Below are 72089 nucleotides of genomic sequence, written 5' to 3'. Positions count from 1 at the left end.
AAAAAGAGCAGGGCTCCGTGCAAGCGGCCACAGGACTAGAAGTCACATATGGAATGTCCAGTCAACTCAACACCAGAGTCTTTAGGCACAAAACCTGCAATCGTACAATAACTATCAGCTCGCAGGCAACACATCACTTTTGCAAATCCCACAGTCCAAGCAGCTGCAGCATAGTCTTCCAAACACAACTCCGCACTCATAACCAGAATGACATTCCAAAACGGCTGCAGCAACTGGAGAATGGACTCCCCGGTGCCAGCATCAGGAAACAACAGCAGACAAAGGCGGACGAAACGCTACGCAACCCACACCAGAAGTCGCTCAGAAGATACCGCATCCGGTACTGCCGGACACGTCAGACTCCAGATCACTCCTAGCGGATACACTTCACAAGCCGGCAGCAAACAAAAACTCGACCCGACGCTCGCCTTCCATGACATTACAGGCTCCGGAAAAAAAACACCACAGAAACAAACTCTGTACCGTAGTCCACTCCTTAAAAAAAAATTGGGGGGAGCCAAACAAGCAGCACGCCGACAGCTCCAATTCATCATCGCCGCCAATGTGATAAAGCCAGAGGAGTCCAACAAGCTTCTTAAAAGTCCTTTATTTCAGCAACAGCATCATACATTCGCAGGGCCTGGTTACCGTTCACCAGGTCCTCATTCCTCTTTAACTGGCTCTACAGCTGCCTGCTTTTTATGCTAGTGCTGGGTTAACTCAGTCCAACTGAGCACGGGGAACAATCATCCCCAGCTGGATGAGTCCTGTACAGGTTACGACAGGTTATTACATATTCCTTCAATGAAGAGATGCAAAGGCAGCCAACTGCTGTGGCTTAGCTTTGGAGGGATGGAATTGGAAAGCAGGGAAGTTCTGCTCAACTTGTAAGAAACATTAATTAGACCACACTTCATGCACTGTGCACAGTTCTTATTCATTCATGGGATGGGAGTGTCACTGGCTAGGCCAGTAGTTCGTGCCCGTCCTCGAGACGCTGGTGGTGGTAAGCTGCCTGCTTGAACCGCTGCGGTCCATGTGGTGTTGGCACACGCACAGTTTTGTTCGGGAGGGAATTCCAGGATTTTGACCCAATGACAGTGAAGAAACCGCAAGATATTTTCAAGCCATGATGGTGAGTCATGTGGGACTCATGAGGGGAATTTCAGGTGGTGGTGTTCCCATGTCTCTCCTGCCCTTGTGATAGATGGTAGCATCGGGCGTTTGGACGGTGCTGTTGAAGGAGCCTTGGTGAGTTCCTGCAGTGCATCTTGTAGATGATACATAAGGCTGCCATTGTTTGCCGGTGGTGGCACGAGTGCATGTTTGTTTACGGGAGATTGTGTCAAGCTAAATCATAGTCATTCACGATGATTTGCGCCATCAACTCATTTACCTTATTTCGTATACTACGAGCATTCAGGTAAAGTAACTTATGCTGTTTTTTATGTCTTTGTTATGAATCCTAACACCTTGATCAGTAACTTTTCGCAACTTATTTTTCCTCTTACCCTTTCTCCTAATTTTCCTTGTCTTTGAACCCATATCTCTACATAATAACCTGTCACGTAACCTGCTGCCTTGATCTCCATTAACCATTATACTGTCCATAGTTTTACACTTCCCTTCCCCCCAACTTGCTAGTTTAAAGTCCGTGTGACCAACCTATTTATCCTATTCGCTAGAACACTGGTCCCAGAATGGTTCAGGTGAAGACCGTCCCAACGGTACAGGTCCCTCCTGCCCCAGTACTGATGCCAATGCCCCATGAAATGGAATCCCTCTTTCCCGCACCACTCCTTTAGCCACGTGTTAACTTCCCTAATTTTCTCAACCCTATGCCAATTGGCACGTGGCTCGGGTAGTAATCCAGAGATTATAACCCTGGAGGACCTGTTCTTTAATTTAGTCCCTAGTGTTTGATAATCCCCAAACAGGTCCTCTTTCCTAGTCTTACCTATGTTGTTAGTCCCAACGTGGACCACAACAACTGGATCCTCCCCCTTCCTCTCCAAAATCCTTTCAAGCTGATCAGAGATGTCCCTCACCCTGGCACCGGGCAGGCAACATACCATGCGGGACTCTCGATCTGGCTTACAAAGGATGCCATCAATCCCCCTAATTATAGAATCCCCTACAACTACCACTTGTCTTTTTGCTCCCCCCTCTTGAATGGCTTCCTGTACCACGGTGCAGTGGTCAGTCAACGCATCCTCCCTACAGCCCTGAGGCTGAGGCTGAGGATCCTCAGCTCCTAAACTCAGGATCCCCCTACCTGCCTCCCTTGCAGTCACACCACTCTGTCCCTGACCACTGTCCGAATTAACAGTACTTATTCTACCGGGTGTGACTGCCTCCTGAAACAAAGCGTCCAGGTAATGTTCCCCCTCCCTGATGTGCCGCAGTGTGTGCAGCTCGGTCTCCAGCTCATCAATTCTGAGCCGAAGTTCCTCGAGCAGCCAACACTTGCTGCAGATGTGGTCACTGACGGTCTCAATGGGATCCACCAGTTCCATCAACATACAGCAACAGCACATCACCTGTCCAGCCATATTCAACGAGAGAATTAATTTAAATAATTAAAAAAAACATTTTTATAGAACCTCAAGGATAAACCCGAACACCAACAAAAACACAGCCACTCACCCGAACTCAGTCACTCACCTATACTCAGATGCACTCTGTTCCAATCAGCACTCAGTCACTCACCTAAACCCAGATGCACTCTGTTCCAATCAGCACTCCGTGTCTAAAGGCACTCCTGCCACACCTTTTGTGCACTCACCTCTCCCAGCACTGTCCGGGCTCTCTCCTCCCGCGTCTTTTTAAATCTCCCGGCTCTCTCCTCCCGCGCTGTTTTCGCTGTCCCGGCTCTCTCTCCGCTAGCGCTGTTTTCGCTGTCCGGGCTCTCTCCTCCCGCGCTTTTTAAATCTCCCGGCTCTCTCCTCCCGAGCTGTTTTCGCTGTCCCGGCTTTCTCTCCACTCGCGTTGTTTTCGGGTGTGTCGGGTTTGATGAGCTCCTGACCTAAGAAGTGTGTAACGAAGGAGAAAAAGCTGGAAAATCTCAGCAAGTCTGGCAGCATCTGTAGGGGAGAGAAAAGAGCGAACGTTTCGAGTCCGATGACTCTTTGTCAAAGCTAAGAAATGTGTACGTGAGGGAGGATACATTGCTGCAATGTGGACTGAGGACAGCTTTTAACTGGATGAAATTGAAACAATGGAATCTTGTGACCAAGCTAGTGTTAGCGGAAGAAATTGCTATATGTGTCAGGATTGATATAATAAAGATGTCTCAAAGTATTGTAATAGCACAGGTCAAGAGCAAACCAGCAGGCAAAGGGTTAAACATATACCAAGGGAAAACCAGCAAGCAAGGGGTTAAAGTCACCCACATTAGAAATGATTTAATCATCTCACAGAGCATTTGAATATGAAAAGGGAAACACAGGAGGCCCCAGTAAGTCTAAGGGATCCATTATCCAACACATTCGCACCTCTTCTAGAAGTTAAATAAGTTAAGCACAGATTGTAAGGAAACATTGTATTCTTTAATCGTTTTCCCATTACGGGGACCAGAAAATTTGCACACTGATCACTTGGTATTGTTCCGAATGATTCAGTGACGTCAATACCTGCGTGTGACTCCAACAAACTTTAAATATATATGCATGTAATTCTGCCTATGATCAGAGGTGACTTTTGCGAGCTGCAGGGTGGTCGCGGGGTCTGTCTCTCCTGTGTGCACACAGTTTTTCCGAATTAAACAAAGTTTTACCAACACCACGCGGTCGAGAACAGACTTTGAGGTTTTTCTTCCCTCCAACACTGGGACGGGGCAGAATGTCACCAGGAGGACCTCTGACTGGACAATTCTAGACAGGCCCAGCAGAAACTGGTAAAGCCTCTCACAGTCTAATCAGACGTCAAATGAGAAGCCAGATATGGGACGATCATGCAGCCTGAAGTCCCATCAATCAACAGTCTTGAGAAGGGTCATGTAGATATCTGATCCTGATGTATAAATCGCCAAAAGCCCAGGTCACAGTGGAGAAGGAGACCACCAAACGACAGCCTCATCACAGCATGTAACTCTAAGAAAGGGAAGAACATGGGGAGAGTTCCAGTGTGCTCCAGCGTACCGAGTTTAAACAGGAAGTAAAGCTTTCTCAGCCTGTAAATTACTAACCAGTTTTCTTAACTTTTATACTTACAAATCTTTCTGATTTGTTACAAGTTGACGCGTCGTGCTGTTCATTCCTTTGTCCATAAGACCATAAGACGTAGGAGCAGAAGTTTGAATTTCTTACAAGTGCCCTGCCTGTGCTGTGTATTTAACACACCTCTTCTCAGATCTTTAGTACCCCTTCTTACCAACTCACTTGGGCTGAATGTTAGTTTGAAGCATAATTTCTATTTCTCTCTCTCCCTTGCCCCACTTTGTACCATTTTACATCCCCATCTCTGAGCCATTCTTCCATCGATCCCAAACATCCATCCTTTCTACTTCTGGTGAAAGATCATTGACTTGAAACATTGGGCTGAATTTTCCTGGCCCTGTGTTGGTAGGCACAGAGGTGAGGAAGGAGGGTGGGGAAAATAGAATTACCACCTCCTGTCCACTCACCACCTCTCAGCTGATGAATCCTCCATGTTGAACATCACTTGGGTGAATCATTGAGGGTTGCACGGACACAGAATGCATTCTAGGTGGGGGACTTTAAGCTGCTGACTGAGCTGGCTGAGCTCTGAAGGACATACTTGCCAGACTGGGTGTTTGACAAGTGGTGAAAGAACCAACAAGAGGTATTATGAGACAAACTAATGAGGCTAAAGGCAGATAAGTCCCCTGGCCCCAGATGGTTTGCACCCTAGGATCCTAAAAAATTTAGCGACAGAAATAATGGATGCATTGGTTGTAATTTTACAAAGATTTGTGGATTCTGGAGAATTACCGATGGGTTGGAAAACTGCCAATGTGACACCACTGTTCAAAAAGGGAGGGAGGCAAAAACCAGGTGACTACCGGTCAATTAGCCTGACATCTATTGTTGGAAAAATGTTGGAATCAATTATTAAGGAAGTAATAGCAGCACATTTGGAAAAACATAATTGAAACAAGCAGAGTTAACATGGCTTAATGCACCTGAAATCGTAACTAATTTATGAGAGTTTTCAAGGGAATCTCAACCCGAGTGGATAGAGGGGAACCGGTAGATGTGTTGTATTTGGACTTCGAGAAGGCATTCAACAAGGTACCTCACAAAGGTTAAGTCATAAGAGTCCATGGTGTTGGAGGTAGTATATTGGCATGGACAGAGAATTAGCCAATGGGCAGGAAACAGCGAGCAGGGTTCTTTTTCAGGTTGGCGACCTGTAACCAGTGGGATTCCACAGGGATCAGCACTGGGATCACATCTGTTTACAATATATATCAGTGACTTGGAGAAAGGAAGCAAATGTACTGTAGCCAAATTTGCGGACGGCACAAAAATAGGGGGAAAGGCAAGTTGTGAGAGGGAGACAAACAGTTTACGAAAAGATATTGATGGGTTAAGTAAATGGGCAAGAAGTTGACAAATGGAATATAATGTGGGAGAATGTGACGTTGTTCATATTGGAAAAGAGAACAAAAGAACAGAGTATTACTTAAATGGAGAAAAACTGCAGAAAGCTGCAACACAAAGGGACTTGGGGGTTCTTGTGTACGAAACACAGAAAGCTCGCACACAGGTGCGGTGTGTAATCAGGCAGGCGAGTGGAATGTTGGCCCTTACTTCAAGGGGGTTGGAGTATCTGAGTCGGGAAATCTTGCTGCAACTGTGCAAGGTACTAGTGAGACCACATCTGGAGGACTTACTTAAGGAAAGATATTGGTCAGAATTCTCCAGTCATTGGGATTCACCCTTCCCACTGGCAGCTTATCCCCATGTGTGGGTTTCCTGGCCACGTGATTTGGCTTCAATAGGAAATCCCATTGACAAGCAGCGGGAGGAGAGAACTCTGGCACCAGCTAATAGCGCGCCGCCAAGAAACACGCGGCTGGGGGCCCAGAGATTCCCGCCCATCATTTCATTGGCAGCAGTTTAGAGAAGGTTCACTAGGATGATCCTGGTATGGAGGGATTGTCTTATGGGCAAAGGTTAAATAAGTTGGGACTGTACTCTATGGAATTTAGAAGAAAGAGAGGTGATCTCATTGAAACATATAGGATTCTTTTTTTTTTACAAATTTAGAGTACCCAATTCATTTTTTCCAATTAAGGGACGTTTAGTGTCGCCAATCCACCTACCCTGCACATCTTTGGGTTGTGGGGGTGAGACCCACGCAAACACGGGGAGAATGTGCAAACTCCACACGGACAGTGACCCAGAGCCAGGATCGAACCTGGGACCTCGGTGCCGTGAGGCAGCGGTGCTAACCACTGCACCACTGTGCTGCCCACATATAGGATTCTTAAAGGGCCTGACAGGGTAAATTCTGGGAGACTGTTTCCCCTCATGGGAGAGTGTAGGAGCAGAGGGCACAGTCTCAGAATAAAGGGATGCCCATTTTAGGCTGAGATGAGGAGGAATCTCTTCTCGCAGAACAAGAACAAAGAAAATTACAGCACAGGAACTGGTCCTTCGGCCCTCCCAGCCTGCGCTGATCCAGATCCTTTATCTAAACCTGCCTTCTATTTTCCAAGGATCTACCTCCCTCTGTTCCCCGCCCGTTCATATATCTGTCTTAAATGATGCTATCGTGCCCGCCTCTCGTGTCCGCTGGCAAAGCGTTCCAGACATCCACCACCCTCTGCGTAAAACCTTTCCACGCACATCTCCCTTAAACTTTCCCCCTCTCACCTTGAAATCGTGACCCCTTGTAATTGACACCCCCACTCTTGGAAAACGCTTGTTGCTATCCACCCTGTCCATACCTCTCATAATTTTGTAGACCTCAATCAGGTCCCCCCTCAACCTCCATCTTTCCAACGAAAACAATCCTAATCTACTCAACCTTTCTTCATAGCTAGCACCCTCCATACCAGGCAACATCCTGATGAACGTCCTCTGCATCCTTCTGGTAATGTGGCGACCAGAACTGCACGCAGTATTCCAATTGTGGCCTGACCAAAGTTCTATACAACTGTAACATGACCTGCCGACTCTTGTACTCAATAGCCCGTCCGATGAAGGCAAGCGTGCTGTCTGCCTTCTTGACCACTCTATCGGCCTGCGTTGCCACCTTTAGGGTACAATGGACCTGAACTCCCAGATCTCTCTGTACATCAATTTTCCCCAGGACTCTTCCATTGACTGTATAGTCCGCTCTTGAATTAGATCTTCCAAAATGCATCACCTCGCATTTGCCCGGATTGAACTCCATCTGCCATTTCTCTGCCCAACTCTCCAATCTATTTATATTTTGCTGTATTCTCTGACATCCTCCTCACTATCTGCAACTCCACCAATCTTAGTATCGTCTGAAAACTTGCTAATCAAACCACCCATACCTTCGTCCAGATCATTTATGTATATCACAAACAACAGTGGTCCGAGCACGGATCCCTGTGGAACACCACTAGTCACCTTTCTCCATTTTGAGACACACCCTTCCACTACTACTCTCTGTCTCCTGCTGCCCAGCCAGTTCTTTATCCATCTAGCTAGTACACCGTGAACCCCATACAACTTCACTTTCTCCATCAACCTGCCATGGGAAACTTTATTAAACGCCTTACTGAAGTCCATGTATATGACATCTACAGCCCTTCCCTCATCAATTAACTTTGTCATTTCCTCAAAAAATTCTATTAGGTTTGTAAGACATGACCTTCCCTGCACAAAATCATGCTGCCTATCACTGACAAGTCTATTTTCTTCCAAATGTGAATAGATCCTATCCCTCAATGTCTTCTCCAACAGTTTGCCTACCACTGACGTCAAGCTCACAGGTCTATAATTCCCTGGATTATCTCTGCAACCCTTCTTAAACAAACGGACAACATTAGCAATTCTCCAGTCCTCCGGGACCTCACCCGTGCTCAAGGATGCTGCAAAGATATCTGGTAAGGCCCCAGCTATTTCTTCCCTCGCTTCCCTCAGCAACCTGGGATAGATCCCATCCGGACCTGGGGACTTGTCCACCTTAATGCCTTTTAGAATACCCAAAACTTCCCCCTTCCTTATGCTGACTTGACTTAGAGTATTTGAACATCTATCCTTAGCCTCAACATCCGTCATGTCCCTCTCCTTGGTGAATACCGATGCAAAGAGATTCATTAAGAATCTCACCCATTTCCTCCGACTCCACGCATAAATTCCCTCTTTTGTCTTTGAGTGGGCCAATCCTTTCTCTAGTTACCCTCTTGCTCCTTATATACGAATAAAAGGCTTTGGGAATTTCCTTAACCCTGTTATCCAAAGATATTTCATGACCCCTTTTAGCCCTCTTTATTGCGTGTTTGAGATTTGTCCTACTTTCCCGATATTCCTCCAAAGCTTCATCAGATTTAAGTCGCCTAGATCTTATGTATGCTTCCTTTTTCATCTTAGCTAGTCTCACAATTCCACCCGTCATCCATGGTTCCCTAATCTTGCCATTTCTATCCCTCATTTTCTCAGGGACATGTCTGTCCTGCACTCTAATCAACCTTTCCTTAAAAGACTCCCACATTTGAAATGTGGATTTATCCTAAAAGAGCTGCTCCCAATCCACATTCCCTCGCTCCTGCCGAATTTTGTTGTACTTGGCCTTTCCCCAATTTAGCACTCTTTCTTTAGGACCACTCTCGTCTTTGTCCATGAGTATTCTAAAACTTATGGAAATGTGATCGCTATTCCCAAAGTTATCACCGACTCAAACTTTAACCACCTGGCCGGGATCATTCCCCAATACCAGGTCCAGTATGGCCCCTTCCCGAGTTGGACTATTAACATACTGCTCTAAAAACTCTCCTGGATGCTCCTTACAAATTCTGTTCCATCTACGCCTCCAATACTACATGAGTCCCATTCAATGTTGGGGAAGTTAAAATCTCCCATCACGACCACCCTACTGCTCCTACAATTTTCTATAATCTGTCTACATATTTGTACCTCTACTTCATGCTCGCTTTTGGGAAGCCTGTAGTAAAGTCCCAACAATGTTAGTGCACCCTTCCTATTTCTTAGCTCTACCCATATTGCCTCAGTGCTCGAATCTTCCATCGTGCCCTCCTTAATCATAGCTGTGATATCATCTCTGACCAGTAATGCAACTCCTCCACCCCTTTTACCTCCCTCTCTATCCCTTCTGAAGCATCTATACCATGGGATATTTAGTTGCCAGTCTTGCCCTTCCCTCAACCAAGTCTCAGTAATACCAATAACATCATATTCCCAGGTACAAATCCAAGCCCTAAGTTCATCTGCCTTACCTGCTACATTTCTCGCATTGAAACAAATGCACCTCAGACCACCTGTCCCTTTGCGTTCATCATCTCTTCCCTGTCTACTCTTCCCCTTAGTCACATTGAGTTTATTATCTAGTACCTTACTGGCTTTAGTTGCTGCCTCTTTACTGACCTCTAACTTCCTAATCCAGTTCCCATCCCCCTGCCACATTAGTTTAAAACCTCCCCAACAGTGTTAGCAAAAGCACCCCCTAGGACATTGGTTCCAGTCCTGCCCAGGTGCAGACCATCCGATTTGTAATGGTCCCACCGCCCCCAGAAACGGTCCCAATGTCCCAAAAATCTGAACCCCTCCCTCCTGCACCATCTCTCAAGCCACGTATTCATTCTGACTATTCTTGAATTTCTACTCTGACTGTCTCGTGGCACTGGTAGCAATCCTGAGATTACTACCTTTGAGGTCCTACTTTTAACTTATCTCCTAACTCCCTAAATTCTGATTGTAGGACCTCATCCCATTTTTTAACTGTATCGTTGGTGCCTATATGCATCACGACAACTGGCTGTTCACCCTCCCCCTTCAGTATGTCCTGCAGCCGACCTAAGACATCCCTGACCCGTGCACCCGGGAGGCAACATACCATTCGAGAGTCTCGTTTCCGACCACAGAAATGCCTGTCTACTCCCCTTACGATTGAATCACCTATGACTATAGCCCTGCCAGCCTTTTTCCCACCCTTCTGTGCAGTAGAGCCAGCCACGGTGCCATGAGCCTGGCTACTACTGCCTTCTCCTGGTGAGTCATCTCCCCCAACAGTATCCAAAACGGTATACCTGTTTTGGAGGGAGATGACTGCAGGGGACACCTGCACTGCCTTCCTGATCTTTCTCTGCCTTTTGGTCACCCATTCCCTGTCTCCCTCACCAACCCTAATCTGCGGTGTGACCAACTCACTGAACGTGCTATCCACGACCTCCTCAGCATCGCGGATGCTCCAAAGTGAGTCCATCCGCAGCTCCAGAGCCGTCATGCGGTCTAACAGGAGCAGCAGCTGGACACACTTCCCGCACATGAAGGAGTCAGAGACATCAGCCGCGTCCCTGAACTCCCACATTGAGCACAAGGAGTATAACATTGGTCTGGGATCTCCTGCCATTTTTACACTTTACCTTAACTGATTACAAATATAATATCAAATAATGAATAAGTGAAAGGAATAAAGATTTTACTTACCAATCACAATACTTACCAACACACGAAGAGTTAAATTTCTCCCAGCTACTTACCTTCCCGACAGACCCCTGGCCACTGCCCCCGCCGAAAATCTGAAGGCCGCTTCTCCTGCAAGGTAAGCTTTTAAAGGGTAAACTTACCTCCCCGACAGACCCCTGGCCATTGCTCCCACCGAAAATCTGAAGCTGTAACTTGCGGATAAAGGAAAAAGAAAAGAGAGAGCTTACCTGATATTCACTCACCCCCTTAGATTTGAGGAGGTGGAAGGGTGGGAGACACTACAAGTGTAATGTCTCGGGCTTAGCAACCGCCCAACTTAAATAGAGGTAAAAATCAAACACTTAAGCACCTACCTGATTCCCAAGCTGCACTTGCTGCGCTCTGGCTCCCTCTCTCTCTCCCGCTCCCAGAAATGAAGGCTGCTGGAACCTGGGGGCAAGTTTAAACACCTACCTGAATCCCAAGCTGCACTCGATGCGCTCCGGCTCCCTCTCTCTCTCCTGCTCCCGAAAATGAAGGCCGCTGGAACCTGGGGGCAAGTTTAAACACCGACCTGAATCCCAAGCTGCACTCGCTGCGCTCCGGCTCCCTCTCTCTCTCTCTCTCCCGCTCCCGGAAATGGTTTGTAAGGACTTAGAATCATAGAATCTATAGTGCAGAAGGAGGCCATTCGGCCCATCGAGTCTGCACTGGCCCTTGGAAAGAGCACCCTACTTAAGACTACACCTCCACCCTATCCCCGTAACCCAACCCAACCTTTTTTGGATACTAAGGGCAATTTATCATGGCCAATCCACCTAACCTGCACATCTTTGATCTGTGGGATGAAACCGGAGCACCCGGAGGAAACCCACGCAGACACGGGGAGGATGTGCAGACTCCACACAGACAGTGACCCAAGCCAGAAATCGAACCTGGGACCCTGACGCTGTGAAGCAACAGTGCTAACCACTGTGCTGCCGTGCCACCCGATAGGTCGGCTTGAGGCTTTAACGAGGACAGCATTCAGCGTCGGCTGTTGGGTGAAGCCACACTGACTTTTAAGAAGGGTCTGGAAATGTCTCAGCATGGAAATGGCTGCGAGCAATGCTAGATATATTCAGCAGACTAATGGCGGTGTCCCAGAAGGGGTCGCTGCACCAAGTCCAGAAAGAAGCTGCAAGCAGAATGGTGAAATAAGTGGAGTGTTCCAGGTGTAGGGCCACACTGTGTGAACTATTGCAAGTTTCTGCACGCTGCTTGTCACCAATGCAACAAGAAGGGCTATTTAGTGAGGAAGTGCAGCAACGCGAACGGCAAGGTGAAGGCTGAGGAAGAAAATTTTAATTCTGGAACCCATTGTCACAGAGAACTGTGGGGGCAGTGTCCTCGTGTATATTTAAGGCTGAGATAGGTATATTCTTGATGGGCAGCACGCTAGCATAGTGGTTAGCACTATGGCTTCATAGCACCAGGGTCCAAGGTTCGATTCCAGGTTTGGGTCACTGTCTGTGCGGAGACTGCATGTTCTCCCCGTGTCTGCGTTGGTTTCCACCAGGTGCTCCGGTTTCCTCCCACAAGTCCCGAAAGATGTGCTATTAATTTGGACATTCTGAATTCTCCATCTGTGACCCGAACAGGCGCCGGAATGTGGCGACTCGGGGCTTTTCACAGTAACTTCATTGCAGTGTTAATGTAAGCCTACTTGTGACAATAAAGATTATTATTCTATTCAGGGAATCAAGGATTCTGTGGGAAAGGGCAGGAAAGTGGACGTGAGGAATGTCGGATCCGCCATGACCCTATTGAATGGCGGAGCATGTTCGAGGGGCAAATGGCCTGATCCTGTTCCTATTTCTTATGGCCTTATGATCTCAAGAGGAAAAGAAAGTATCCGTCCTGCTCTTCACTAATCTAACTGTCGCAGAGGCCTCTGCCCACAACAGTATCAGTAGGAGTGACCACTGCACAGACCTTGCGAGGACAAAAACCTATCTTCACATCAAGGATACTCTCCAGGGATAGCTACTACTGAGCTAAATGGTGTGGATTCAGAACAGATCCAGCAGCTCAAAGCTGGGAATGCATGAGGCACTGTGGGCTAGCAGCAGGGACAGAATTGTACATAACCACAATCTGTAACCTCATGGCCCAGTATTTCCCCACTCTACCAGAACCATCAAATCAGGGGATCAACCCTGGATCAATGAATAGTCCTGTCCCAGGCATATCTAAAAATGAGCAGCCAACCTGGTACGGCTACAACACAGCAGAAGCAGCATGTAATAGACAGAGCAAAGTTATCCCACGTTCAGCGGATCAGGTCAAAGCTCTTCAGTCCTGCCACATCCAGTAGGAATGGGGATGAACATTTAATAAACCAACCGGAAGAAAAGGCTGCATACATAGCCTCATCTTTAATGATGGGGAGCCCAACACATTAGCGCAAAAGATAAGGTTTACACCTTCACAACAATCTTCAGCCATAAGTGCCACATGGATGATCTCGCTCTGTCTCCTTCGGAGGACCCCAATATCACAGACACTTTTCAGTAATTTGGTTCACTCCATGTGACAACAAGACATGGCTGAAGGCACAGGGTCCTACACAGGCTATGGGCCCTGACAATGTCCTGGCAATGGTATTGACAACTTGTGCTGCGGAACTGGTAATGACACTAGCAAAGTTCCAGTATAGTTACAACACTGGCATCTACGTGGCAATGTGGAAACTTGCCCAGGTATGTCCTGTACACAAAAAGCAGGAAAAATCCAACCGGGCCATTTACCACCCCATCAGTCTACTCTTGATGATCAGCGAGGTGATGAAATGTGTCATTTACAGTGCAATCGAGTGGCATTAAGTCAGCAATAACCTGCTTAATGATGCTCAGTTTGGGTTTTGCCAGAGTCACTTGAAAATGAAATGAAATGAAAATGGCTTATTGTCACAAGTAGGCTTCAATGAAGTTACTGTGAAAAGCTCCTAGTCGCCACATTCCGCCGCCTGTTCGGGGAGGCTGATACGGGAATTGAACCATGCTGCTGGCCTGCCTTGGTCTGCTTTGAAAGCCAGCGATTTAGCCCAGTGTGCTAGTCCAGCCCCACTTGCTTCCTGCCCTCATTGTCCAAAATACTAAATTCCAGGGGTGAGCTAAGGGTGACTTCCCTGGACATGAAGTCAGCATTTGATTGAATGTGACATCAAGGGCCCTTGGAAAATTGAAGAGCTGGCCATCAGAGGGAGAATTCCCCACTGGCTGGATTAATACCTGGCACAAAGTAAAATGGTTGTGGTTGTTGGATGTGAATCATCTCAACCTCAGGATATGGGTGCAAGAGTTCCTCAGGGTAACCCCTAGGCCCAAATATCATCAACTGCTTCATTAATAACCTTCCCTCGATCATAAGGTCAGACGTGGGCATGTTCACTGATGGCTGCAAAATGTTCAGCACCATTCGCGACTCCTCAGACACTGATCGCATGCAGAGTGACTTGAAAATGTTCAAACTTGGGCTGATAAGTGGCAAGTAACATTCATATCACACAAGTACCAGATAATGAACTTTCCCAAGAAGAAATAATCTAATCATCATCCCTTGACATTCAAGAGCATCATAATTGTTGATTCCCCCTCAATGAACATCCTTGGGGGTTACCATTGACCAGAAATTGAACTTGCCCAACCATGCCAGTACTGTAGCTCCAAGAGCAGGTCAGAGGCTGGGAATCCTATGGTGAGTAACTCACCTCCTGTCTCCTCAAAGTCTGTCCTCATCTACAAGACACGTTAGGTGTGCGATAGAATATATTCCACTTGCCTGGAGGAGTGCAGCTCCAATAACACTCAAGAAGCTCAACACCAAGCAGGACAAAGCAGCCCGCTTGATCGGCATCCTATCTAACACCGAAGATATTCACCCTCTCCACCACCATTACAGAGTGACAGCAGTGTGTATCACGTATAGGTAGGCACTGCAGCCATTCACCAAGGCTCCTTGGACAGCCCTTTCCAAATCTGCGATCTTAACCACCAAGAAGGAAATGCAGGGGAACACCGCCACCTGCAAGTTCCTCTCACGCAACATCCTGATGTGGAAATATATCGCCGTTCCTTCTCTGTCGCTAGGTCAAGGTGCCTAACAGCACTGTGGGTGTATCTACACCTCGGGGACTGCAGCGGTTCAGGAAGGTGGCTTACACCAACTTCTCAGGGACAATTAAGACGGGCAATAAATGGCGGCGTAGCCAACAGCACTTACTGCCCAGAAATGATTGAAAAGAGACTGCTCTGGTCATCTGACGAGAAACCAATTAAAAATGAGTGAGAGAATTCACGTTGTCTGGAATAGATTCACACTGCACCTTAACAAAGGTGTTTTTGCACTTGCCAGCTGGATTAAATGGCCTCCAAATAAACAGCAAAATTCGGACATCTGCCCATTAACTCTTCGAGCCTTCTTCTGTCTGTGTCCACCCCACCCCCACAACTGTTCTCACCACTGGGTTGCACAATGCTGTGAGGGATTGCGAGATTGACATGGCTGGAGCGTTAGCTGCTTGTAGTGGACCGTGGAAGCATTCTGTGAGGCGAAACCTTGGTGCTGGCCACGTTCACTGTCACTTTTGCAGGTCGGTGAATTTTGGACTGACAGCACGCCGACATCTTGCTTCAGGCACGAAATGTAACTCAGCAACGCGTGGTGCATTCTGTGCAGGCACTGAGCGAGGCTTCGGGCATAGTTGCCGCCTCACAGACAACCATGGTCCAGTCGCAGAGGGAGATGGCCCAGTCCCAGGCTGATGCGACACATGCCCAGAAGGTGTTGGCACAGTCACTGGGTGATGTGGTCCAGACCCAGAGGGAGGTGGTCCTCTCCCTGGGTTCCATGGCCACGAGCGTGCAGACCTGGGACCAGAGCGGGCCTCCAGGACTGGCAGCGACAGGCTGCGGTGGAGCCTCAGGGGTAGCTCCACTCACACCCCCATCCCATGGAGTAGCCCAGGGGCCATTGGGCACCCCGAAGGAGGAGGAGGCGATGGGGCCCATGCCAGTGGCTCCCGCAAGAGGAGGTGCCAGAACACTGCAGCACTTCGGACTCCCGTTCCCACCTCCTGTCCCTGATGCATGTGGTGGGCAACGGGCAGAACAGGGTGGCACCACACCACCCGGGACATCCAAGCAGCGGCTGGGCCCATCTAGGCCAGGCTGTCCCAGGAGACGCGTGCCAATGGGGACCCAGGTCACAGAAAAGGAATCACAGCAGGTCACCTCCACTCCTGCTGTACCATCTGGGGATCCACCTAGACGCAGAGTCAGGGGCTGTAAGGCTAGAACGTTAGACACCAGTTAAGTTGGCATGGGTGCAGGGCACAGTTTAGTTGTAGGAGCCAGGGCACACATCTGTAAATATTTGTTCACGTTAAATACCTGTTACCACTGTTAGCCTGTCTCAGTGCTCTGTCTGATGGGTGTGAGGGGTGGTCTGTTCTGGGCTGGCTAGATAGAGGGGGGGGAATGGGCAGACGTTGTGGGTGGCCCGGGCTCCCCATCGCCCCCACCCCCCCACCCCCCCCCCCCCCCCGCCCCCCGCCCCTCCCCATCAACCATCCCCACCACAGGAAATCGATGGGACCATGTGATGGAATGGCCAGCTCGCAAGCAGGGATCACCCAGGTTACTGTAGAGCACCAGAGCTTATCGCAGAGTCGACTTTCATCATCCTCCATCCCATGGACCAGACCCGGTGTTACTGCCAACCCAGGGCCTGCACGCTATAGTGCGGCAAGTATATACCACAGAGGGAGGGGGGCCCGGTGGGGGAGTGAGGGGGTGTGGGTGTGGGATGCGGTGTCCGTGCCCCTGGCCAGTCCCCCCACTCCCTAGTTGGTGAACCTGGAGACCATCAGAGCATCCATGCACGTTAGCCATGTCGCACACACATTGTGCAGCCTCCTGTGCCTGCCTGGGCTCCATGTGCTGCCCACCCTCACCCTCCCCTGCATCCTCCTCATCGGACGAAGCCTAGTGTTCCTCCTGCAGCACATCGCCCCTCTGCTGCGTGATGTTGTGGAGGATGCAGCAGCCCACCATGATGGGGGCGATACACTCAGCTTCATACTGGAGGGCCCCTCCAGAGCGGTCCAGGCACCTGAACCACATCTGCAAGATGCCGAAGTACCGCTCGATCACGCCCTTGATCGCTGCATGGGTGTCGTTGTCGCGGGTTTCCGTGTTGGTCTGTGGCCTCTGGATAGGTGTCATCAGCCATGACTGCGGTGGATCACCCTATTCATCCAGGGCAAACCCCCCCACTGAGGGGCATTTCAAACATGTCAGGAATCGTTGAGTGTCCAGGATGAAGGCGTCGTGCACACTGCCTGGGTTTCGGGCGCAGAGGTGAATGAAGGGTATCTGATTGTCACACATCAGCTGGAAATTAATTGAGTGGTACCCCTGTAGATTGGTGAATCTGCAGGGCATCCCGCCGATGGCAGCGAACGCCGTTGCCTGGGCAGCCTGATGGGCTCAGTTCACATTGAAGTGGATGTATTGAGCCGCCTGGGCAGACAGGACCTCCATGAAGCCGCGGATGCACCTCCTGTGCACCGAGGTCTGTGAGATCCCAGACACGTCCCCACTTGGCGCCTGGAAGGACCCCGTCGCGTTGACGTTCAGGGCAACCGTCGCTTTGACGGCCACTGCGGTTACTGTGGGTGTTGCTCTATGTGGGCCGCCGGCGGGTGGTGGCTGGTTGAGGAAGTGTGGCGGAGGATGTGGTGCGGGGGGTGAGGGCACCCAACTGGCCGGTGCCACTCTGCAGAACCAGGGGCCAAGGTGGGTGGTCAGTGGAGCATGCAGCAAGGTGGCTGCTTGCAGGCCAGGGTAATGGCGGCCCGTGCCTGGGCACTGCCCAGTCCTGTGAGTGGTCACCCCGACCACTCTTCCTGCTCCCTCGTCAGCCCCCCCCCCCCCCCCCCGGCACTGGAAGGTCCTCCCCCCCACCCCAGGCACCCCGGCCAGTGTCCAGCCTGGCAGCCCTCAGTGTCCTACTTCCTCCCTGTCCATCATCAGCCATGGTACCGATTTCACGATTTTTAAAAGCACAAGAGTACCTCGCCGTCAGGAACCTGGCCCATTGGAGGCGGAGCATCACGCAGGCCCCGGATAATATCGGGTGGACCCACTAATTATATGCAAACGGTGTTTACAGTATGTGCGTTCTGGACCGCATTGACGCCGCTGTCGAGGTAACGGAGACTTGCGATTTGGTGTCAAATCAGTGCCCGCTGCGATTTTGACGTCGGAGCCGATTCTCCGCCCAATCATGTTTTGCGATTTCAGCATCAGCCAACAGGGATCCTGTCCCAGTTCAGATAATTCAAGCCAAGCCAATCTCCAACCAATGAGTCAACAAAATGCCTCTTTACAGCAAATTATAGTTCGATCCTAACTCTGAGATTGGGTTAAATGTGTTGAAAGACTGCAGCACTTTTCCAGGCAAACAAAATAGGAGGGGAGGAGAAAAGCAAGATCAGACTCCTTTGGAGCCCAAAGATATAATTTAATCAGGAGTTTGACATCTCCAGTTGCGCCTGACTTTCGCAGAATTAGTAGGGATGGGGTTCTCCTGCCACGCTTGCCCAGCGACCAGAAATTCTCACCCGACCTCAATGGGCCTTTACATGGGTCTGCGTCCCGCCCGTGGTGATCGTGCAGCAGAGGGGGCAGAAGAATCCTGCCCGAGTATCTTGTGAAAGGGAATTACCATCCGAAGCCCTTGATGCAAAAATATAAATTCAATTCAACCCCATGAGCCCCCGGAGCAGCGATTGCATCCTTTGTGGCCAGATAAAGGCAAATAGCAGGGCGCAGTGAATGTGGACCTGCCCCGAATGACATGTTGAGAGACAGTCTAATGTGTGGGGTGAATGACACTGCGGTACAATTTATTGTTGGCAGAGTCCGTGAGAACCCCAAAGAAGGCGCTGGAGGTTGTCCTAGCTGTGGACAGCAAAGACAAAAGCATTCTAAAGCTTCAAAGCGTGCAGGACAGCAAAGTCCACCAGGTCGGGAAAGAAGCTGCGAGCAGCAGCGGCACCAAGATTGAGGGTGCAGGGTTTAATGAGCAGAGAAATGCAGAAAGCAAGAGAGGGGCGGGTGTGGTAAACCACTGTGTTGCATTGTGTTGTGTTGTACATGCCTGGGCTTGTCCCGGCTGGCTCCGCCTGTGGTTCCTCCCCTCGGGCTCATGTATAAAGGTGGCTAGTCTTCACCTCCGCCCCAGTTCGGGATCAAAGGCCAGGAGGCTTGCTGTTTAGTGTAATAAAGCCTCAGTTACATTCGCCACTCGTCGTGTGTTATTGATGGTGTATCAATTTAATACACTAAACTTCTAAGACAAACTCATCACTCAAGCCTGATCACCTGCAGCTGGACCCACAGGCAGCCGACGCCACAGAAACTTTTGAACACTGGCTAAGCTGCTTCGAAGCGTACCTCGCATCCTTCACCGAAGACTTCATGACCTCCAGAAGAAGCAGATCCTCCACGCACGGGTGAGCCCGCAAGTCTGTCTCCTCATTAGGGACGCCCCTTCGTATGCGGAGGCAATAACGCTGCTGAAGGGACAATATGTGGAGTCCTTAAACGAGGTCGGGCTGATGCCTGATCAGCACCTCCATGCCACAATACGGCAACGTCAGGGGGAATCACTTGCAGAATTCCTGTGTGCCTTGCGTGTACTCTGCCGGAACTGTGATTGCCGGGCGATATCGGCTACCCAGCACGTGGAGCTGCTGATCAGGGACGCTCATGTCGCAGGCATGAAATCAAATTATATCCGCCAGCGATTACTAGAAGGGGGTAAACTCGGTCTCCCAGAGACAGTGCAACTCTCCAACTCGCTGGAGGTGGCCTCTCAGGACATGGAGGCCTACACCTCCGGCCGCGCGGCATCCTCGCGGGCCTCTTGGGCGCAGCCATCATCCGACCCGGTTGCGACGCAAGCTCCGTCCCGAAGGTCCGAGGTGCTACTTTTGCAGCCAGGGCAGCCACCCTAGACAATGCTGCCCTGCACGGAACGCATCTTGCAACGGCTGTGAGAAGAAGGGCCACTTTGCAAAAGCCTGCCAGGTCCGGTCTCCCCCTAAAACTTCTAGGCCCAGCAGCGCTGCCTGCTGCCTGTCGGGGCCGTCCCCAGCTGCCGCGCCTCCCGCCATGAACGACCCGTGGGCAGCGCCATCATCGCCGCCATCTTCAATTTCGGCAACCACGTGTGACCCATGGGGGCCGCCATCTTTAACGCACCCTCTAACCGCCATACACAATACAGGGGGGCTGCCATCTTGGACGCCATCACCGCTGCCACCCACCACGCACGCCCCATGGGGGTCGCCATCTTGTACGCCATCGCTGATGCCTCCCGCCACGCGCGACTCATGGGGGCCGCCATCTTGGGACCACTCTGCTGCCTCCTGGGAGCCTGGCTTTCCCGACCGTATGCTGGCCGCCACTACCTCCGACCAGCCTATCGACCGCCTTCCGAAACTCGCCTCCACCACGCTCGACCAGTCCCGGCCGCACCACCTCACGAAATCTACGATGACCGTCCGAATCAACGGGCAAGAGACGGCCTGTCTTTTTGACTCCGGGAGCACAGGCAGCTTCATACACTCAGATACGTAAGGCGCTGCTCGCTCCCAATCCTATCCGCGACCCAGAAAATCTCCCTGGCTTCTGGATCCCATGCAGTAGAAATCCGGGAGTACTGTGTCGCGACCCTTACTGTACAAGGCGTAGAGTACACTAACTTTAAGCTCTACGTCCTCCCCCATCTCTGCGCTGTCCTATTACTGGGGCTCGACTTCCAGTGCCACCTCCAGAGCCTTACTTAAAGTTCGGTGGACCCCTGCCCCCCCTCACCATCTGTAGCCTCGCGACCATCCCTAAGGTCGACCCACCCTCGCTCTTCGCAAACCTCACCCCGGACTGTAAGCCTGTCGCTACTAGGAGCAGACGGTACAGTGCCCGGGACAGGGCCTTTATCAGGTCGGAGGTCCAGCGACTCCTGCGAGAGGGGATCATTGAGGTTAGTAACAGCTCCTGGAGAGCCCAAGTGGTGGTCGTCCAGACTGGGGAGAAGCACCAGATGGTCATCGATTACAGCCAGACCATCAACTGGTACACGCAGCTCGATGCGTACCCTCTCTCCCACATATCTGACATGGTCAATCAGATTGCGCAGTATCGAGTCTTCTCCACAGTCGACTTGAAGTCCGCGTACCATCAGCTCCCTATCCTCCCGGAGGACCGCCAATACACTGCCTTCGAGGCAGATGGCCGCCTCTACCACTTCCTCAGGGTCCCCTTCGGCGTCACCAATGGGATCTCGGTCTTCCAAAGAGAAATGGACCGAATGGTTGACCAGTACGGGCTGCGGGCCACGTTCCCGTACTTAGACAATGTCACCATCTGCGGCCATGACCAGCTGGACCATGACGAAAACCTCCGGCACTTCCTCCACACAGCCAAGCTCCTTAACCTCACCTATAATAAAGAAAATGCGTTTTCCGCACAACCCGCCTAGCCATCCTCGGCTACATTGTGGAACACGGAGTCCTAGGACCCGACCCCGACCGCATGCGTCCCCTCCTGGAACTTCCCCTCCCCCACTGCCCCAAGGCCCTGAAGAGATGCCTGGGATTCTTCTCCTACTATGCCCAGTGGGCCCCAATTATATGCAGACAAGGCCCGTCCACTTATCAAATCCACCATTTTTCCCCTGATGACTGAGGCCCGACTGGCCTTCAATCGCATCAGGGAAGATGTTGCCGAAGCCACGATGCACGCTGTGGACGAGTCCATCCCATTCCAGGTGGAGAGCGATGCGTCGGACTTTGCTCTGGCCGCTACCCTCAATCAGGCGGGCAGGCCCGTAGCTTTCTTCTCCCGTAACCTCCACGCTTCTGAAATTCGACACTCCTCCGTCGAAAAGGAAGCCCAAACCATTGTAGAATCTGTGCGACATTGGAGGCATTACCTGGCCGGCAGGCTATTCACTCTCCTCACTGACCAACGGTCGGTTGCCTTCATGTTCAACAACACACAGCGGGGCAAGATCAAGAATGACAAGATTCTGAGGTGGAGGATCGGGCTCTCCACCTACAACTACGATATCTTGTATCGACCTGGGAAGGTCAATGAGCCCCCAGATGCCCTATCCTGCGGTACATGTGCCAACGCACAAGTAGACCGACTCCGGGCCCTCCACAATGACCTCTGTCACCCGGGGGTCACCCGTCTTTTTCACTTCATCAAGGCTCGCAACCTGCCTTACTCCATCGAGGAGGTCAGGTCCGTGACCAGTGACTGCCAGGTCTGCGCAGAGTGCAAGCCGCCCCTCTTTCGGCCAGACAGAGCACACCTGGTAAAGGCCTCTCGACCCTTTGAGCGCCTCAGCATCGATTTCAAAGGGCCCCTCCCCTCCACTGACCGTAACGTGTACTTCCTCAACATTGTTGACATGTACTCAAGATTCCCCTTCGCCATCCCGTGCCCTGGCATGACCTCTGACACCGTCATCAAGGCCTGCACAGTCTTTTCACCTTGTTCGGGTTCCCCGCCTACATCCACAGTGATCGGGGTTCCTCCTTCATGAGCGATGAGTTGCGTCAGTTCCTGCTTAGCAAGGGCATCGTCTCCAGCAGGACAACCAGCTATAACCCCAGGGGCAACGGACAGGTAGAGAGGGAGAACGAGACGGTCTGGAAGGCCGTCCTCCTGGCCCTACGGTCTCGACGTCTCCCAGTATCCCACTGGCAGGAGGTCCTCTCCGATGCGCTCCACTCCATCCGGTCGCTCCTGTGTACTGCCACCAATGAGACTCCTCACGAGCGTATGTTTGCTTTTCCCAGAAAATCGACCTCCGGGGTCTCGCTCCCGTCCTGGCTGGCAGTCCTAGGGCCCGTCCTCCTCCGGAAGCATGCGAGGAGCCATAAATCCGACCCCCTCGTCGGGAAGGTCCTGCTCCTCCATGCCAATCTGCAATATGCCTACGCGGCACATCAGGACGGGCGACAGGACACAGTCTCCCTTCGGGATTTGGCACCAGCAGGCTCCCCAGTGACCATCGCCACCACCACCCCCGACCCTAAACCGTCTTCCCCCACCCCCGCCCACCTACCTCATGAACTAGCACCCGCAGGCCCACCGGCGACCATCACCACCACCTCAGCCCATACACCGCACCTCCTTCACCAACTCAACATCTGGGTGAAGAAGAGGACAACACGCTCCCGGACACGCAGGTCTCGACACCGGTGCCAACACCACAGCCGGGACTGAGGCGATCACGGTGGAAGATCAAGGCCACTGACAGAATTGACCTTTAAGGCCACTTCACCCCCGCCGGACACTTTTTTTTAACAGGGGGTGAATGTGGTAAACCACTGTGTTGCATTGTGTTGTGTTGTACATGCCTGGGCTTGTCCCGGCTGGCTCCGCCGGTGGCTCCTCCCCTCGGGCTCATGTATAAAGGTGGCTAGTCTCCGCCTCCGCCCCAGTTCGGTACCAGAGGCCAGGAGACTTGCTGTTTAGTGTAATAAAGCCTCAGTTACATTCATCACATATCGTGTGCCTATTGATGGCATATCAGTGGGATTATCCGACCCCGTGCTGGGTCGGAGAACCGTTGGCGGGCTGCACGAATCGCGCCACGCCACCCCGACGCCGAGACGGGATTTTCCGCAGAGCAGAGAATCGCCGCCATTGTGGCCAGCGTGCTCGGCATGGCGCCGGTTGGGGGCCGCTCTACACAGCCCCCCCCGGCAATTCTCCGGCCCAGATGGGCCGAGCGGCGGTAAAAAAGAAACGAGTCCCGCCGGCGCCGTTCTAACCGGCTCTGAGCTGGCGGGACCTCAGCATTGAAGGGTCCAGGGGCGGCCTGTGGGGGGGAGAGGGGTGTCCGGCCCCGGGGGGGGGGGGCCTCCGATGTGGCCTGCCCCGCGATCAGGACCCACCGATCGGCGGGCAGGCCTCGCTGTCTCCCGGCCTCCTTTCTTCCGCGCCGGCACCTGTGCTCGTGCGCCATGTTGGGTCGGGGCCGGCGCGGACAAGGGAGACACCGCGCATGCGCGGGGTCACGCCAGTGGGACTGCGCATGCGCGGGGTCACGCCAGACCTACGGCGCCCATTCCACGGCCGGATCAGCAGCTGGAGTGGCGTGAACCGCTCCAGTGCCGTGCTGGCCCCCTGTCGGGGCCAGAATTGCTGATCCTGGGGCCAGTGTTGACGCTGTCGGTAAACCCGATGGTGTTTCCGACGTCGTCAACACTTAGCCTCAGGATCAGGAAATCCCGCCCATAAAAGATTCAGTCAGCAGGCCAGGAGTAGTGAAGGGTGCTAGAGATGTGGTGGGTGGGGCATCACTCCCAGGAGAAGTGCCGATTTAAAGGAGCTGTGTGTTTTGCCGTGCTAGAAAAGGACACGTAAGGTGTAAGTGCAGGAATAAGCAGGGCCTGCCAGGTGAAAGCAGGGTCAGCAATCCGGCTCCACTGCACAGCACGGAAGGTAACTCAGGAAATGGAGTGTTAAACCCGCGGTCGGCAGAACACAGACACAAAAGTAGAAATTACAGAAGAAGGTTTATTTCAATACAATCACAATACTCCACTAAGGGTCTCCTTCCCCGACCTGTAGCTAGGCCGGGGATTTTATACAACTGGGGCTCTCTTTGTAAGGGGAAACAACGCCCACTTAAAGGGGAAGGCCTTCCAGTCTTAAAGGGGAAGTTAATATTCTGGGGAGGCCGTAGGAAATCGTATCGTACTGATCCCGGGATCTCCATTGCGGTTAACACGGACCAAATGTCTTTAGATCGAATAATATAAAGATGGGAAAAGTACCCCTGGTTACAATAGTGTTAATGGTCAATGACCCTCCACTCAAGATGGAGGTAGCCACGGGAGCCTCCGCCACAATGTTGGAGAACAAACTTACCTACACCTCCAGGGAGGGGTTCAATCACTGAGATTAAAGAACACTGCAACCAGACTGGCGACATATACAGGCGACACGATCAAGAGTGTGGGGGCAATAATGATCCCTGTATGTGACAGGCAGCAATCTGCCCTGCTACCCTTATTCCTAACTTCAGCCTGAGGAGGATCATTTATCCAACCTGGAGGAAGGTTTAATGATTCCAGAATGCTGGAGTGCTGTTTCAGAGGGAAGTGCACCTTTCAAGGGAATGCCGTAATTTATTTAGGCGATACAGTTGACGCACAAGGGTTACATCCAATAGAGAATAAAGTAAGAACTATTACGGAAGCCCCAGCCCTAAGAAATACACCAGAGCTAAAATCTTTTCTCGGGATGGTAAGTTACTATGGGCGATTCATTCCCAGCTGATCAACAATGCTAGCACCCTTGCATACACTATTAATAGAAACAGCCAGAAATGGTATTGGGAAACATAGCAGAAGGAAGCATTCAAGCAAAGTCAAACAAGCCCTTCAATCAACGTGTTTACTCGTCCAATTTGATCCTTCTAAAGAAATAACATTCACTTACGATGCGTCTCCAGATGGAGTTGGCTTTATTTTATCACACACAATGAATGTGTGGATAGAAAGACCCATCGGCTGTGTTTCGTGCTCTGATAAATGCAGAGAGGGGGTATTAACAAATTGGAAAGGAGTGCCTAGCCATCATCTTTGCCATCAGAACATATCACCAGCACGTTAATGGGAGGCACTTCACAGTCATCACTGAGCATAAACCTTTACTTGGGCTTTTCAATGAAAATGAAATGAAAATCGCTTATTGTCACAAGTAGGCTTCAAATGAAGTTACTGTGAAAAGCCCCTAGTCGCCACATTCCGGCGCCCGTTCGGGGATGCTGTTACGGGAATTGAACGGTGCTGCTGGCCTGCCTTGATCTGCTTTCAAAGCCAGCGATTTAGCCCTGTGCTAAACAGCCCCTTGCATGCCAATGAAGGCAAAGAAATCCCCCCAATTGCGTCTGTGAGGATACAGCGTTGGGGTTGCTTATTGACTGCTATCAAATGTACTTTCTAACACTGACCAAGGGCACATATCACCAACGCCTGAAGTCATCTTCCATTGCCAGAAAGTAGGCCAACCCCATCAGCGCCTGAGGAAATCACCTTTGCCTTAAATGTTCTTGATGCATTATCTGAAACAGATAACATACTGGACCCAGAGAGAAATCTGATATTGTCAAAATTCAAGCATATGACCACGTTGTTGGCGTCATGGCTGGACGTCAGAACAGTTGAAGCATTATCAAACAAGGAAGGATGATCTTAGCTGCGAGGATGATATTCACCTGGGGAGTGAGAGTGGCTATCCCCGTACCTGGGAGAAAGCTGTTAATTGATGAATTGCACAGTGGTCATTGTGGATGTTGGCCTGGGATAGACAGAGATAGCGAAGGAATGGTGAAACAGTCTTCTGCTGACAGCACGCTTATACTCATCCTCATGGCAGGATCTACATCGGGAGCTTTTAATCTTGGACCACTGTGCGGGGGGGCGGGGGGGTGGGGGGGGGGGGTAGGGGGAGGAGTGAGAGGAACAGGGTTGGGGGTGGGGGCCGGTAAAGTGACAGAGGCTTCACATGTATCGGGTGTGAAATTTTTTAAATGGTGAACATGTTAATGTGACAGATTTCCAATCTCCCGAGCTTTGGATAGTGACCTCACCAGTGCCCACTCGGTGCTCTTCAAATTTCCAGATTTGGCGGATAAGGTGGAGTCAAGAAAAAGTGTTCCGAAGGAGAATCACGATGCATCAAGGGGTGAGAAGTTATTCGAAGTAGACGATCCTGTACTTGTCAAAAATTTTGGAAGTGGACTGAGTTGGGTCCAGGTGTTGTGGTGGCCAGAACGGGCCTGGTCCAATATGATTTGGAAGCCTAGGTTAAAATCCAGAAAAAGCATGTGAATCATTTGAGGAGACGGGAGTCACCTTGAGAACGAGTGTGGCAGACCGCTCCGATTGTGCCTGCCAGTAATGTGGTTGTTAATCGAGGAACTGAAGAGGTGAGTCAGCCTGAAGAAGGGCCAAGTGGTGTTCCAGTGGGGACTGCAGGAGTAAGGAGCGCTGCCACACCCTTGCGAGAAGGAAGTCAGGGTTCTGGGAATCCAACCAAGGTGACCTCTACTGTTGAGACACAACCTGTTGAGCTTCCCAGAGGAAGAGGGGGGCATGGTGGGACAGTGGTTAGCACTACTGCCTCACAGTGACAGGGAACCGCGTTCAATTCCAGCCTTGGGTGCCTGTCTGTGGGAGCCTGCACTTGCCCCCCCATGTGTGCGTGGGTTTCCTCCGGGTGCTCCGGTTTCCTCCCACAGTCCAAAGATGTGTCGGTTAAGTGGATTGGCCATACTAAATTGCCCCTTAGTGTCCAAAAGGTTAGGTGGAGTTACAGGGATGGGATGGGGGAAAGGTGGGTCTAGGCAGGGTGCTCTTTCAGAGGGTCAGTGCACACTCGATTGGCTGAATGGCCTCCTTCTGCATTGTAGAGGGTCTATGATTCGAGGAATCTAAGAAGACCAGTTCCTAGAGATTATAATGAACTGTGTTAAAAATATTTATTAATGACATTGCCTTGTAAATAGTTCAACTTTTTGTAGTATGCTGTAGTAAGGGGCGTAAGGGAGGAGAGATGTAGTCGCGGGCCCCTTGAAGGCACAAGGTATGAAAAGGTCATGTGACCCGATCAGCCAGTCAGGCTGTAGTGTCCAGATCCTGGGGCTGAGCGTGAGCTTTCCCGTTGCCAATCCACCTACCCTGCACATCTTTGGGTTGTGGGGGTGACACCCAGGGGAGAATGTGCAAACTCCACGCGGACAGTGACCTGGGGATTGGATCGAACACGGCTCTTCGGCGCAGTGAGGCAGCAGTGCTAACCACTGCGCTCACCCTGCCGCCTGCTTCCCGGGCAGAATCGATCCTGGAGCTGTCGAAGTCGGTAGCGCATCCTCGCGCTCTGCAGATTGTCGCAGTCATTCTCCTAAATAGATTGCCGTTGCTCAAGCCTGGTGGTCACCAATCACTCAGATATCACAGTGGGTAATGCTGTAAATGTTGATGGTTCTATGAGGCATTACCTTTCTGTGGAGTATTTCCAGCCCTTTCTCTTTCAATTTCATCAATATTAAAGTTGATGCGACTGCAAAGAGTCTTGAGGATTGGATTATGGAGGTGGTGTGGAGCGGGGGAGCGGGGGGTGGGCAGGGTGGGGGAGGGGGGTTGTAAGGGGGAGGGGAGTTCAGTGCACAGTCATTATTGGATTCAACTTCACAGAACAAATGAAGAAAATGATGCCAGTGTCTGCCAAATTGGGGATCACTGATTTATTTATCATCCTTCCCTGGAGATAATCTGTATTATACATGAATCATGAATAGGTAATAGAGAAAATTGAGGCTCTTGCTCACTATTCCACTGAGAGCTTGTCTTCCAAGGTGTCTCTGCCTTCCCTCTTGCCATGCATGAATCCTCGATCTAGTCGCACAGCTAGACAGCTGCTAATGAGTGCAGGGTCTGACTCGGCAGAAAGCCGTTGAACTGCGAGTGAACCACCAGTGCTCAAGACTGACAGAGGTCATAGGTCGTGTTTGCCTTGTCACAGCCAGCTCGTGCAGCAGTACAAGATTTGGATTCATTGCCTCAGCTACACTGTGCGTAAAATTCTTGTGTGCGTGTGTGTGTTCTTAAATAAATTTCATTCACATCCTCACCGGCAAGGCATTTAATTCCCATCCCTTGTTGCCCTTGGTAAGATGGTGGTGGGCCACCTTCTTGTCTGCTGCCGTATCTGCTCCCAGAATTTGGCTTAGATCAATACAGCTGAGGTTACTCCAGAGGAAAATTAACTGGATTTGGGCCTAGTGTCACGTGTAGGCCAGGCTGGACAAGGGTGGCAGGTCTACTTCTCAAAGGAACCAGTTGGGTTTTCTGCCACTCACTGTTCGGGCAATCAAAGCCTTTCCCTGTCGGAGTTCAAATATCCTTTACAATTTCTCTTGTTTTGCAGCACAGAAAGAGTCCTTTGGCTCATCATGTCTGCGCCAACCATCAAGCACCTACCCATTCTAATCCCATTTTCCAGCACCTTATCCATAGCCTTGTTGCTGTGACATTTGATGTGCTCATCTAAACGCTTCTTAAATGTTGTGAGTGTTCCCACCTCTACCACCCTTTCACTCAGTGAGTTTCAGATTCCCACCCCCCTCTGGGTGAAAAACCTTTTCCTCACATCCCCTCGAAACCTCCTGCCCATCACCTTAAATCCATGCTCCTGGTTATTATCCCCTCTAGTATCGGTTTCTTCCTTTTTTCTCTCTCTTTCTCTCTGTCATTTAAGGTTTATATTTTCTTTTTCTCTCTTTCTTTCAAACTTTCCTCTTTCTCTCTCCCTTGGGATTTCTAATTCAAGATTTCACATTTCTCTTTCTTTCTCAAATTCAGGTCTTGACATTTCTCCGTCTCTATGCAATTCATTTAGGAAGGAATAACAGGAAGACAGAGTACTGGGCTAATGGTAAGATTCTTGGCAGTGTGGATGAGCAGAGAGATCTCGGGGTCCATGTACATAGATCCCTGAAAGTTGCCACCCAGGTTGAGAGGGTTGTTAAGACGGCGTACGGTGTGTTAGCTTTTATTGGTAGAGGGATTGAGTTTCGGAGCCATGAGGTCATGTTGCAGCTGTACAAAACTCTGGTGCGGCCGCATTTGGAGTATTGCGTGCAATTCTGGTCGCCGCATTATAGGAAGGATGTGGAAGCATTGGAAAGGGTGCAGAGGAGATTTACCAGAATGTTGCCTGGTATGGAGGGAAGATCTTATGAGGAAAGGCTGAGGGACTTGAGGCTGTTTTTGTTAGAGAGAAGAAGGTTAAGAGGTGACTTAATTGAGGCATACAAGATGATCAGAGGATTGGATAGGGTGGACAGTGAGAGCCTTCTTCCTCGGATGGTGATGTCTAGCACGAGGGGACATAGCTTTAAATTGAGGGGAGATAGATATCATAGATAGAATTTACAGTGCAGAAGGAGGCCATTCAGCCCATCGAGTCTGCACCGGCTCTTGGAAAGAGCACCCTACCCAAGGTCGACACCTCCACCCTATCCCCATAACCCAGTAACCCCACCCAACACTAAGGGCAATTTTGGACACTAAGGGCAATTTTATCATGGCCAACCCACCTAACCTGCACATCTTTGGACTGTGGGAGGAAACCGGAGCACCCGGAGGAAACCCACGCACACACGGGGAGGATGTGCAGACTCCGCACAGACAGTGACCCAAGCCGGAATCGAACCTGGGACCCTGGAGCTGTGAAGCAATTGTGCTACCATGCTGCCCCTAGATATAGGACAGATGTCAGAGGTATGTTCTTTACTCAGAGAGTAGTAAGGGTGTGGAATGCCCTGCCTGCAACAGTAGTGGACTCGCCAACACTAAGGGCATTCAAATGGTCATTGGATAGACATATGGACGATAAGGGAATAGTGTAGATGGGCTTTAGAGTGGTTTCACAGGTCGGCGCAACATCGAGGGCCGAAGGGCCTGTACTGCGCTGTCATGTTCTATGTTCTATGTTTTACTCTTTCTGGCTCTACTTGTTTAATTTGTAATTGGAGTCAAGCCGTATCAAACTGAGGGTGACCGGCATCCCCCTTTTCCTCCTCAAGTTTCAAGTGCTGAGTCAGCTCTTCAACCACCTCAGCCTTTCTAAAAATTGCAATTTAGCGTGGCCAATCCACCTAAGTACACTGGGTTGTAGGGATGAGACCCAAGCGGTCACGGAGAAAATGTTCAAACTCCACTGTTGCCCTTTTTAATAATGAGGCTCAATTTATGATATGATGTTATGTCCCAACAGCATCGCCAATACTGTGGGTATTTCTATTTATCTCGGTGACCCACAAGTCTTCCCTTATATCGATCAAATGACCACACAACCAGTTAGTCAGTTCAAAAGATAGTTTATTTACACACACAAGGATTACTTCGACATGCAAACACAATATCTACTACGAGTTAAACTACACCTATCAGCTACAATAACCTATACTTAACTTCAGAGCGACCGGCACTGTGCAAGTGGATAAGGCCTTTATCTTGATTTTACATGGCTGGTTCGAAGAAGTGGCTCTGTCTCTGCTGGGCTCATCCGTCAGGTAGCGATCGTTGGTCTTGAACTTGGCTGGCTGGTTGTTATGCTGCAATTGGTGTGGGCACAGGCCGATCCCGGAAGAGGTTGGCACAGGCCGGATCCAAAAGAGGCAGAACACATGGCTGTGTCCCCTTTTATCCCTCTGGGATTTTGCGCTCTTTGGGGCGGTCCTTGATCTTGGACCCAATAGTTCGACAGGGTTCTGATCACTGCCTTCGGTTTTGGCCAATAAAGGGCGGGTGCCTTGGTGGCTGGGCGGGTCCTTAGCGATCATTGGCCTTGGCAGTTGGGCTCTCTGAGTAAAGGGAGTGGCGCCGATCAGTCCGTGGCTGTCCCGGTTTCTTGATTGGAGTCCTATTGTTCTGGGGAACGGGCCATTAGAATGCAAACGAGCGGGGGTTTCGTTCAGGTCTAGCTATCTGTGTTTCAAATACACAGCTCTGTATCTGGCTGAGTCCTGGGTTGGCCATAATTCCCATGTTCCTTTGCAGATGGCCATCTCAGATGGCTACATCTCATCCTCTTGATCCTGAACGTGAAGCGTGGTGGTTCACACTATTGATCCCTATCCATCCTTGGTGTACCAGACACCCTTGGTCAAGGCCAGGTTCTACTCTATCCTATCCTATGTTTTGGGGCATTTACCTAACATTTATTAACACATCATACATTGATTAATCTCTAACGGGTCACTATGAAACATTTCACTATTAAACATTTAACTTATCCGTACAGTTGATTACTAACTAACACTATCTACTCTCATCCTGCTGGCGAATATCAAAAAGAACTTATTTACAGTACAAAAATTTTAAAACAGCAGCATTACATTCCTACTTAATTCTGGTGATGTTTACAGAGGTACATGGGTTTAATTCTTCGCAGCAGTTAATACATTTGTTCAGTTTTGTTGAATTCCAAAGAAGGAGTGTAGCCAGTTAAAATTGCTAACTCCCGATTTAGAATGGCTAACCCCGATTTAAAATGGTGAACGGCAAAGGCTGATGGGAAAACCAGCCAACAGGACTAAAACAAGCAGCTACAGGTAAACTGTGTATTCACCTCTGGGAAGGCCAGACAAGATCGATACCTGTAGCCATCAGCACAACAAAACACCAGCCATCTGAATACTAATGAGCAATCCCCGGGAACAATGTGCAACAATTTAGACACACAAAGCCAACCCAGACTCTTCGGCGCCAATAGAAGCCTACACAAAGGGAGGTGAACGACCACCTCAAGACCGCCCATCGATCAAGGAATCGCTCCAGCATTGGAGAATATCGAACCAAGTGATTGGGACAAAGCCCAATCACTTGGAACCAGGTACAGGGTCCACCCTGAAAGGCGGGAAGCCCCTGGGGACTATAAGAATAGAGTCCAAGTTCAAATCGACCCTTCTGCCACCCTTCCGCACCCTTCTGCTAGCCTTCTGCACTCTTCAACAGCCGCTCAAATCGTAAGTCTTACTTCAACGCTCGCTACGAGATAGGCGCTCCTAGCTATCAATCTGTACCAACTTCGAATCCCGCAGGCTCAGAACCCGAACGAAAGGCCATTCGTTTCCCTGACCTGGTGGGCCAGTTTCAAGTTAAGTATTGGCCTGTTAGTTGTAGGAAGTAGCTTAGATGTAGAATTTATGTATAAGTATTGATTACTGTGTATAATAAATGTGCATTGATTTAACTCTTACTAAGCGGTGTGTTGGATTATTGATCATTACTCGGACTTGAACTACGTGGCGGTAGCATAGAGATACCTGGCGACTCAAGAGCAAAGGTGATAGAACAGAGCAATTAAACTAAGTCTAAAGTTAGCAACACCATTTGGCGACATCCTGGTGGGACCTGATCTAGAAGTGGAAAACCACTCCGGGAGAACCCAGAATTTGAATTAGAAACCCAATTGGTAACAGAAAACCACAAGTGTTCAAGCAGTTCTGATCAATAGTCATAATTCGGAAGTGTGTGTATGCATGCGTAACTAACAGGGCTATAAGGTAAAACTGATAGATTTTTGTTGCGCCAAAACTGTCGGAAGTTTGTATATCGGAAAGTAGCGAAAGCCGTACCCGTATTTACAGCACCGCCTTAGCTCCCCTGTTCCAAATTTAAAAGAAGCAGTCGGATAGGAAAGATGGCAATGCAGGCGAGGTCGAAAAGGAGAATATGAAATTGAGGAGGAAATTGGCAGCAAAAGATGGAGAGGTGGATGACGCCAAAAGGGCTCACCAGTCTTGTCTGGCGCATTTAAGCAGCTTCCAGTCTCAATACGAAAAGGCCTATCAGGACACGCAACGTGCAGTCCTGGTACGAGAAGGAACGGAAAAACAAGTAGAAGCGTTAGAGAGACAGTGTAGTGATCTAAAGGCAGCATAAAGAGCACTCCATGCTGCCACCATAGATCAAAGACAAAGCACGCTAGATCACGCAAAGTGCTGGAAGCAGATTGCAGAGCTGCAATCGCTGCTTTCAGTTCAAAAGGGTTTTCAGGAAACCTTTGGGGAAAAATTAGATCAGGAAGATGGCCTTGATTGGGAAGAATTGAATGAAACAGCGCAGAGATATGTTCAGGGAACATGTGCGCAGGGAAAGCCACAAAAGAGAAAAGCGCCCCAACCCCCCACACAGCAGATAGTTCAGGCTCCAATGAACCCTGTAACCACCCACCGCACCGCCACATCGGACGATGCGGAATATCTATATTCCACCCCCTTAACAGTGACCCAATTACGGGACTCGTGTGATAAGATCACACCGTTCCTCCGCACCTCAGACCCCCACCATTTCTTTGCCACAGTTAAGCATCAGACGAACATGTACGGCCTCGATGAGAGAGAGCAGGTAAAGCTCACAGTTTTAAGTTTAGACCCATCGGTAGCAGCAGCCCTTCCCGACCCACAGAATGTAGGAGGAGGCACCCTTGCAGAAATGCATACCGTGATCCTGGATGCGATCGGGTATAACCGGGGTGACCCCGTAGATGGCCTCAATAAATGTAGGCAAAAGAAATCCGAACACCCCACAGCATTTGCTGGACGCCTGTGGATCCACTTTGCAGCAGTCTTTGGAGACTTAGACCGTGCCCATTTGTCCCCAGACAACATGGCCAAATGGACCCGCACCCTTATCTCCCATGCCACAGAAACAGGACAGAAAGCCTGTACGAGTTATGATCCCTCAGAGGAGGCCCAGAACGAGAAGTGGGTAGTGAAAAGATTGTCCCGCGTTTGGGAGCAATCTGTTCAAAGCAAATCCGCAGTTAAGAATAGCGAGGAAAAGCAGGCCGGCGCAGATATGCAGGCAGTAAAAACCCACCAGAACCCCGCATGGGTGAATGAGGGAAAGAACCCCCACCCAAGTCACAGGAGTGTTATAACTGCGGCCAGTTGGAACACTTCGCAAAAGAGTGCAATGCCCCTAAAAAGCCACAGAGAGCCCAGCAGACGGGCACTCTGATTAAGAAAAAGACAGAGCCCATTCAGAGTGTGAGCGCCCGTTCAGATCAGACGGACTTGACCGGAACGGACTGCCGGTATACGGGCTCCCCCAGTTGGGTCTGCGACACCCTTTGGGATAGGTCAGGACGACCGGTAGTTGCAGCAAAAATTCGGGGACAGCCCATCGAATTTCTCTGGGACACAGGAGGTTCCCGCACCACAATAAATTCCTCCACCCTGTTTCAAAAAGACACGTGGCCCACTACAGCCACTATCACCCTCAATGGCTTTACAGGCCACTCACAGCAGGGACACATCACAGCCCCTGTACCCATTCAAATCGGCAACATCACCACCAAGCACCCCATAGTTTTAGTCGACCTGCCCCACACAACAGAGCACATTCTGGGAATCGATTTCATGAATTCCCATAATCTTTCATTCGATCCAGTCAACCAGTGTGTCTGGAAGATGGCAAAATCCGCAAGAGCCCCCGCAACGCTCAACATAGGAGAGTGTACGAACAAAATTAGCGCCGTAGGCGAAATTTGGTGCAACCCGACTACGCTTAGTACGGACAAGCAGGTTAGGGCAGTTGTGCAAAAGAACAGGGCAGCATTCGCGACCCACAAGCACAACTGTGGACGGATGACTGGCTCCGTACAAGTAACAGGACCTGGCCCTAGACCCCAGAAACAGTACGGATTTCCCCAAGAGGCAGAGGGAGAAATCTCCAAGGTAATAGAAAGCTTATTAGAGCAGGGCGTACTTAGATCAGTAGCCTCCACTAATAATGCCCCGATTTGGCCAGTGAGAAAGCCTGATGGATCATGGCGACTGACCATCGATTACCGGGAACTCAACAAAGTCACCCCCGCAGCAGCCCCCACAGTAGCAACAAGTCCCGAGTCCATGCTCAAGCAGGGACTCAATTCCTGATTCTTTACGGTTTTGGACGTCAGGATTCTGGTCCATTCCATTGGCAAAAGCGTGCCAGTACAAATTTGCCTTCACTTTTAAAGGTCAGCAGTACACGTGGACATGCCTTCCACAAGGATTCCACAACTCCCCCTCCATTTTCCACCGACAGCTGGCAAATGGATTAGCCAAATTCTCTCGCCCCGAATGTCTGGTCCAGTATGTAGACGACCTACTACTGCAGACAGACACCAAAGAAGAGCACATTGAGCTTCTGTCCGAACTCCTGGAACTATTACACTCAATCGGTTGTAAAGTCAACCCCAAAAAGGCCCAGATTTTGGAAGAAAAGGTGATATATTTGGGAACAATTATCACGCATGGTAAACGCTAGATCGAGCATAAAAGGATTGATTTGATTGCTAAATTGCCCCTTCCCAAGAACGTTTCAGCCCTCCGGTCGTTTTTAGGACTGGTTGGTCACTGCCGAAACCACATTGACTGTTTCGCCAGCAAGGCAGCGCCCCTCTCAGACCTCCTAAAGAAAGGAGCCCCCTGGGAATGGCTTCCGCAGCATATGGATGCTGTGGACTCTTTAAAACAGGCACTCATAGCAGCCCCCGCACTACAAGTTCCAGACCCACTTTCCCCTTACGCCATAGAGATAGCGACCACAGACCGTACCCTTTCAGCCATACTCCTCCAGGAACGGCACGACCAGTTAAGGCCCGTAGCTTATGCCTCCAGACTCTTAGATAAGAACATAAGAACTAGGAGCAGGAGTAGGCCATCTGGCCCCTCGAGCCTGCTCCGCCATTCAATGAGATCATGGCTGATCTTTTGTGGACTCAGCTCCACTTTCGGCCCGAACACCATAACCCTTAATCCCTTTATTCTTCAAAAAACTATCTATCTTTATCTTAAAAACATTTAATGAAGGAGCCTCTACTGCTTCACTGGGCAGGGAATTCCATAGATTCACAACCCTTTGGGTGAAGAAGTTCCTCCTAAACTCAGTCCTAAATCTGCTTTCCCTTATTTTGAGGCTATGCCCCCTAGTTCTGCTTTCACCCGCCAGTGGAAACAACCTGCCCGCATCTATCCTATCTATTCCCTTCATAATCTTATATGTTTCTATAAGATCCCCCCTCATCCTTCTAAATTCCAACGAGTACAGTCCCAGTCTACTCAACCTCTCCTCGTAATCCAACCCCTTCAGCTCTGGGATTAACCTAGTGAATCTCCTCTGCACACCCTCCAGTGCCAGTACGTCCTTTCTCAAGTAAGGAGACCAAAACTGAACACAATACTCCAGGTGTAGCCTCACTAACACCTTATTCAATTGCAGCATAACCTCCCTAGTCTTAAACTCCATCCCTCTAGCAATGAAGGACAAAATTCCATTTGCCTTCTTAATCACCTGTTGCACCTGTAAACCAACGTTTTGCGACTCATGCACTAGCACACCCAGGTCTCTCTGCACAGCAGCATGTTTTCATATTTTATCATTCAAATAATAATCCCTTTTGCTGTTATTCCTACCAAAATGGATAACCTCACATTTGTCAACATTGTATTCCATTGGATGCTGTGGAGCAGGGATTTTCAGTCTATGGGAGACACCTGCTCGCAGTATTCTGGGCAGTCCAGTACTTTTCATACATTACCGGACTGAACCCCATCACAATTCTCACCGAACACACCCCCACCCAACTTTTACTGGATGGACGACTCAAGGACGGTACCGTCAGTCAAATAAGAGCAGCGAGATGGACCCTTCTCTTGCAGGAACTGGACATCACCGTTAAAAGGACAAAGACCCACACCTATTTAGCCGACAATTTACAGTACCCCGGAACCCCCCATGAATGTGAGATTATCTCTCCACACCACAACATAGGCCCCTTTATCGCTAAAACACTCCCCAGAAAGATAGGTAGTTCAACTCAGAGCCCCCAGCACACGGACACATGTGAGCCCATAAAGATCTATGTGGATGGATTTTCCACAGTCTTGGATGGGAAACGCATAACAGGTTGTGGTATCTATGTCGAGGACGCGCAGGGACGAGCTCTCGAGGAAATATCGTTAAAACTACCCGGACACTTAGGCGCGCAGGCAGCAGAACGCGCGGCCATCGCATATATAGTGGAACACCCAGATTCCTTCCCCAGCCCAGCAGACATATACTCAGACAGCCACTATGTTTGCACCAGCCTCACGGAATCCCTGCCCCTGTGGAAAGCAAGAGGATTTGTTTCCGCAGACGGAAAACCCCTCCCCTCAGCCCCATTGCTCCATAATATTTTAGAAAGAGCCCAGAACAGGACTTTTGGGATCATCAAAGTTCGCAGTCACCATCGTTCCTCCCCCCCTGGAAATGTAAAAGCTGACGCACTGGCTAAAGCAGGTTCCAGGCATGGATACCTTTGGACACCCCCCGAAAGCGCACCAGTGAGTGCAGTTCAGATCTCACAGACAAAGATCGAGGATCTAGTGGAGGCCCAGAAGCAGGACAGCAATCTCAGGGAGATTGTAAAAGGAAAGTATCCAGCATCCTATGAGAGATTTAAAAATGCACTGACCACACATGACGGTGTGGTGTTAAAAGACACCCTTTATGTGGTTCCTGAACAGGACAGGAATCAATTGATTTGCTTGTTCCATGACGGTCATGGACATCAGGGAATCGATCCCACTACAGCCCATCTCAAGCAGCTTTGTTGGTGGCCGAATTTAAAGGAGGATGTAAACCATTACATAGAGAATTGTCTTATCTGTGCCCAGAATAATCCGGACAGATATGCCAAAAAGGCTCAACTCAGCCGCACCCGACCCGTTAATGGCCCCTGGACTAACCTCCAGATCGATTTTATAGGACCATTGCCCCCTTGTAGGAATGGCTATAAATATGTACTTGTGGTAATTGACACATTTACAAAATGGGTAGAGGCATTCCCATCCAGAACGAACACGGCAAAAACCACAGCCAAGATTTTGACCCACCACATCTTTACAAGGTGGGGACTCCCCCGCAGCATTGAATCAGACCAAGGTTCCCATTTTACGGGACGTGTCATGCAGAACGTCCTCACGATATTTGGCATCACCCAAAAATTCCACATAGCATACCACCCACAGTCGAGTGGCATCGTAGAGCGCATGAATCGGACCCTAAATTCCACCCTCAGAAAAATGGTCCAGCAGAACAACACCACTTGGGACTCAGTCCTCCCTTTTGCGCTGATGTTTTTGCATAACACTATTTCTACCTCCACAGGTTACACCCCACATACCCTCATGACCGGACGCCCCATTTGTTAGGTTTGGACATGACCAGCCCCGAAGTGACGGCCCTCACACACGAGAAAGCCATGGAGCAATTAGTTGACAATGTTAAAACGGCTCAGCTAGCAGCCGCAGTAAAATTGGGCACAAGAAAGAAACAGAGCAAGGCTTGTTTCGACAAGACAGTGCATGCGACTGAGTACAGTATAGGACAGCAAGTGATACACTCTGTATATAACCCCAGCACATTCCTGTCACCAAAATATTCGGGTCCGTATTCCATTGCGGATAAAGTAAGCCCTTCCGTTCATAAAATGAAGTACCCCAATGGTAAGACTGCGTGGTTTCATATAAACCAGCTGAAGGCATACGGAACACAGTCGAACTACGCACACCAAGTCATGCACGACGCAGCACACCACACCCCGCCCACAGCCAACGTAACCCTACCAACCCCCACCACGTCCAGCCCAGCCACGGACTCGACCTCGACTCCACCCCCGAAATATACACTCCGCCCCAGAACGCCCACAGACTGCAGCAGCAGAGACAGCGACTGTGACTCGGACGATAGCCACAGCACGCCTCCCTACTATCCCCATGCAACAGGACCCACACCCAGCGACTCCGACTACGATCCAAGTGATCCCTTCATGGTCACTTTCCTAAACAAACCCCACCACCGACCACCGAACCACACTACCGACCCCGATTTTGTCCCCACACAACTAGACACCAATTATTGGCACCGTGACAACTCATACCGACTCGTCCGCAACGACGAGAGCAACCCCAACTCACACCAAGTAGCGCTTTCAGCCCTAATCCACTCCAGAGTTTGGCACCCGGGAGAAGAGGACGGCCTTGGGTCTGACTCCCAAACCGAGAACTCCTTTGCGACCCTGTTCGCAACCGAGAACTGAGGTGTCCAGATGATGTTTTAAAAGGAACCGCTTAGGAGGACAGGAGAATTTTTTCTCACTGCCCCACGCCTATTCGGCCGAACCCTCTGAGAACTTGCCTACAGAGACTCACCAGTCAGCAGAAACCTCTGAGGACTTGTCTGGTTACGGAACCAGACGCCCGTTCATAACTGCCCTTCTGGAAGGATAGAACCACTACGGCAGCCCCACCACGATGACTACATGTTTTTGCCTCTTCTTGTCGGTTGCTCAGGCAGAGGAGAAACGGCTTGAGACCCGCCCTGTCTGGGAACCCCCCCTCTGGTCAACTACGCTCGGGTAGGGGAGACACGGCATTGGTAGCCGTCCTACCCGGGGTCTCCATCCAACTCTTACCCGTCGCGGCCCATACGCACCTCATTTTGGCACTTTCCGTTCAAAACGTTCTGTTTTGTTAGGTAACCTTTATATTGCCGGCCATCTGCTATTTACATTCTGGAACATTTGGATGGTAAATCAGCACTGGTTCATTATTGGGAAGTGTGCCGTGTCCTAAAATTTGTTTTTCGTGAAAAAAAAAATGAGGGATTCACACTTAGTGACCAATTATAAAGGGAGTAATTGGCACTACAGGACAGACACACTAGCGTACAAGATATTAAACAAAGATAGTTACAGACACTCTGCTTGTTTCTACAGAACTCCAGAAGCCCCAGGACCGGAGAAGACAAAGAAAGAAAAGGAAAGAGAAGAGCCATGGGGACTTCCTTCAAGTGGACCACCTTTGTGCTTTTGGACATTTGGTTGCGCGTGACCGCGAACCCCATGACTTCAAGACCCCCAGCCGTTAATGTTTCACTATCCCACAGTACCCAGAGCCCAGTCACCAGCGACACTACAGCCTCTTGGTGTGCCAGGTTTATAACCTGGTACTCTCTGTCCTATGTAATCGAAACATTACTGGTATTAGCGATACTCTGCTGCTTTGTGCAGACTATGAGTCTACGAAATGGAGAAGGAGAGCCTACCGCGCTCGAACCCCGGTATATAGGATCAGATCCCCTATGTTCGGTTATGACCAGACCCCCGACCCCCGTGATCTATAATAAAGTACATTCACTTGCGTTTATTGTTATTGTCAATAAAAAACTGTATCTGTTATTATCTTCAGTTAATATCTTGTTTTATTTGTCTTTCTCTCCTTACTCCAATTAGCCATTATGATCGTCACCATGTGTGACTCCCTCATTTTGTTTTTTGAAATAACATTTTGAGAGACACGAAATACCAATTTTTAAGTGCAGAGATTCTGGCAGCTTGTGGTCGGTGAAGGGAGTGGACGGACAATTTCTCCGTCCAGTCTTTTCTTTACTACAACCATTGATGGTTGAGGCTCAACTTAACTAGTCGAATTTTAGGGCGGCCAGTTTTATTAAGTTTCTTCGTCCCAGGGTCCAGAGGTAGTTCGCGTGTCGCAGCATATGTGGCAACCAAGTGTGTCATATGTGTGTGGAGCAGCCAAAGGATCGCGGAAGGTAAAGGAAAGAGGGGGTGAGTGTACAGAGCGTGGCAAAGGGCATTCTTTAAACCACGATAAAAGAGGAGAGAAGGGGAACTAAGCCCTGCCAAGGGCAGCGTAGAGTGGAGGGAACCATTCCAGAGTACTAGAAGTCCGACCCCCGGGGCTGGATCCTCACGCACCCCCCCCCCCCCCCCCCCCCGAGGACTCCGGTAGACGGTCTTCTCGCCAGGTCCCGCCGTGATGGACCAGGTCCATTTCACGCCGGCGGGAGTGGCCGAAAACGGGTGGCCGCTCGACCCATCGGGGCCCAGAGAATTGCCGGGGGAGCCGCTGTCAACGGCTCCCGACCGGCGCGGCGTGATCTCCGCCCCCGCCCGCAAACAGGCGGCGGAGAATTCGGCAGCTGGCGTCGGAACGGCGGGGCGGGATACACGGCGCCCCTTGCCGCCCTATGTCTCTCATCACACATCCTGCATAATGATCCTTTTGGAAAGGAAGTGGGCTATGGGGAATGGGGGGGAGGGGCAAAAGGTTGGTAGTCAATCAGTTACTGTCAGTGTTTTCACCTTCGCTAATGCTGAATTTTATCACTTCAGTGCCTGACTAGGATCTTGCACCATATTACAGACTCTCTCCCCAGCCCTGATACCTATAAATGCCGCAAAGATGGATAGATCAGATAATACAACAGGGACTGCTCTGCTGCACTAACTGCTTCACATTGGAGAACTAAACTCGGTTAATGTAATCCCCAGGCAACTGAATGGATTTATCGTACGGAGTGAATGAGAGAACTCCAAAAGCTCTGGGCTTCCTGGGATGGTGTCAGAGTGGGATTGCCATTTATTAAGGGATTGTGCTTGATGCACACAGCACAGGAGGTTCAAAAAGATGAGCAGCAATAAAGACATTTCCATTCAAGAGCTCTGGCCTGACGCAGAATTAAAAATTACTTTCGCAGGATTACCGACCTAGTTTGTGCTCTGGAAAGTTTTTCATTCCCGAAATGAGGCAATTTAACAACAGCGACTTGCATTTAAGTAGCAGAGTGAATGAAGTAAAATATCGTAAAGCACTTCATAGCTGTGTAATCAAATAAAATTTGACACCAGGTCACGTAATTGTGAGAAATTCCTGCTCATCCAGGGCTTAATCGGATAAGCTGTCTTATAACTTTGGAGAGAGAGTGAAGGGGTCGAGAGAAGTGATGGTGAGCAATGTTGATTTGCGTGGTCTGTTTTTTTTAATGTGCGATGTTTCAAGGGACAAGGCTAATACAGTGGGCGTGATTCACTGGGTCCCCAGCCGTGTGTTTCTGGGCCACACGCCGTTCGCTGATGGAGGGATTCATTCTTCCCTCCGCTTGTCAATGGGATTTCCCATTTAAACCAACCCACGCTGCCGGGAAACCCATTGGCGGGGATGCCCTGCCAGCCGGAAAAGTGAATCCCGATGTCCGGAGAATTCCGGCCAGTGTTTTCCAGGCTGCTGCACTCTGTGTCGGGTGCTACTTCGCGAAAACATTGATTGTGAGGTACAGCAGGGAGTTGTCACGTGAAAATGGATGCTGTGTTTTTGGATGATGTTGCAAGGTGCAGCATGCAGATGAGAAATAGAAGGAAGCCAAGGATAGACCCTTGGGGGACGACAGTGGTAATGGTGCGGGAGCAGGAAGAGAAGCCATTGATGGCGGTTCTCTGGCTCATGTTAGATGGAGAAGAAAAGAGTAAGGTGGGGACAGTCCCACCCAGCTGGTCTGTAATGGAAAGTATTGGAGGAAGGTGGTGCACCAAATGTGTCAAGGTCTGCAGGCAGGTTGGGAAGGAGGAAGTTTTTCCCCTTGCCATGACCAAATCAGATATCAAATGTGACTTTGATAAGGACCATTTTGGTACTGTGACATGGGCAAAACCTGATTGGAAGGATTGAAACATGGGGTTCGGGAAAGCTGGTGATATGTTCAGGTATTTTGGAAAAGAAAGGAAGGTTGGAGATGTGACAGTAGTTTATAAGAATGGAGGGGTCAATGGTTGATTTTGTTTTGAGGAGAAGAGTGATAATGGCTAATTTGAAGGAGGGAGCAGTACTGGAAGAGAGACTAAATGTTAACAATATCAGCCAACATAGGAGCCAAGAAATAATGTAGGTTAGTGAGTAGTTCCGTACTGTGGGAGCAGGATGAGCTGAGAAAGAATGAGGTAAATTGGAGAGAAACTTGAGAAAGAAGTTCAGGGCTAGAGGAGATTTGGTGATGCAGGCTAGGGGGTGTTTTATTATGTGCCTGCATGCCATTGCAATGTAAAGACGCTCATCAGAGCAAATGGTAATGTGGGACTAGAGAACAACACTATTCATAGTATGATGTATAGAGTCACATGGTATTGGAATCAGAGAGGACACTCTGGAAGCAGTGTGCTGAAAGAAACAATACCATGCACGACAATATCTTAGATCTGTAAACAGGTAAAGATGAACAATAAACAATTCATGTTTATTTGATTTGATTTCATTTGATGTCATTTATTGTCACATGTACCGAAGTACAGTGAAAAGTATTTTTCTGCGGCCGAGGAATGTACACAGTACGTATATAGTAGACACAAGAATAATCAACAGGGAACGTTGACAAATTGAGAAATGGTACATCGACAAAACAGTGATTGGTTACAGTGTGGAACAAGGGGCCAAACAAAGCAAATACATGAGCAAGAGCAGCATAGGGCATCGTGAATAGTGTTCTTACAGGGAACAGATCAGTCCGAGGGGGAGTCGTTGAGGAGTCTTGTAGCTGTGGGGAAGAAGCTGTTCCTATGTCTGGATGTGCGAGTCTTCAGATTTCTGTATCTTCTGCCTGATGGAAAGGTTTGGAAGAGAGCAAAGCCTGGGTGGGAGGGGTCTCTGATAATGCTGTCTGCCTTCCTGAGGCAGTGGGAGGTGTAGACAGAATCAATGTGGGGGAGGCATGTTTGTGTGATGCGTTAGGCTGAGTTCACCACACTCTGCAGTTTCTTGCAATCTTGGACCGAGCAGTTGCCATACCTGGCTGTGATGCAGCTGGATAGGATGCTCTCTATCGCACATCTGTAGAAGTTTGTGAGAGTCGATGCAGACATGCCAAATTTCTTTAGCTTCCGCAGGAAGTAGAGACTTTGTTGCGCTTTCTTGACTGTTGCATCAATGTGAGTGGACCAGGACAGACTGTTGGAATGGTGACCCCCAGGAACTTAAAGCTATCGACCATCTCCACTTCAGAGCCATTGATGCAGACTGGAGTGTGTGTCGTGCTACGCTTCCTGAAGTCGATGATCTGTTCCTTGGTCTTTCCAACATTTAGAGAGAGGTTGTTTTCGGTGCACCATTTAACCTTGGAAGTCTCAAGATCTCATCATTGAGACATCTAAATTATCCATATTATAAATGGGGAGGGAAGGAAAAAGTAGAGGCAGCTGAGTGGATGGTTTTAGTGACAAAGAAGTCCATGAACTCTTTGCACTTGTTCTTAGGGAGAGATGTGAGGGGGTTAAAGAAGACAGTTTACAGTAGAGAATGGAAGCAAGGGGGGCTGGATTCTTCGCCGGCGGGATGCTCCATTTTGCCGACAGCCCCGGGGTTTCTCGATGGCATGGGGCAGCCCAATAATGGGAAACCCCCTGGACCAGCCGGCTTAACAGAGCATCCCGCCGGCGGGGTGAAAGGGAAATGTGGCGCGGCGGGGTAGATCATCCAGCCCTGGGTCTTCCTTTACATTCCAGAATGATTTTGGAATAGGGAGCAGTTTTAGCAGAGGGGAGCAGGATTGAAAGTGCTTTAAAGTTGCCCAGCCAGATGTAAAGATGAATGACCATGGGGAGGGGTCTTTCAGCTGTTCACACCAGCAGGATCTTCCGGTCCTGTCAACGATACACCTCCGCCACGGGCTTCCCGGCGGCATGGGTGGACTGAATAGGAAATCCCATTTACAGCGAGGGAACCAAATGATCCTGCCATGGGCCAAAGACGGGCACCCTCCTGCCAGCGAGACACACACCACGGGGATTCCTGAAAATCTACTACTGTTGCAGGCAGGGCATTCCACGCCCTTACTACTCTCTGAGTAAAGAACATACCTCTGACATCTGTCTTATATCTATCTCCCCTCAATTTAAAGCTATGTCCCCTCGTGCTAGACATCACCATCCAAAGAAAAAGGCTCTCACTGTCCACCCTATCCAATCCTCTGATCATCTTGTATGCCTCAATTAAGTCACCTCTTAACCTTCTTCTCTCTAACAAAAACAGCCTCAAGTCCCTCAGCCTTTCCTCATAAGATCTTCCCTCCATACCAGGCAACATTCTGGTAAATCTCCTCTGCACCCTTTCCAATGCTTCCACATCCTTCCTATAATGCGGCGACTAGAATTGCTCGCAATACTCCAAATGCGGCCGCACCAGAGTTTTGTACAGCTGCAACATGACCTCATGGCTCCGAAACTCAATCCCTCTACCAATAAAAGCTAACACACCGTACGCCTTCGTAACAACCCTCTTAACCTGGGTGGCAACTTTCAGGGATCTATGTACATGGACACCAAGATCTCTCTGCTCATCCACACTGCCAAGAATCTTACCATTAGCCCAGTACTCTGTCTTCCTGTTATTCCTTCCAAAATGAATCACCTCACACTTTTCTGTATTAAACTCCATTTGCCACCTCTCAGCCCAGCGCTGCAGCTTATCTATGTCACTCTGTAACTTGTAACATCCGTCCGCACTGTCCACAACTCCACCGACTTTAGTGTCATCTGCAAATTTACTCCTCCATACATATACGCCCTCGTCCAGGTCATTTATAAAAATGACAAACAGCAGTGGCCCCAAAACAGATCCTTGTGGTACACCACTAGTAACTGGACTCCAGTCTGAACATTTCCCACCAACCATCACCCTTTGTCTTCTTCCAGCTAGCCAATTTCTGATCCAAACTGCTAAATCATCCTGAATCCCATGCCTCCGTATTTTCTGCAGTAGCCTACCATGGGGAACCTTATCAAACGCTTTACTGAAATCCATCTACACCACATCAACTGCTTTACCCTCATCCACCTGTTTGGTCACCTTCTCAAAGAACTCAATAAGGTTTGTGAGGCACGACCTACCCTTCACAAAACCGTGTTGACTATCTCTAATCAAATTATTCCTTTCCAGATGATTATACATCCTATCTCTTATAAACCTCTCCAAGATTTTGCCCACAACAGAAGTAAGGCTCACTGGTCTATAGTTACCGGGGTTGTCTCTACTCCCCTTCTTGAACAAGGGGACAACATTTGCTATCCTCCAGTCTTCTGGCACTATTCCTGTAGACAAAGATGACTTAAAGATCAAAGCCAAAGGCTCAGCAATCTCCTCCCTAGCTTCCCAGAGAATCCTAGGATAGATCCCATCCGGCCCAGGGGACTTATCTATTTTCATACTTTCCAGAATTGCTAACATCTCCTCCTTATGAACCTCAAGCCCTTCTAGTCTAGTAGCCTGAATCTCAGTATTCTCCTCGACAACATTGTCTTTTTCCTGTATGAATACTGACAAAAAATATTCATTTAGCACCTCTCCTATCTCCTCGGACTCCAAGCACAACTTCACACTACTGTCCTTGACAGGCCCTACTCTTACCCTAGTCATATGGTTATTCCTGAAATATCTATAGAAAGCTTTAGGGTTATCCTTGATCCTACCTGCCAAAGACTTCTCATGTCCCCTCCTGGCTCTTCTTAGCTCTCTCTTTAGGTCCTTCCTAGCTAACTTGTAACTCTCGAGCGCCCTAACTGAACCTTCATGTCTTATCTTTACATAAGCCTCCTTCTTCCTCTTGGCAAGTGTTTCGACTGCTTTAGTAAACCACGGTTCCCTTGCTCGACCACTTCCTCCCTGCCCGACAGGTACATACTTATCAAGGACACGCAGTAGCTGTTCCTTGAACAAGCTCCACATTTCCATTGTGCCCATCCCCTGCAGTTTTCCTCTCCATCCGATGCATCCTAAGTCTTGCTTCATCGCATCATAATTGCCTTTCCCCCAGATATAACTCTTGCCCTGCGGTCTATCCCTTTCCATCACTAAAGTAAACTTAATCGAATTGTGGTCACTATCACCAAAGTGCTGCATCACCTACTTCCAAATCTAACACCTGTCCTGGTTCATTACCCAGTACCAAATCCAATATGGCCTCGCCATGGTGCAAGTTTAAGTGAATGGCAGTGAATATGGGTTGGGAGGGAGAGATTAAGGTAGGATAAGAGGGCACTGAAGAGAGAGCATGATGCACTGAGATATTATTTGAGAAATTACTTAGGATGACAAGTTGTTCTGGGATAAGGCTGAGGGAGGAAAGCACTGATAATAGCTCATTGGTAAAATTGGTATGTAATGTGGGTGGGCGGTAAAGATCAAGAACTTTAAATGAGAGGTGGAACAAGGTGAGATACTCAAAGGAGTAGAAAGCACCAGTGGGACAACCAAGGTGCAATTTGGTGCTAAAAGCCACACTCTACTGTAATGCACTTGATAAGTGAAGGAAGGGGTGAAGGCATCATTGCTCCTCAGCCAGATCTCTGTTGAGGCCATTATGTTGAATCAATTATCCACAATATGCTCATGGATAGCAACAGCATTGCTCGTAAGCGAAGGTACATTCTGGCAGGAGATGCATGAATAGAATCATAGAATTTATTTACAGAAGGAGGACATTCGGCCCATTGGGCCTGTACCGGCCCTTTGAAAGAGCATCTTCGTTTTAAAAAAATATATAGAGTACCCAATTATTTTTTTCCAATTAAGAGGCAATTTAGCATGGCCAATCCACCTAATCGGCACATCTTTGGGTTGTCGGGTGAAACCCACGCAAACACGGGAAGAATGTGCAAACTCCACAGGGACAGTGACCCGGGACCGGGATTCGAACCCGGATCCTCAGCGCCATAGGGAAAGAGCACCACACTTAAGCCCACTTCTCCACCCTATCCCTGTAACCCAGTAACCCCACCTCGCCTTCTGGACACTCATGGGCAATTTAGCATGGCCAATCCACCTATCCTGCACATCTTTGAACTGTGGGAGGAAACCGGAGCATCCGGAGGAAACGCAGTTACGGGGAGAAAGTGCAAACTCCACAGAGACAGTCACCCAAGGATGGAATGGAACCCGGTCCCTGGCACTGTGGGCAGCAGTGCTAAACACTGTGCCACCGTGCCGGTCCTGACGGAGTAGGCCACCCAGATATCATCTTGAACTGATTCGAGCTTTGGAAGTGACCAATTTGGCAATTTGTAACAGACTTGATGACAGAGTGAGGTCACAAGCTGAAAAATGTCGGATTATCGAGAAACAACGAGCAACCTGCATTGATATAGCGCCTTTTACCAGAGTAAAACTGGCCAAGGCACTTCACAGAAAACAAAATATGGCATTGACCTTCATTTTAGGGAAGGTGACAGGTGACTAAAAGCTTGGTCAAAGTGATGGTTTTTAAGGAGTGTATTTATATATTTTTTCATTTTTCCAATTAAGGGGCAATTTAGTGTGGCAAATTCACCTACCCTGCACATCTTTGGTTGTGAGAGTGAGACCCATGCAGACATGGGGAGAATGTTTAGGAGTGTATTTAAGGAGAAAAGCAAGATAGATGGAAAGAGAGCTGTCGGGAGCGTATTGTAGAGTTTAGGGTCCAGGCAACTGAAGACTGTCAACGGGGCAGCGATTAAAATCAAAGATACACTTATAACTGTGAAAACAGCTCTGACTAAAGATAAACGACAAAGTCATTGCTTCAATGGACATCAAGGTGTTTAATTCTTTTTAAATTTCAGGACTTAAATTTGTGTTCTAATTAGTGTTTTGATGTTGGATAATTCTGGGTGAGTCGGACAAAGAATCATAAAGCTGTGAGCTCCCTTCTCTCTCCACAGAGGCTGTCAGACCTGCTGAGATTGTCCAATATTTTCTGTTTTCGTTTCAGATTCCAGCATCCGCAGTAATTTGCTTTTATTGTGATGAACCTGGGAGTAGCTGTATACAAAACATGATAAATAAGAATGTTTCTTCGGGGGCATAGTTGGCACTTGCATTCTAGCATCCCAGGGATTCCAGGCAGGAATTTTGCCAAATCCCAGCCCTGGGGAAACTAGTTGATTTGATCTGATAAGTGGGAAAAGTACAGAGACAAGGGAAGAGCTGATTGTGGGAGAAGTTGAAAAATCTCCAAGAAGCCAAAAACTAAACTGCAGAAAATTGCAAAGAATGCTGGAGACGATTGGGAGAAAATTGAACACCAGAGAGAGGGCATGAGTCAGGGAATGTGGAGGACTTGTCTTGTGATTAACAGAGACATCGATTAGGTTCCACGCACGTGGCAGCAGTTTGGCTTCTGCTAAACTAGCTAACACCACAATTCTGCTTTGAGTTGTTTAAGAAGCAAGTCAACAGTGATGGTGAAACATGTTGACAATTGGCAGTCAAATCTTATGTGGATTAGTGTACAGCAGACAGAAAGAGAAGTAAACAAATGAGATTGAATGAATTGCTGAGGCTGCCTTGACTCTGAGAGTATCGCACAGAGTGATCATTAGAGAAGGTCAACCAGACACAGAATTTTTTTTTTTTATTCGTTCATGCGACATGGGCGTCGCCGGCTGTGCCAGCATTTATTGCCCATCCCTAATTGCCCTTGAGGGGCAGTTAAGACTCATTGCTGTGGGTCTCGAGTCACATGAAAAAAAAAATGAAATGAAATGAAAATCGCTTATTGTCACAAGTGGGCTTCAAATGAAGTTACTGTGAAAAGGCACCACATTCCAGCGCCTGTTCGGGGAGGCCAGTACATGTAGGCCAGACCAGGTAAGGATGGCAGATTTCCTTCTCTAAAGGACATTAGTGAACCAGATGTTTTTTTTTACGACAATGGTTTTATGGTCATCATTAGACTTTTAATCCCAGATTTTTATTCAATTCAAATTTCACCATCTGCGGTGGCAGGATTTGAATCTGGGTTTCTGGTTTACAATTCCAGTGACAATACCACTGTGCCAATGTCTCCCCAGATGAGAATGAGGAGAATTAAGCAGGAAATTTCACATCATAGGGCCAGTAGCTGAAGGCATGTAGCCCATGGTGAAGTGGTTTTAAAATCAGGGGGGGGCCAGAATTGGAAGAGCCCAAGAGATCTGAGAGCGCAGTAGGGCTGCAAAAGATTACAGAGGTAGGAAGACGTGAGATCGTGCAGGAATCTGAAAAGGGGGTTAAGAATTTTTAAATTGCGACATTGTGGAGAGCTGAGGGCGTTGATCCAAAACAGTTGGATGTGGGCCGTGCTGACTAACAGGATTTAATTCTGGATCAACTTCTGTCTAACATGTGCAACGACAACTTTGATCTGGGCCTAGTGGGGGAGTTTTTACAATTGACACCAAAATAGCTGATTCTTCAGAAGACGAAAGAAGGCTGCAAATAGGATGTTGCTGAGGGACGATGTGGGAGATCTGGGTGAAAAAGTGGCGGGTGGAATTCGATGTTAGAAGCTGTGAAGTGACACATCCTGCGAACAAAGAATAACAGCAGTCGTTACACTCAGAATAGAAGGTGGCTCAGTGCTGTGTGAGAGAGCCGGGGTTAGCTTTGTGAGATATTAACCCATCAGGTTGATAAGACTGTAAAAAAAAACTAATGAAATTTGATTGTTTCACCGCAAGAGAAAATTCAAGAGATAATAATGAGGCAGCATAAAACATTATGAATACCTTAGACTACTGTGCACAGTGCTGGTCTCCACACTATCGGGAGGAGAAGGATGTTTCAGAGGTACAACAGCGTAGATTCTTTAAGATGCTGTCAGGTATGAAGAAATACAAATACAAAGCCCATGAACTAAGTTGAATTGAGACCCACAATGGCCCTGGAGTGACACAAGAGGGGTGTCATTTTAATTTAACAGGCTAGAGGAGGAACCTATGGGGCATGGTGCAATATTGATTTTGCTTCCTGCCCATTGAATTCAATGGAAAGTAAAACTGGACGTGGTGCATAATCAGAATAGCGCCCAATCCGATCAGTTTGCCAATGGCTGCGTTCCATTAAAATTGCCACCCTTCCACTCCCTCCTTTAGTAATATCAGAATATTAGCCAGGAAAGGCCATGGAGCCAGACCCCATCTCCTAATTCATATGTTTGCATGATCAGAAGCCAATTGGCCACCGCTGCCATCGCTGAGTCAAAGGTGAAAGCTGATAGCCATCACTCCCTGGATATCTGCCTCCTCAATTCTGTTCATTGCACAGCACAAGACAATACAGATCCCTATAAAAACACATTTGGACACTGTGAAGCCCACGAACAAACTAAACACCCAGTCGTCACAGATTAATGATCCACCTAAAGCATTGAGGCCTATTTGAAAATCTTGGCAACTTTCAGTGAGGAATTGGATATTTACTTAAAAAAATATATTTACAGGGCTATGTGGAAAGAGCCAGGTAGTGGGGCTAATCTCCCTTTCAGAGAACTGTCACAATCACAATGGGCCAAATGGCCTTCTTTGATTTTTGGATTTTGATTTATTGTCACGTGCACCCAGGTACAGTGGAAAGTATTGTTCTGCGTACAGTCCAGACAGATCGTTCCATACATGAAAAAACATAGAACATACATAAATAGACAATATAAATACATATGCACAGACATCGGGTGAAGCATACAGGAGTGTAGTATTACTCAGTAGAGAAGATGTGTGAAGAGATCAGTCCAGTCCATAAGAGGGTCATTCAGGAGTCTGGTAACAGAGGGGAAGAAGCTGTTTTTGAACCTGTTAGTATGTGTTCTCAGACTTTTGTATCTCCTGCCCAAAGGAAGAAGTTGGAAGAGAGAATAACCCGGGTGGGAGGAGTCCTTGATTCTGCTGCCCGCTTTCTCAAGGCAGTGGGAGGTGTAGACAGAGTAATGGGAGGCGGATTTGCGTGATGGACTGGGCTGTGTTCATTATTCTCTGTGGTTTCATACGATCTTGAGCCGAAGAGTTACCGTACCAGGCTGTGATGCAGCCAGATAGGATGCTTTCTGTGGTGCATCGGTAAGAGTCAATGAGGACATGCCAAATTTCCTTAGTTTGCTGAGGAAGCATAGGCGCTGTTGTGCTTTCTTGGTCATGTTGTCAACGTGGGCGGATCAGAACAGATTGTTGGTGATGTGCCCACCTAGGAATTTGAAGCTGTTGACCATCTCCACCTCAGCACCATTGATGCAGACAGGGATGTGTATGACACTTTGCTTCCTGAAGTCAATGACCAGCTCTTTACTTTTGCTGACATTGAGGGTGAGATTGTTGTTGTTACACCACTCCACTAGGTTCTCTATCTCTCTCCTGTACTCGGACTCATCGTTGTTCAAAATCCAACACACTACAGTCTTGTCATCAGCAAACTTGTAAATAGAATTGGAGTCAGATTTTGCCACACAGTCGTGTGTGTATAGGGAGTATAGTAGGGGCTAAGTACGCAGCCTTGCAGGATCCTGGTATTGAGGACTATCATGGAGGAGGTGTTGTTTATTCTTACAGAGGGAGGAGCCAAGTCCTAAGTTTTGTAGTTTGATGTGAGCTTGGATGGGATTATGGTGTTGAAAGCAGAGTTATAGTCAATGAATAGGAGTCTGACGTAGGATTCCTTGTTGTCGAGATGCTCCAGGAATGAGTGTAGGACCAGGGAGATGGTGTCTGCTGTGGACCGGTTGTGATGGTATCCCAATTACAGTGGATCGAGGCATTCTGGGAGTATGGAGTTGATGTATCTCATGACCAACCTCTCAAAGCACTTCATAATTTTAGATGTCAAGGCCACCGGATGGTAGTCATTGAGGCACGTTGCCTGGTTCTTCTTTGGCACTGGTATGATGGTGGTCTTCTTGAAGCAGGTGGGAATCTCGGAACGGAATAGGGAGAGTTTGAAGATGTCTGTAAACACACCTACCATTTGATCCGCACAGGATCTGAATGCAGGGACTCGGTCAGGACCTATTGCTTTCTGAGGGTTCAGTTTCAAGAAGGCCAATCTGACTTTGGAAGCTGTGATGGTAGGTATGGGTGCGTCCAAGGATGCTGGGACAATTGACAGCAGTTTGATGGTTTCCTGCTCGGACCGACCATAGAATGCATTGAGTTCATCGGGGAGGGGTGCGCAGCTGCAGACTCTACTCAGCTTTGCTTTGTAGCCCGTTTTGTTGTTAAAGTCTTGCCACAACTAACGAGAGTCCGTGTTGTTAGTCTGTGGCCCTAGCCTAGTCTGGTATTGTCTCTTGGAATCACTGATGACTTTGCGGAGGTCCTACTTAGATTTCCTGTAGAGGTCAGGGGCGCCTGTCTTGAACACCTCAGACTTGGCCTTCTTAAAATGACCACAGTGTGCCGTGGGAAGAACAGGGTGACACCACACCACCTGGGACACCCGAATGACTAAGGCCTGGTCGCTCCACAGGACGGCCACCAAAGGGGACCTAGGTCACAGGACAGAGATCGCAGCAGGCTGCCTCCACTCCTGATGTACCTTCCGAGGAACCACCTAGATGGAATGTTGGTGCTCATAAAGCCAGAAAGCTAGATACCATTTTAAGTTGGCATCTTAAGTGAATCTCCCGGTTAAACCATGGTTTTCGATTAGGGAATGTACGTAATACCTTCTTTGACACCAATCTTCAACGCACTTTCTGATGATGTCTGTGACGGTGGTCGTTACTCGTTTCATTTGGCCGCTGAGTTCTTAAATATGGACCAGTCCACTGTCTCTAAGCAGTCACGTAGGAGCTCTTCTGTTTCCTCGGACCAGCACTGCACGACCTTCTTAACCGGATTCTCCCGCTTAGGTTTCTGCTTGTATGCTGTGAGAAGGAGCACTGTCTTGTGGTCAGATTTTCTGAAGTGAGGTTGGTGGAAGGATCGGTACACGCCCTTGATGTTTTCGTAGCAGTGGTCGTGGATGGTGGCGCCCCTGGTGTTGGTGGAATTTTGGCAGCACGCTCTTGAGGTTGGCCGGCTGAAGTCCCTGGCCACGATGAACAAATCCTCCAGGTGTTCTGCTTCACTGTTATTTATAGCGGTTATTTATATCTCCTGTGCTGCATGATTCTAATGAAATGACAAGTTTAGAACACAGGTTTTCGGTAGGTAGGGTGTTGGTACCTTGTACTAGTGCCAGTGTGCTAAGATGTAGATGACTGAAATCTCTCTTCGCTCTTAAGGTTATGCCACTGCCAGAGGCAATGCAGAATCATGGCAGCCTCTAATACCACAGTCCCCTGTTGTGTGTGTATGCATGTGCACGCGTGTATGGGTGTAGCTGCATGTGTGCATGTATGTGCATATGTGTGTGCGTGTGTGTGTTCATGTGTGTGTGCATGCACGTGCATTTGTATGCGCATGTGTGTGTATGTGTGTGTGGGGGCTGGTTTAGCTCAATTGGCTGGGCAGCTGGTTCGTGATGCAGAGCGAGGCCAACAGTGTGTGCAATCCCTGTACCGGCTGAGGTTATTCACGAAGGCCCTGCCTTCTCAACCTTGCCCCTCGCCTGAGGTGTGGTTAAATCACCCCCAGTCAGCTCTCCCTCTCAAAGGGGAAATTTGGGACGATGGCGATTTTACCTTTGCATGTGTGTGCATGTATGTGCATGCATGCGTGTGTGTGTGCATGTGCGTGTTGTTAACAGCTAAGCTGATGTTAATGCTAGGGTATTCTAAATTGTTTTCCAAATCTCCGAGGGGAGGCCAGTTCCTAATTGTATTATTGGTAATTTGGTATGGTGGTAAAGACCAGTGAGGAAGGTTCCAACCTTCTTCTCATAATTCGACAAAATAAAAAATTGTTAAACAGTAAAACACGCTCATAGGAAGGCAACAAAAAATACAGCTTACTATAACAATGGAAGATGGCGGGCCAACACCTTATTGGTCAGGGCTGCCTGACTTGAGATGGTTGGTGGTTGACTAGTGGGACATGATGGTCCCTCCCACCATCGCAGACCGCCCATCGCACACATTCCATACACCGCTCGAGTTTGGTTCACCACCCATAACTGCTGTCTCCATTGTCCTGTTGATGGTCTGCAGCGAAACTGGAGTTTCCTCTCCCCTGCACAAGAACAAGGGCAATCGTAACGGTTGTAACAACTATCAAGGCATCTGCCTGCAGAGCACCATGGGAAAAATATTTGCCCGTGTTGCCCTTGTCAGACTGCAGACCCTGACTGAACGCATCTACCTTGAATCCCAGTGTCATTTCAGAGCTGGAAGATCTACAATTGACACGATCTTCTCAGTCGGGCAGCTGCAAGAGAAATGCTGTGAACAAAGGAGGGCACTATATATTGCCTTCATTGATCTCACCAAGGCATTTGACCAGAGGCGGGTATTTAAGATGCTGGAGAACATTGGGTGCCATCTAGGAGTGCTGAAAGTGATCTCTTTCCATGTTAACATGATGGTTAAGATCAGATATGACGGGGCAACCCTTTGGGATCCAGAGCGGGATCAAAAAGGGATATTATTGTCTTTGCTGCTGTCAGATGCCTTCAGGTCATCCACGGAGGGGTGTTTACTTATCATACAGAACTGACAAAAAGCTGTTCAGCCTTGGCTGCCTGAAATCCAAGACCAATGTGTGCCAAGTCCTCATCAGAGTCACTCTATGTCAATGATGTGGCAAGAGCATTCCGCACTGAGGAACACCTTCAGCAGCAAAAGGACAGATACTTGACCATCAACACCAGGAAGACAAATTGTTGATGTGGATGTGGAGAGGAGGGTTGGTATTGGAGGGGGTGAGGAGATTTGGTATTGGAGGGTGTGATGAGGGTTGGTATTGTGTGAGGAGGGTTGGTGTTGGAGGGGGTGAGGATGGTTAGTAGGTGTGTGAGGAGGGTTGGTATTGGAGGAGGTGAGGGGGTTGATATTGGAGGGGGTAAGGACGGTTGGTATTGGAGAGGATGAGGAGGGTTGGTATTGTGTGAGGACGGTTGGTATTGGAGGGGATGAGAGGTTTGGTAACGGAGAGGGTCAGGAGGGTTGTTATTGGAGGGGATGACGAGGGTTGGTATTAGAGGGGGAGAGGAGAGTTTGTATTGGATTGGATTAGATTGGATTTGTTTATTGTCACGTGTACCGAGGTACAGTGAAAAGTATTTTTCTGCGAGCAGATCATTCAGTACATGAGAAGAAAAGGGAATAAAAGAAAATACATAACAGGGCAACACAACATATACAATGTAACTACATAAGCATTGGCATCGGATGAAGCATACAGGGTGTAGTGTTAATGAAGTCAGTCCATAAGAGGGTCATTTAGGAGTCTGGTGACAGCGGGGAAGAAGCTGTTTTTGAGTCTGTTCGTGCGTGTTCTCAGGCTTCTGTATCTCCTGCCGATGGAAGAAGTTGGAAGAGTGAGTAAGCCGGGTGGGAGGGATCTTTGATTATTCTGCCCGCTTTCCCCAGGCAGCGGGAGGTTTAGATGGAGTCAATGGATGGGAGGCAGGTTTGTGTGATGGACTGGGCGGTGTTCACGACTCTCTGAAGTTCCTTGCGGTCCTGGGCCGAGCAGTTGCCATACCAGGCTGTGATGCAGCCCGATAGGATGCTTTCTATGATGCATCTGTAAGAGTCATTGTGGACATGCCAAATTTCCTTAGTTTCTTGAGGAAGTATAGGCGCTGTTGTGCTTTCTTGGTGGTAGCGTCGACGTGGGTGGACCAGGACAGATTTTTGGTGATGTGTACCCCTAGGAATTTGAAACTGCTAACCATCTCCACCTCGGCCCAGTTGATGCTGACAGGGGTGTGAACAGTACTTTGCTTCCTGAAGTCAATTACCAGCTCTTTAGTTTTGCTGGCATTGAGGGAGAGATTGTTGTCGCTACATCACTCCACTAGGTTCTCTATCTCCCTCCTGTATTCGGACTCATCATTATTCGAGATCCGGCCCACTATGGTCGTATCGTCAGCAAACTTGTAGATGGAGTTGGAACCAAGTTTTGCCACGCAGTCGTGTGTGTACAGGGAGTAGAGTAGGGGGCTAAGTACGCAGCCTTGCTGGGCCCCGGTATTGAGGACTATTGTGGAGGAGGTGTTGTTTATTTTTACTGATTGTGGTCGGTGGGTCAGAAAATCGAGGATCCAGTTGCAGAGTGAGAAGCCAAGTCCTAGGTTTTGGAGCTTTGATATGAGCTTGGCTGGGATTATGGTGTTGAAGGCGGAGCTTTAGTCAATAAATAGGAGTCTAATGTAGGAGTCCTTGTTTTCGAGATGCTCTAGGGATGAGTGTAGGGCCAGGGAAATTGTGTCTGATGTGGACCGGTTGCAGCAGTATGCGAATTGCAGTGGATCAAGGCGTTCTGGGAGTATGGTGGTGATGCGCTTCATGACCAACCTCTCGAAGCACTTCATTACGACTGAAGTCAGGGCCATCGGACGGTAGTCATTGAGACACGTTGCCTGGTTCTTCTTTGGTACCGGTATGATGATGGTCTTCTTGAAGCAGGTGGGGACCTCGGAGTGAAGTCGGGACAGGTTAAAGATGTCCGTGAATACCTCTGCCAGCTGGTCCGCGCAGGCTCTGAGTGCACGACCAGGGATCCCGTCCAGGCCCGTCGCCTTCCGAGGGTTCACTTCCAGGAAGGCCAATCTGACTTCGGAAGCTGTGATGGTGGGTATGGGTGAATTATGGGCTGCTGGGGCACTCGCCAGCGGATTGTTGGTTACCTGCTCGAATCGAGCATAGAATGCATTGAGTTCATCGGGGAGGGGTGCGCTGCTGCCAGAGATACTGCTCAGCTTCGCTTTGTAGCCCGTTATGTTGTTTAGTCCTTGCCACAACCGCTGAGAGTCTGTCTGTGACTCTAGCTTGGTTTGATATTCTCTCTTGGCACTCCGGATGGCTTTGCGGAGGTCGTACCTGGATTTCTTGTATAGGGCAGGGTTGTCTGCCTTTAACGCCTCAGATCTGTCCTTCAGTAGGGAGTCAATCTCGCGATTGAGCCATGGTTTCCAGTTGGGGAACGCACGTACTGCTTTCTTTGGCACGCAGTCGTCCACATATTTGCTGATGAAGTCTGTGACGGTGGTGGCATACTCATTTAAGTTGGTCGCTGAGTTCTTAAATATGGACCAGTCCACTGTCTCTAAGCAGTCACGTAAGAGCTCTTCTGTCTCCTCGGACCAGCACTGCACAACCTTCCTAGCTGGATTCTCCCGCTTGAGTTTCTGCTTGTATCCCGGGAGAAGGAGCACCGTCTTATGGTCTGATTTCCCAAAGTGCGGTCGGGGGATAGAACGGTAGGCGCCCTTGATTTTTGAGTAGCAGTGGTCAAGAGTGTTGTCGCCCCTGGTGGGGCAGGAGATGTGCTGGTGGAATTTTGGCAGTACACTCTTGAGGTTGGCCTTGTTGAAGTCTCCGGCCACGATGAACAAGGCCTCCGGGTGTTCTGTTTCGTAGTTGTTTATTACTGTGTATAGTTCGTCCAGCGCCTTCCTCACTACTGCCTGGGGTGGGATGTACACCGCTGTGATAATGGCTGAAGTCAACTCACGTGGAAGATAATATGGGCGGCACTTCACGGTCAGGTATTCGAGGTCTGGGGAGCAGTAGGTCACCAGAGTCACCACATCCAAGCACCAGGAGGAGTTGATGAGGAGGCACACCCCTCCACCCTTCGCGTTGCCTGATGATGCCGTGCGGTCCGCCCGGTGAATTGAGAAACCTTCAGGTTGTATGGCACAGTCCGGTGAGGCAGGGGTGAGCTATGTCTCTGTGAAACAGAGCACTCAGCAGTCTCTTACTTCCCTCTGAAAGGTAAGTCTGGCGTTAAGTTCATCCAGCTTGTTTTCGATCGCTTGTACGTTTGCCAGGAGTATGCTGGGGAGAGGGGTCTTGAAAACGCGTTGCTTCAGTTTAATCTGCAGACCGCCGCGTTTCCCTCGCTTCCTCGGTCGGCGGCTGCTGCTGGATGATCCTGGGATCCGATGGCAGATGTCAGCTCTTGTGGAAGGTAGGTGGTTGTGTCTGGCGGGGTCCAGGGCGCTGGCGGGGAACAGGGTGTTGTTTACGTATCTGGGGTCGCGTATGGCAGGGTCCTGGGTGCTGGTTGAGGTAGAGGGGTTGCTGGGGGGGCATGTTTGCGATCCGGATGCGTCCCGGCGTTCTGCAGCACGTTTGGGTCCTCGCGCGGGGTCTCTGCCGTTTTGGGGGTCCTGGGTCATGGGCAGGGGCTTCCTGAGGCAGGTTGGGCTGGATCCCGTGGCCTGTTCCCTCCCTGGGCGCTCCTGGGGTTGGATCTTGAAGTAGGCCCGGTCAGGCCTCCATGTGGATTTTTCTTTCTTTCATCACCAGGTAGGTCGGGTTGTTGGGCGGGCCTCTCCGGGTCGGGTCACTGGGCGGGTCTCTGGGGGTCGCGTTGGGCCGGGTCGTGCCGTCGGGGGTCGGGTTGGGAGCTCTGGAGACTGGGCAAGGCGATCCGGGGGCTGGCGTCGGTAGTTAGGCCGGGTTGGGAGCTCCGAGGTCCGGGTCGGCTCCAAATCGAGGTCGGGGCTTCACTTCCGGTTTGGACCCGATCTTCTTCCAGGTCGCAGAGGTCAGGTCGGGTCGGGTCAAAAGGTCTCCACGGGCCTCGGAGGATGTTCAAGCCTGTAAGAGAAGATAAGAAAGAGAGGTTAGTAATAATATTAGTGTTAGAATTAATTTTTAAAAGGTTAGAACGAGTATAGGTTAAGTAAAATGTGGATCTGTTTGGGAGAGCTCGCAGAGCCGCCTCACTCCGGCGACATGTTGGAACATCATATTGGAGGGGATGAAAGGGTTTTTCTTGGAGGGGGTGAGGAGGGTTAGTATTTGAGGGAGTGAGGAGAGTTGGTGTTGGAGGGTATGAGGAGGGTTGGTATAGGAGATAAGGTGAGGGGGTTTGTCTTGGAGGGGATGGTGAGGGGGTTGCTATTTGAGGTGAAGGTAAGGGGGGTTGGTATTGGAGGGGGTGAGGAGGGTTGGTATTGGAGGGGGTGAGGAGGATTGGTATAGGAGGGGGTGAGGAGGGTTGGTGTTGGAGGGGGTGAGGAGGGTTGATATAGGAGCGGGGGTGAGGAACGTTGTTATTAGAGGGGGTGAGGAGGGTTGGTATTGGAGTGGGGGTGAGGAGGGTTGTTATTGGAGGTGGTGAGGACGGTTGGCATGGGAGGGGGTGAGGCGGGTTGGTCTTGGAGGGGGTGAGGAGGGTTGGTATTGGAGGGGGTGAGGAGGGTTGGTATTGGAGTGGGGGTGAGGAGGGTTGATATTGGAGGGGATGAGGGGATTGATATTGGTGAGGAGGGTTGGTATAGGAGGGGGTGAGGGGGTTGGTATTGGAGGGGGTGAGGAGGGTTGGTATTGGAGGGGGTGAGGAGGGTTGGTATTGGAGGGGGTGAGGTGGGTTGGTAGTGGAGGAGGTGAGGAGGGTTGGTGTTGGAGGGGGTGAGGATGGTTGGTATTGGAGGGGGTGAGGAGGGTTGTTGTTGGAGGGGTTGAGGAGGCTTGGTGTTGGAGGGGGTGAGGAGGGTTGGTATAGGAGGGGGTGAGGGGGTTGGTATTGGAGGGGGTGAGGAGGGTTGGTATTGGAGGGGGTGAGGAGGGTTGGTATTGGAGGGGGTGAGGTGGGTTGGTATTGGAGGAGGTGAGGAGGGTTGGTGTTGGAGGGGGTGAGGAGGGTTGGTATTGGAGGGGGTGAGGAGGGTTGTTGTTGGAGGGGTTGAGGAGGCTTGGTGTTGGAGGGGGTGAGGAGGGTTGGTATTGGAGGAGGTGAGGAGGGTTGGTGTTGGAGGGGTGAGGAGGGTTGGTATTGGTGGGGGTGAGGAGGGTTGTTGTTGGAGGGGGTGAGGAGGGTTGGTGTTGGAGGGGGTGAGGAGGGTTGGTATTGGTGAGGGTGAGGAGGGTTGTTGTTGGAGGGTGTGAGGAGGGTTGGTATAGGAGGGGATGAGGAGGATTGGTATAGGAGGGGGTGAGCAGGGTTGGTGTTGGAGGGGGTGAGAAGGGTTGGTGTTGGAGGGGGTGAGGAGGGTTGGTATTGGAGGGGGTGAGGAGGGTTGGTATAAGAGGGGGTGAGGAGGGTTGGTATTGGAGAGGGTGAGGAGGGTTGGTATTGGAGGTGGTGAGGAGGGTTGATATTGGAGGGGGTGAGGAGGGTTGGTGTTGGAGGGGTGAGGAGGGCTATTGGAGGGGGTGAGGGAGGGAGGGTTGGTGTTGGAGGTGGTGAGGAGGGTCGGTATTGGAGGGTGTGAGGAGGGTTGGTATTGGAGGGGATGAGGAGGGTTGGTATTGGAGGTTGTGAAGAGGGTTGGTATTGGAGGGGGTGAGGAGGGTTGGTGTTGGAGGGTGAGGAGGGTTGGTATTGGAGGGTGTGAGGAGGGTTGGTGTTGGAGGGGTGAGGAGGGTTGGTATTGGAGGGGTGAGGGAGGGTTGGTGTTGGAGGTGGTCAGGAGGGTTGGTATTGGAGGTGGTGAGGAGGCTTGGTATTGGAGGGGGTGAGGGAGGGTTGGTGTTGGAGGGGGTGACGGAGCGTTGGTGTTGGAGGGAGTGAGGAGGGTTGGTATAGGAGGAGGTGAGGAGGATTGGTATAGGAGGGGGTGAGGAGGGCTGGTGTTGGAGGGGGTGAGGAGGGTCGGTGTTGGAGGGGGTGAGGAGGGTTGGTATTGGAGGGGGTGAGGGAGGGTTGGTGTTGGAGAGGGTGAGGAGGGTTGGTGTTGGAGGGGGTGTGGAGGGTTGGTATTGGAGTTGGTGAGGAGGGTTGGTATTGGAGGGGGGTGAAGAGGGTTGGCATTGGAGGGCGTGAGGAGGGTTGGCATTGGAGGGCATGAGGAGGGTTGGTATTGGAGGGGGTGAGGAGGGTTGATATAGGAGGGGGTGAGGAGGGTTGATATTGGAGGGTGTGAGGAGGGTTGATATAGGAGGGGGTGAGGAGGGTTGGTATTGGAGGGGGTGAGGAGGGTTGGTATTGGAGGGGGTGAGGAGGGTTGGTATTGGAGGGGGTGAGGAGGGTTTGTATAGGACGGGGTGAGGAGGGTTGGTATTGGAGGGGGTGATGAGGGCTGGTATTGGAAGGGGTGATGAGGGTTGGTATTGGAAGGGGTGATCAGGGTTGCTATAGGAACACCGTCAGTCTGAGCTGGGCACACTCAGTCGGAGCAGAATTTCTACGTTCTGTGTTAGATTTGGAAAGAGCACACGGTGTTTGACAGACAATCTGCTCGAAAGCAAACCTGGTCATTCCAAAATTATCTTTGTACCCAATTATTATTGCCAAGAACGCATTCTCATCCTGATAAAAAGAAGTAATCAAATTAAATCACCTCCTTAGATTTAAATTTTAAAAGTAACTGTTTTAATTATAAAGACGAATATTACCAACATTTGTCGGAGTAAGACTATAAGACCATTGTCATGATATTCAAACACACACATCATGATGGACACACTAACAGGCAAATCAGAGTACACAACACCACAACCAATCACAGACAAGAACACCAACCACATAAAAAGCACGAGCACGACACCTGGAGGTCAGTAGGTCTGGGGAGAAGGAAGCATGAAAGAGCTGTTGAAACACCACAAGCAGGGAGCCCCCCACGTGCAGAGTGCAAAGACCAAGTTGTAAATAGTGAGTTTAAATAAACAAGCGTTGTACCATATGCAACTGTGTTGGCTCTTCTGTGTGTTAGAACACCCAACACCACATGGTACAGGAGTGGATCGATACCTGCCTACCAACCTGCCATTCTGGACATGGACCACACCGGCAAACCGCAGCCGATGCAAGTCACGGGGAACCTAGGCACCAACTGGAAGCTCTACAGGCAGCGATTTGACCTGTACATCCGTGCCACCGAAAAACAGAATGTCTCGGATGATTCGAAGATTGCAATGCTCCTCTTCTACGCAGGCCCCCACCCAAATGATGTCTTTAATTCACTGGTGTTCGAGGAAGGCGAAAACCAGGCCAAATATGACACGGTCATCCTCAAAATGGACCAGCACTTTCAAACTGAAGTAAACGAAACTTTCGAAAGATACATCTTTCAGCAACGCCTGCAAGGTAAGGAGGAGCTTTTTCAACCCTTTTTGACGCACCTCCGGATTCTGGCGCAGTCCTGCGGTTACGGCACCACCACAGAGTCCATGATCAGGGACCAGATTGTTTTTGGCGTTGCCTCCAGTGGCCTACGCCAGCAGCTTCTTAAAATAAAGAGCCTCACCTTAGCGTCTGCTGTGGAAGCCTGTGTCCTCCATGAAAATGCTACCTGCCGTTTTGCCCGATTTCAGGCGTCCGAGTTGGCACGGAGGGGGTCCCCAGCCGTCGAATCGGCAAGCCAGGCCGCCCACGACGTTGAACGCATCCAGGCCGTCGATTTCTTCCCGCCCCACGGCCCGGACGACAGCGGCCGCTTCCCGCGCTTTTCGCGGTCTCCCGCGCAGGTGCGCGCCAAGAATAACGGCCACAACGAGGGACGCACTGCGCAGGCGCGCCCACCGCAAGATCGCACTGCGCATGCGCAGTGGCGCAACGAACGCCGTGACGTCATGACGTGCAGCAAGTGTGGAGGTCTACACTTAAAAGGGCAATGTCCTGCAAAATACCAACAGTGCAACAGATGTGCCATGATAGGCCACTACGCAGCCCGCTGTCGTGCGGCTCAACCCATGGATCCGGCGCATCCTCGACAACCTCGCACACGAGTCAGGACCGTCCAGCCCACGCATCAAGACTTCCAGTTAAGTGATGCAGATGACCAGGATGACTTCAGAGTTGCCGTCATTGATGTCAACAAGGTCAATGCCATCAATCCAGACGATGAGTGGTGTGCCACCCTGACGGTCAACCGATCGCGCGTCGCCTTCCGTCTGGACACCGGCGCATCCGCCAACCTGATTGCTTACTCTGCAGTCCAGGCCATGAAGGTCAAACCACTCATCACACCATCCCGGCTTAAGATGGTTGACTATAACGGGAACGTTATCCCGTCCGTAGGATCTTGCCAGCTACAGGTGACTCACAAGAGGTACACGGCCACACTCCCCTTCGAAGTTGTGGGCTCATCAAAGGACTCGTTACTGGGCGCACAAGCGTGTAAGGTCCTTCACCTGGTACAGCGCATCATGTCTCTCTCTCCAGATGAGATATCCGACTTCCCGGATGCTGAGTTCCACGCGAATCTCCATTCCCTCCTCGCTCACAACCAGGAGGTTTTTGAAGGCATGGGGACATTGCCACACACGTACAAGATTCGACTCAGACCGGACGCCATCCCTGTCGTTCACGCACCTCGCAGGGTTCCTGCGCCTCTCAAAGACCGCCTCAAGGCACAACTGCAGATTCTTCAGGACCAAGGGGTCCTATCCAAGGTCACGGAGCCCACGCCATGGGTCAGCTCCATGGTCTGTGTAAAGAAGCCCTCTGGCGAGCTCCGTATATGTATAGATCCAAAAGATCTGAACAACAACATCATGCGGGAACACTATCCCATCCCGAAACGAGAAGACCTCACCAGCGAGATGGCGCGAGCCAACATATTCACTAAATTGGATGCGTCCAAAGGATTCTGGCAGATCCAACTGGACCCGGCCAGCCGAAGACTATGCACATTCAACACCCCTTTTGGCAGATTCTGCTACAACCGGATGCCATTCGGCATCATTTCGGCATCTGAAGTATTCCACCGCATTATGGAGCAGATGATGGAAGGCATCGAAGGGGTACGTGTATATGTGGACGATATCATCATTTGGTCCACCACTCCGCAGGAACACATGCATCGTCTTCGACGTGTCTTCACCCGCATACGGCAAAATGGCCTGCGTCTCAACCGTGCGAAGTGTGCTTTCGGCCAGACGGAGCTGAAATTCCTCGGGGACCACATCTCAAGGTCCGGGGTCCGTCCCGATGCAGACAAGGTTAGCGCCATCACAGCCATGCCACGACCGGCTGACAAGAAGGCTGTCTTAAGATTCCTGGGCATGGTCAACTTCCTTGGGAAGTTCATTCCCAACCTGGCTTCTCATACAACAAACATGCGCCATCTCGTAAAAAAATCGACGGAATTCAACTGGCACCAGTCGCATCAGCAGGAATGGGAGGAGCTCAAGCACAAACTGGTCACGGCACCAGTGCTGGCCTTCTTTGACGCGACTCGCCCTACAAAGATCTCAACAGACGCCAGCCAATCTGGTATTGGAGCGGTACTCCTGCAAAAAGACAGCACGTCATCATGGGCCCCGGTTGCGTATGCCTCACGAGCCATGACCCCTACCGAACAGCGCTACGCGCAAATCGAAAAAGAATGCCTGGGCTTGTTAACTGGACTGGACAAGTTCCACGACTATGTGTATGGCCTGCCACGATTCACGGTCGAAACTGACCACCGCCCCCTGGTCAACATCATTAACAAAGACCTGAACGACATGACTCCTCGCCTCCAGCGCATCTTACTCAAACTCAGGAGGTACGATTTTGAACTGATCTACACTCCGGGGAAGGAACTCATAGTGGCGGACACTCTTTCCCGAGCAGTGAGCACACCACCAGATGCGGAGGGGTTCGTGCGTCAAATTGAGGCACACGTGACTCTGACAGCAGCAAATATGCCAGCTGATGATCCTTGTCTGGCCCACATACGCGCAGAGACGGCGACTGACCCTCTGCTGCAGCGAGTGATGCGCCACATGACGGAAGGGTGGCTAAAAGGGCAGTGCCCCCAGTTTTATAATGTGCGAGATGATCTCACCAATATAGACGGGGTCCTTATGAAATCGCATAGGATCGTCATTCCACACAGTGTGCGCCAGATGATTCTTCGTCAACTACACGAAGGCCACTTGGGTGTCGAAAAATGCAGACGAAGGGCCCGGGCGGCGGTATATTGGCCGGGTATTAATGAAGACATAGCCAACATGGTGCTCAACTGCACAACCTGTCAGAGGTTTCAGCCGGCGCAACCTCCGGAAACACTTCTACCACACGAGATGGTGACGTCCCCCTGGGCGAAGGTGGGTGTTGACCTATTTCACGCGCTCGGCAGAGATTACATTGTTATTATAGACTACTTCTCAAACTACCCGGAAGTCATGCCTCTCCATGATCTGACGTCGTCCGCAGTCATTGGGGCCTGCAAGGAAACGTTTGCTCGCCATGGCATTCCAAGGACTGTCATGTCAGACAATGGACCTTGTTTTGCCAGCCGTGAATGGTCGTCCTTTGCCGCAGCATATGGTTTCACTCATGTGACATCCAGCCCTCTGCATCCACAATCGAACGGGAAGGCTGAAAAGGGTGTCCACATCGCAAAGCGGCTCCTGTGCAAGGCGGCTGATGCCGGATCGGACTTTAACCTTGCCTTGCTGGCCTATCGATCGGCCCCGTTATCCACGGGCCTCTCGCCAGCGCAGCTACTAATGGGTCGCTCCCTCAGGACGACGGTACCTTCCGTCCTGGCACCGACAACAGACCATGAGGCGGTTCTTCGGGACATGCAACTGCAGCGTGATCGCCAGAAAGGTCGGTACGACACACGAGCGACGGACCTGCCCCCCCTGTCCTCCGGAGACAAAGTACGCGTCCATCAACCGTATGGTGGCTGGTCAGCACCGGCCGAAGTCCTCCGACAAGTGGCTCCCCGCTCGTTCCTGGTTCGCATGCCGGATGGTTCCGTGCGTCGCCGCAATCGGCGCGCCCTTCGCCGACTTCCACGTTCACAGCCACACAACACGCCAGATCCTCAACAGGCTTCCGAGGATGACTTTGTGGAGCTGCCGCACATCACGCCCTTTCCATCGCCACCCATGGCCATGCCTGCACAGCAGCCGGTGGTTCTTGATCCACCCTTAAGGCGGTCAACCCGAATTCGTCGCAAACCCATTAGAATGGACTTATAATACAGTTCATATGTTTAATAAGTTGGACAATTTTACATGATAACCTGTTGTTGTTTATCGTTCCAGATGTCGTCTGACTGGACAACTGTTCAAAATTTTTTTTCTTCTTCTCTCGTTCGCATTTCTGTTATGTTATGGTACAACTGGATTCATGTGACGCACTCGACATCGCCCCATGTACATAGTTCCGTCATAGACACATGCTGCACACGACACACACACACTCTTAGATGCACTCACGTCACGATCATATTTATTACCACGTAGGCACATATCTTTGTAAAAAGGGGGGATGTCATGATATTCAAACACACACATCATGATGGACACACTAACAGGCAAATCAGAGTACACAACACCACAACCAATCACAGACAAGAACACCAACCACATAAAAAGCACGAGCACGACACCTGGAGGTCAGTAGGTCTGGGGAGAAGGAAGCATGAAAGAGCTGTTGAAACACCACAAGCAGGGAGCCCCCCACGTGCAGAGTGCAAAGACCAAGTTGTAAATAGTGAGTTTAAATAAACAAGCGTTGTACCATATGCAACTGTGTTGGCTCTTCTGTGTGTTAGAACACCCAACACCACAACCATAAGACAGAAGAGCAGAATTAGGCCACGTGGCTCATCGAGTTCAATCAAAGAACAACAACGAACAAAGAAAAGTACAGCACAGGAACAGGCCCTTCAGCCCTCCAAGCCCGTGCCGACCATGCTGCCCAACTAAACTACAATCTTCTACACTTCCTGGGTCCGTATCCCTATATTCCCGTCCTATTCATGTATTTGTCAAGATGCCCCTTAAATGTCACTATCGTCCCTGCTTCCACCACCTCCTCTGGTAGCGAGTTCCAGGCACCCACTACCCTCGGTGTAAAAAACTTGCCTCGTACATCTACTCTAAACCTTGCCCCTCTCACCTTAAACCTATGCCCCCTAGTAATTGACTCCTCTACCCTGGGGAAAAGCCTCTTAATATCCACTCTATCTATGCCCCTCATTATTTTGTAGATCTCTATCAGGTCACCCCTCAACCTCCGTCGTTCCAGTGAGAACAAACCGAGTTTATTCAACCGCTCCTCACAGCTAATGCCCTCTATAGCAGGCAACATTCTGGTAAATCTCTTCTGCACCCTCTCTAAAGCCTCCACATCCTTCTGGTAGTGTGGAGACCAGAATTAAACACTGTACTCCAAGTGTGGCCTAACAAAGGTTCTATACAGCTGCAACATGACTTGCCAATTTTTATACTCAATGCCCCGGCCAATGAAGGCAAGCATGCCGTATGCCTTCTAGACTACCTTCTCCACCTGTGTTGCCCCTTTCAGTGACCTGTGGACCTGTACACCTAGATCTCTCTGACTTTCAATACTCTTGAGGGTTCTACCATTCACTGTATATTCCCTACCTGCATTAGACCTTCCAAAATGCATTACCTCATATTTGTCCAGATTAAACTCCATCTGCCATCTCTCCGCCCAAGTCTCTAAACAATCTAAATCCTGCTGTATCCTCTGACAGTCCTCATCACGACCTGCAATTCCACCAACCTTTGTGTCATCTGCAAACTTACTAATCAGACCAGTTACATTTTCCTCCAAATCATTTATATATACTACAAACAGCAAAGGTCCCAGCACTGATCCCTGCGGAACACCACTAGTCACAGCCCTCCAATTAGTAAAGCATCCTTCCATTGCTACTCTCTGCCTTCTATGACCTAGCCAGTTCTGTATCCACCTTGCCAGCTCACCCCTGATCCCGTGTGACTTCACCTTTTGTACTAGTCTACCATGAGGGACCTTGTCAAAGGCCTTACTGAAGTCCATATAGACAACATCCACTGCCCTACCTGCATCAATCGTCTTTGTGAACTCCTCGAAAAACTCTATCAAGTTAGTGAGACACGACCTCCCCTTCACAAAACCATGCTGCCTCGCACTAATACGTCCATTTGCTTCCAAATGGGAGTAGATCCTGTCTCGAAGAATTCTCTCCAGTAATTTCCCTACCACTGACGTAAGGCTCACCGGCCTGTAGTTCCCTGGATTATCCTTGCTACCCTTCTTAATCGTGGCTGATATTTTCTCATCCCCATTCTCCTGCCTTCTCCCCATAATCCCTGTTCCCCTTTTTAATCAAGAACCTATCTATCTCTGTCTTAAAGAGACTCAGTGATTTTGCCTCCACAGCCTTCTGCGGTAAAGAGTTCCACAGATTCACCACCCTTTGGCTGAACAAATTCCTCCTCATACTCTGTTTTAAAGGATCGTTCCTTTAGTCTGAGGTGGTGTCCTCTGCTTCTAGCTTTTCCAACAAGCGGTTTTCCTACAGGTGGTCTCCTCTCCAGGTCCTCTCTATCCAGGCCTCGCAGTATCCTGTAAGTTTCAATAAGATCCCCCCCCTCATCTTTCTAAACTCCATTCACAACTATTGTTCTTCCTTCACAGCCATTATCCCCTTTAACAGCCATCCCGCCACCTCCCCTTCACAGGCACCACCACCCCTCCTTCGCTGGCATCACCACACCTCCTTCACAGGCATCACCATCCCTCCTTCACAGGCATCACCACCCCTCCTTGGCTGGCATCACCACACCTCCTTCACAGGCATCACCATCCCTCCTTCACAGGCATCACCACCCCTCCTTCACAGGCACCATCACCCCTCCTTCACAGGCATCACCAACCCTCCTTCACAGGCATCACCACCCCTCCTTCATAGGCATCACAACCCCTCCTTCACAGGCATCACCACCTCTCCTTCACAGGCATCACCACCCCTCCTTCACAGGCACCATCACCCCTCCTTCACAGGCATCACCAACCCTCCTTCACAGGCATCACAACCCCTCCTTCACAGGCATCACCACCTCTCCTTCACAGGCATCACCACCCCTCCTTCACAGGCACCATCACCCCTCCTTCACAGGCATCACCACCCCTCCTTAACAGGCATCACCACCCCTCCTTCACAGGCATCACCATCCCTCCTTCACAGGCACCACCACCCCTCCTTCACAGGCATCACCATCCCTCCTTCACAGGCATCAGCACCTCTCCTTCACAGGCATCACCATCCCTCCTTCACAGGCATCACCACTTCTCCTTCACAGACATCACCATCCCCCCTTCAAAGGCACCACCACCTCTCCTTCACAGGCATCACCTCTCCTTCACAGGCATCACCACCTCTCCTTCACAGGCATCACCACCTCCTTCACAGGCATCACCACTTCTCCTTCACAGACATCACCATCCCCCCTTCAAAGGCACCACCACCTCTCCTTCACAGGCATCACCTCTCCTTCACAGGCATCACCACCTCTCCTTCACAGGCATCACCACCTCCTTCACAGGCATCACCACCCCTCCTTCACAGGCATCACCACCCCTCCTTCACAGGCATCACCATCCCTCCTTCACAGGCATCACCACATCTCCTCTCCTTCACAGGCATCACCACCTCTCCTTCACAGGCATCACCACCCCTCCATCACAGGCTTCACCACCCCTCCTTCACAGGCATCACCTCCTCTACTTCACAAGAATCACCACCTCTCCTTCACAGGCATCAGCACCCCTCCTTCACAGGCATCACCACCCCTCCTTCACAGGCATCACCACTTCTCCTTCACAGACATCACCATCCCTCCTTCACAGGCATCACCACTTCTCCTTCACAGGCATCACCACCTCTCCTTCACAGTCATCACCACTTCTGCTTCACAGGCATCACCATCCCTCCTTCACAGTCATCACCATCCCTCCTTCACAGGCATCACCACCTCTCCTTCACAGGCATCACCACCTCTCCTTCACAGGCATCACGACTTCTCATTCACAGACATCACCACCGCTCCTTCACAGGCATCACCACCTCTCCTTCACAGGCATCAGCACCCCTCCTTCACAGGCATCACCACCCCTCCTTCACAGGCATCACCACCCCTCCTTCACAGGCATCACCACTTCTCCTTCACAGACATCACCATCCCTCCTTCACAGGCATCACCACTTCTCCTTCACAGGCATCACCACCTCTCCTTCACAGTCATCACCACTTCTGCTTCACAGGCATCACCATCCCTCCTTCACAGGCATCACCATCCCTCCTTCACAGTCATCACCATCCCTCCTTTACAGTAACCACCACCTCTCCTTCACAGGCATCACCACTTCTCCTTCACAGTCATCACCACCTCTCCTTCACAGTCATCACCACCTCTCCTTCACAGGCATCACCACTTCTCCTTCACAGGCATCACCACCTCTCCTTCACAGGCACCACCACCTCTCCTTCACAGGCATCATCACCTCTCCTTAACAGTCAGCACCACTTCTCCTTCACAGGCATCACCATCCCTCCTTCACAGTCAGCACCACTTCTCCTTCACAGACATCACCATCCCTCCTTCACAGGCACCACCACGTCTCCTTCACAGACATCACCATCCCTCCTTCACAGGCATCACCACCTCTCCTTCACAGGCATAACCACCACTCCTTCACAGGCATCACCGCCTCTCCTTCACAGTCATCACCATCCCTCCTTCACAGGCATCATCACCTCTCCTTCACAGGCATCACCACCTCTCCTTCACAGGCATCACCACCTCTCCTTCACAGGCACCACCACCCCTCCTTCACAGGCATCACCACCTCTCCTTCACAGGCATCACCACCCCTCCTTCACAGGCACCACCACCCCTCCTTCACAGGTGTCACCACCTCTCCTTCACAGGCACCACCACCCCTCCTTCACAGGCATCACCACCTCTCCTTCACAGGCATCACCACCCCTTCTTCACAGGTGTCACCACCTCTCCTTCACAGGCACCACCACCCCTCCTTCACAGGCATCACCACCTCTCCTTCACAGGCATCACCACCCCTCCTTCACAGGCACCACCACCCCTCCTTCACAGGTGTCACCACCTCTCCTTCACAGGCACCACCACCCCTCCTTCACAGGCATCACCACCTCTCCTTCACAGGCATCACCACCCCTCCTTCACAGGTGTCACCACCCCTCCTTCACAGGCATCACCGCCTCTCCTTCACAGTCATCACCATCCCTCCTTCACAGGCATCATCACCTCTCCTTCACAGGCATCACCACCTCCCCTTCACAGGCATCACCACCTCTCCTTCACAGGCACCACCACCCCTCCTTCACAGGCATCACCACCTCTCCTTCACAGGCATCACCACCCCTCCTTCACAGGCACCACCACCCCTCCTTCACAGGCATCACCACCTCTCCTTCACA

Source organism: Scyliorhinus torazame, chromosome 4, assembly GCF_047496885.1.
Source record: "Scyliorhinus torazame isolate Kashiwa2021f chromosome 4, sScyTor2.1, whole genome shotgun sequence".
In the NCBI taxonomy this organism is placed as follows: Eukaryota; Metazoa; Chordata; class Chondrichthyes; order Carcharhiniformes; family Scyliorhinidae; genus Scyliorhinus; species Scyliorhinus torazame.
This window is presented reverse-complemented; position numbering follows the sequence as displayed.